Source organism: Bos indicus, chromosome 7, assembly GCF_029378745.1.
Source record: "Bos indicus isolate NIAB-ARS_2022 breed Sahiwal x Tharparkar chromosome 7, NIAB-ARS_B.indTharparkar_mat_pri_1.0, whole genome shotgun sequence".
Lineage (NCBI taxonomy): Eukaryota > Metazoa > Chordata > Mammalia > Artiodactyla > Bovidae > Bos > Bos indicus.
In genome coordinates this window covers 41,011,909-41,083,997 of record NC_091766.1, presented here as the reverse complement: position 1 = coordinate 41,083,997, position 72,089 = coordinate 41,011,909, and the positions used below count along the sequence as shown (strand labels likewise).

Here is a 72,089-nt window from a genome sequence, read left to right as displayed (position 1 = left end):
CTCACAAACACAAGAGTTTCTTCTTATTCTCATCATTTTATACAGGAACTGGTGTGTTTTTGTTTTACTAATTGCTATAACCACAATAGTTTAGCTTTGGTGTTATTTAACTAATTACCTATAGTAATTTGTCTTAACTAATGATACCAGTATACTTAACTATTTTTTAAATTTGTCATAGCATTTCTTTTCAATTTATAGATTTATTTCTATTAAGGGTTCCACTTTGTGTAAAATATTTTTTTCTTGATAAATTTTCACAGGTGAAAATAATGAATCCAAGGGAATAATTATTTTTTAATGTTTCTATTCTTATCAAATTGATGAGTTATGTACATTTATAACATAACAAATAAATGCATGTATGTATATGTATAGTTTATACAATCCAAATCATAAATTTAGTATATATGATTTTATACTTTTCATTTTATTGAGTTAGTAAATGATAGAGAACTTATTATAATTGAAAGATATATTTATTCATTTAGTTTTACTTGATTTGGAAAATTTCCTTGTGTGTGTGTTATGTAAACATTTTTATTTTGGACTTTTTCATACTATACTTACCCATTTATTATTTCTAATCTTTAAATATTTTTACATATTTGACTTATTTACATATTTGAATATATGACCTTTAACAATTTATTAAAAAATAGCCCATCCATTACTTCTCTTAAGTTCTATGCTGTGTCCATAAATTATATATTTGAATTTATAAAGCTTTCATTGAGTAATTTTATTATTAAGAAATATTATTACTCCACATAATTTATTTTGTACTTTCACTTATCTTTTCACTGGTTATTGCCTTTTAAATGTAAATTGGAAATACACCACCTAGATTAAAAATATTTAACCCTTGTGTCTATATAAGACCTGCAGCTGTATAGTCCTGCAGTCCTAAAAAGCCACACACTAAAAAAGAGAACTAGACAACTATGTCATACCATACATAAAAATCAACCAAAAATGGATTAAAGAATTGAATATGACCTAAGTTTTAATTTCTTTAACCAAATATATGTTGAAAAAAATAGTATATGTATTCTGTCTAGTTTTTTTTACTTAACATTTTGTTTGTCAGATTGTTCCCAAAGTTTTAATTTTAATTTATTTTGACCTTTATAAACTTCTATAGCATCAATATGCATAAATTATTTAACATTCAAATGTATTAGACATTGGGGCATTTTCTGTTATTCTCTGTTATAAACAACTACATTATCAATACTTGTATACATATATCAGTAAAAATAAACAATTTAAAAATGTCTGTGAGTATATTTGCTAGGGAGAAGGTATGCACATTTTAAAATTAATAATGTGCATTAAATTACTAGGGTCACCATAAAAAATCAAAACAGACTTTGATGGATTAAAACATTAGAAATTTACTTTCTCACAACTCTGTAGTCCAAACATTCTATTTCAAGTTTTTGACTGGTCTAGGCTACCTGTGAATGCTCAAGTGTCAATCTTTTTTAGACTCTTTCACTTCTGATTGTTTCTCACATTCCTTGGCTTGTGTAGCATAACTCTGATCTGTCTTTTTCTTCACTTGGTCTTCTTTCCTTTGTATATTTTAATGTGCTCTTTTCTCTTATAAAAACACTCATTTGATTTTGAACTCACCCTAAATCCACGATGATTTCATCTTGAGATCCCAAACTAAGTACAAATGCCAAGCTCTATTTCCAAAGGTCACATACACATGTTCGAAAAGAACATGAATTTTGGGGGGCCATCTTTCAACCCACTACAATAGATAATGCCCCAGTGTTTTCTAAATAATTTTAGTAGTTCAACTCATTCAGGCATGGATTCCTTTAATTTCACAACCTTAAAAAATGCATGATTTTCAAAATAATATATTTATGTGCATATGATGAGTGTATCTGTATGGTCTTGTTGCTATTTATTTTGCCTATTTTTGATTACCAGAAAAGTTGTGTGATTCCTCACATATTTACTGTCCATTTTTACCTCATTCTTTCAGAAGTTGCATTTAAACAGTTTGTCTTTTTAAAAAAAAAAAAATGAATTAGGCATTTTATTGTTAATTTTAGTAGTTCTTTATAAAATATGGACAAAACTCATTTCCAATTACTCATGCTAACTATATTATCCTTCCTTGATATGGGTTCTCACACTCTGAATGCTGATATTTATTAAAAATTAACATTATTGTGGTAATAGTTATCAGTTATTCCCTTCAAAATTAATGTTTGTATATGTTGCCAAATAAATTATTTCACATCCTTCAATCAAAAAGTTATTCTTCCATATCTCTTCCAAGACACTTATGTGCATGTTAAGCTATTTCAGTCATATCTGACTCTTTGTGACCCTATGGACTGTAGCCTGTCAGGCTCCTCTGTTCATGAGATCCTCCAGGTAAGAATTCTAAAGTGGATTTCCTTGCCTTCCCCCACCGGATCTTCCCAACCTAGGGACTGAACCCACACCTCTTATGTCTCCTGCATTGGCTGGTGGACTCTTTACTACTACTGCCACCTGGGGTAAGCCCCATGCTCTGTGTGTGTATATATATATATATATATATATATATATGTATGTATACAGACACACATATATAAATACATACCATATATGTATATGTATTTACATATATGTATATATGGTATGCATTTATATATGTGTGTGTGTATACATACACACACACATATATACACAATGGAATACTACTTAGCCATAAAAAATAATGGAATATCATTTGCAACAATATGGATGGATATAGAGATTATCATACTGAATGAAGTAATTCAGATAAAGACAAATATTATAGGATAACATTTGTATGTGGAATCCAAAAAAAATAAAAATAGATTTATGTAAAAGAAAAACAGACTTACAGACATTGAAAACAATCTTATGGTTACCAAAGATGGAAGAGGGACAAATTAGAGGTATGGGATTAACAGATACACATGACTATAAACAAAATAGTCATGTATAATTTTTATAAAAATTATATGCAGCATAAAAACTTCTATGCAGCATAAAATCTTTATTCAATAACTCATAACAACCTATAATGAAAAAATTGGAAAAAATGTTTTTATTATTACACAATACTGTACTTCAATTAAAAAGAGGTCACTATTTCAAGAAGATATAACAATAGTAAATATATATTCACTCAACATGAAAGCACCTAAGTAACCTAAATATGTTAAGCAAATACCATCAGATCTAAAGATAAAAATAGACAAGTGTATAATAACAGTAATGTGTCTTCAATAATCTACTATCAACAATGGATATCTTATCCACAGAAAATCAGCAAGGGAATGTTGTAACTGGATACATTAGAGCAAATGGACTTAACAGACATATACAGAATAGTCCATCTAACAGAATCAGAATACACATTCTTCTCAAGTGCACACAGAATATTCTCCAGGATAAATCATATGAATGGACACAAAACAAATCTTAACAAATTTAAGAAGGCTGGATTCATACCAACTATCTTTTCTGACCACAGTGGTAGGAAACTTGAAATGAACAACAAAAGGAAAGCTGGAAAATTTACAAATGTGTAGAAACTAAATACACTGCTGATAAACAATGGGTCAAAAAAGAAATCAAAAGGGAATTTTAAAATTCTCAAATAAATAAAATGTAATCATAACATATCAGAACTTATGGAATTCAGCAAAAGCATCTCTGAAGAGATATTTTAGAGTAATAAATGCATAACATTAAGAAATTAGGGATATCTCAAATATACAATCTAACTTGTCACTTCTAAGAACTAGAAAAAGAAGAACACATTAAGCAAAATGATAGCAGAAGAATGGATATAACAATAAAAAGGAAAAAGTGAATTAGGGACTAGAAAAACAATAGAATGGATTAATGAAACTAAGAACTGGTTTAGAAAAGATAAACAAAATTGACAAACCTTAAGCTAAACTAAGAAAAAAAGAGAAACTATTCAGATAAATAAAATTAGATGCAAAAGAAAAATAAGACCTTACACTAGATATAAAAGAAATACAAACAATCATAAAAGACTACAATGAGCAACTATAAGTGAACAAATTAGATAACCTGGAAAATAGGGATAAATTCCCAGAAACACATCAGCTACAGAGACTGAATTGGAAAAAAGCAGAAAATCTCAACAGGTCAGTAATTAATATTGAGAATGAACTAGTAACCAAAAATCTCCCATCATAGAAAACCCCAAGAAACTCTTTTCTTCACTTGCCAATTCTGCTAAACATTATATTATAGCTAATGCTTCCCTCAAGCTCCGTCAGTAAATCATCTGCCTGCAATGCAGGAGACCCAGGTTTGATTCCTGGGTCGGGAAGATCCCCTGGAGAAGGAAATGGCAACCCACTCTAATATTCTTGCCTGGAGAATCACATGGACAGAGGAGCCTGGCGGGCTACAGTCCCTGGGGTTGGAAGGGGTTGGACTTGACTTAGTGACTAAACCACCACAATAATTAATGCCAATTCTTCTAAAACTCTTCTAAAAAACTGAAGGGGATGAAACACTTCCAAACTCTTATGAGACCAGAATAACACTTATGCCACAGTCATATAAGGAAACTACAAGAAAAACAGAAACCTATAAATGAATATCCCTAATAAATTTAGATGCAAAAAATTATCAACATGTATTTTAACAAAGGACTTCAAGAATAATAAAAGCCAATTATGACAAACCTACAGCCAACATAATACTCAGTAGTGAAAAGGTGAGAGCCTTCCTACTAAAAACTGGAGCAAGATAAGGATACCCATTCTCACCACTATTTTTAAACAGAGTTTTGGAACTCCTAGCCACAGCACCAGACAAGAAAAATAAATAAAAAGGAATCAAAATTGGAAAGGAACAAGTGAGGCTCTCAATCTTTACAGATGACATGATACTTAACAAAGAAAATCTTAAAGACACCATCAAAAAATTTAGTAAAATTGCAGGATACAAAGTTAATACACAGAAATCTGTCATATTTCTACATACTAATAATGAAATATCAGAAAGGTGATTGAACTATACACATTACTATATACATAACATAGACAACTAATAAGGACACACTGTATAGCACTGACCTACATGGGGAAAGAATCTAAAGAAAGGTGGATATATGTATATGTATAACTGATTCACTTTAATTTGCAACAGAAATCAATACAACATTGTAAATCAACTCTACACCAATACAAATTTTAAGAAATAAAATCACATCATATAATAAAATATTTAAGAATAAACCTGACCAAGGAGATAAAAGATTTATAAACTGAAAACTATAAAACATTGATAAAGAAAGTTGAAGATGAATTCAAAAAATGGTGAAAAAGATATCAAGTACTTGGATTGAAAGAATTAATATTTATTAAATGTCCATGAAAACCAAATCTATCGATAAATTTAATGTAATCCCAGTCAAAATATCCATGACATTTTTTACAAAGCTAGATCAAATAATTCAAAAATTTACATAGACTCATAAAAGATGCAGAGTTGCCAAGCAATTCAGAGAGAAATGACCAAAGCAAGAGGCATAACCCTCCCAGATTTCATAAAACAATCCAAAGTTACAGAAACTAAAATGAAATGGTATTGGCACAAACATAGGCATGGGGCCAATGGAAATAGAGCCCAGAAGTAAATCCAGTTAGAACCAAACATGGAAAAATGGACTGGTTCAAACAAGGGAAAGGAGTACATCAAGACTGTATACTGTCACCTTGCATATTTAACTTATATTCAGAGTTCAGTTCAGTTCAGTCACTCAGTCGTGTCTGCCTCTTTGTGGCCCCATGAACTGCAGCACGCCAGGCCTCCCTGTCCATCATCAACTCCCAGAGTCCACCCAGCCCCATGCCCATTGAGTTGGTGTTGCCATCCAACTATCTCATCCTCTGGCGTCCCCTTCTCTTCCTGCACTCAAACTTTTCCAGCATCAGGGCCTTTTCCAGTGAGTGAGCTCTTTGTATCAGGTGGCCAAAGTATTGGAGTTTCAGCTTCAACATAAGTCCTTCCAGTGAACACCCAGGACTGATCTCCTTTAGGATGGACTGGGTGGATCTCCTTGTAGTCCAAGGGACTCTCAAGAGTCTTCTTCAACACCACACTTCAAAAGCATCAATTATTCTGTGCTCAACTTTCTTTATAGGCCAACTCTCACATCCATACATGACTACTGGAAAAATCATAGCCTTGACTAGATGGACCTTTGTTGGCAAAGTAATGTCTCTGCTTTTTAATGTGTTGTCTAGGTTGGTCATAACTTTCCTTCCAAGGAGTAAGCGTCATTTAATTTCATGGCTGCAACCACCATCTGCAGTGATTTTGGAGACCCAAAAAATAAAGTCAGCCCCTGTTTCCACTGTTTCCCCATCTATTTGCCATGAAGTGATGGGACCGGATGTCATGATCTTAGTTTTCTGAATGTTGAGCTATTTAAGCTAACTTTTTCACTCCCCTCTTTCACTTTCATCAAGAGGCTCTTTAGTTCTTCTTCACTTTCTGCCATAAGGGTGGTGTCATCTGCATATCTGAGGTTATTGATATTTCTCCTGGCAATCTTGATTCCAGCTTGTGCTTCCTCCAGCCCAGCATTTCTCATGATGTACTCTGCATAGAAGTTAAATAAGTAGGGTGACAATATACAGCCTTGATGTACTCCTTTTCCTATTTGGAACCAGTCTGTTGTTCCATGTCCAGTTCTAACTGTTGCTTCCTGACCTGCATACAGATTTCTCAGGAGGTCAGGTGGTCTGGTATTCCCATCTCTTTCAGAATTTTCCACAGTTTATTGTGATCCATGCATTCAAAGGCTTTGGCATAGTCAATAAAGCAGAAATAGATCTTTTTCTGGAACTCTCTTATTTTTTCAATGATCCATTGGATGTTGTCAATTTGATCTCTGGTTCCTCTGCCTTTTCTAAAACCAGCTTGAACATCTGGAAGTTCACAGGTCACGTATTGCTGAAGCCTGGCTTGGAGAATTTTGAGCATTACTTTAGTAGCATGTGAGATGAGTGCAATTGTGCAGTAGTTGGAGCATTCTTTGGCCTTGTCTTTCTTTGGGATTGGAATGAAAACGAAACTTTTCCAGTCCTGTGGCCACTGCTGAGTTTTCCAAATTTGCTGGCATATTGACTGCAGCACTTTCACACCATCATCTTTTAGGATTTGAAACAGCTCAACTGGAATTCCATCACCTCCACTAGTTTTGTTCGTAGTGATGCTTTCTAAGACCCACTTGACTTCACATTCCAGGATGTCTGGGTCTAGGTGAGTGATCACACCATCGTGATTATCTGGGTCATGAAGATCTTTTTTGTGTAGTTCTTCTGTGTATTCTTGCCATGTCTTCTTAATATCTTTTGCTTCTGTTAGGTCCCTACCATTTCTGTCCTTTATTGAGCCCATCTTTGCAGGAAATATTCCCTTGGTATCTCTAATTTTCTTGAAGAGATCTCTAGTCTTTCCTATTCTATTGTTTTCCTCTATTTCTTTGCATTGATCACTGAGGAAGGCTTTCTTATTTCTCCTTGCTATTCTTTGGAATTCTGCATTCAAATGGGTATATCTTTCCTTTTCTCCTTACTTTTAGCTTCCCTTCTTTTCACAGTTGTTTGTAAGGACTCCCTAGACAGCCATTTTGCTTTTTTGCCATTTCTTTTTCTTGGGGATGGTCTTAATTCCTGTCTCCTGTACAATGTCACGAACCTCGATCCATAGTTCATCAGGCACTCTGTCTATCAGATCTAGTCCCTTAAATCTATTTCTCACTTCCACTGTATTATCATAAGCGATTTGATTTAGGTCTAGTGAATGGTCTAGTGGTTTTCTCCACTTTCTTCAATTTCAGTCTGAATTTGGCAATAAGGAGTTCATGATCTGAGCCACAGTCAGCTCCTGGTCTTGTTTTGGCTGACTCTATAGAGCTTCTCCATGTTAGGCTGCAAAGAATATAACCAGTCTGATTTCAGTGTCGACCATCTGGTGATGTCCACCTGTAGAGTCTTCTCTTGTGTTGTTGGAAGTGGGTGTTTGCTATGACCAATGTGTTCTCTTGGCAGAACTCTATTAGCCTTTGCCCTGCTTCATTCTGTACTTCAAGGCCAAATTTTCCTGTTACTCCAGGTGTTTCTTGACTTCCTACTTTTGCATTCCAGTCCTCAATAATGAAAAGGACATCTTTTTGGGGTCACCTTGCTTATTTAACTTATATTCAGAGTACAGCATAAGAAATCCTGGATGAATCACAAGGTGGAATCAAGATTGTCAGGAGAAATATCAACAACCTCAGTTATAAAGATGATACCACCCTAATGGCAGAAAGTGAAGAGGAACTAAAGAACATCTTGATGAAAGTGAAAGAGGAGAGTGAAAAAGCTGGCTTAAAACCTAACATTTGAAATGCTAAGATCATGGCATTTGGTCCCATCACTTCAAATGATGGGGAAACAATGAAACAGTGAGAAACTTCATTTTCTTGCACTCCAAAATCACTGCAGATGGTGACTGCAGCCATGAAATTAAAAGATACTTACTCCTTGGATGAAAAGCTATGACAAACCTAGATAATGTATTAAAAAGCAGAGATATAACTTTGCTGATAAAGTCTGTATAGTCAAAGCTATCATTTTTCAATAGTCATGTACAAATGTATTATTTGGACCATAAAGAAAGCTGAGCACCAAAGAATAGATGCTTTCAAACTGTAGTGCCAGAGAAGACTCTTGAGAGTCTCCTGGATAGCAAGGAGATCAAACCAGTCAATCCTAAAAGAAATAAACCCTGAATATTCATTGGAAGGACTGATGCTGTAGCTGAAGCTCCAATACTTTGGCCACTTGATGTGATGAACTGATTCATTGGACAAGACTCTGATGCTGAGAAAGATAGAAGGGAGGAGGAGTAGGGGATGATAGAGGATGAGATGGTTGCTTTTACTCCAGTCACACACAGGTTCAAAGGAGGACCCTGGGAAACCACTCTAGTACTCTTGTCTGGAGAATCCCATAGTAAGAAGTGCCTGGGTGAGCTGCAGCCAATAGGGTTGCAAAGAGTTGGACATGACTGAAGTGACTTAACAGGCACATACCAGTCACTTCCTTTAAGCACTAACTGCTCAATTTACAAGCCAAGAAATTATTCTTGATTCTTATCTCTTTTCACTCCATAAATTGCATCAGAAAACCCTTGGTTTGATCTTATAAAACACACCATTGATTTAAATTTTTCTCTTTTCACTGTTAATGCTTACTGTGAAACATCACCTAATGTTGCCTGATTTATTGCAGTAGATTCTTGATTCACCTTTGTTCCATAACATTCATTCTCTGCAGAGCAGATGAAGTGGATGTGTAACACTGTAAGTCAGATTGTTTACTTTCTAAACAGTTTTCTGTGCTTACACTAAAATTCCTACTCTTTAACATTGCCTGTAAAATTTTAATGCTCTGGCCTTTTCTAAACTCTCTGATAGTAGTATATACGCTTATTGTCAATGATAGAATCCACATATAATGCTCATTATTCTGATTTGAGTGCATGTGAAGCTTACTCTTACCTTAGGAAGTTTGAACTTGACATCCCTTCTCCTGGCATGATTGTTGCAGGTCTCCCTTTTCATGATCAAATGCAGCTGAAATATCTCACTAGATATCTCCAGGGAATATCTCATTTAAACGGCTAAATGGTTACTTTCCAACATATAATTCTGTATTTTTTCACAACATTAAATGAGTGCTTTTTATATTTTTATTGTCATTTATTATTACTGGCACACACAGTAGGGAAATTTTACAAACACAGGGACCTAGTCAATATTGATCAGAAATTTAATTCCAGCACCTAGAATATAGTGCTTGAAGCAGAAAAGTCATTCAATAATTGGCATTGAATTAATGAACAGATAAAAAGGAATTATAGCCACACTTTGCTTAAAGAGCTTTTATTTTTGTTGTAGGACAATGAAAGTAAGATGCAAATTCTTGTTCCTTTTTCCTAATAGCATATTATCAAGACTTCTAAAAAGTGGATAATTAGATTCCATTACTCAGTGTGCTCTTAGTGATCAAATATTTCTGAAAATCTAGTAAAATAGATTTCATTTCTTCTTCCAAAGTTCTCCTTCCAGATTTATTATTAATAGAAATGTGGTTTTACTTACTGTTTCTACCATTTTAGAACAGCGTGTATTTGGATTTCTTAGATATTTGTACATCAGCAGTGATTGAGAGCTGGAGAAGGAAATGACAACCCACTCCAGTATTCTTGCCTGGGAAATCCATGGACAGAAGAGCCTGGTGGACTACAGTCCACAGGGTCGCAAAAGGTCAGACATGACTTTGCCACTGAACAACAAAAGGGATCAATAGACCTTACATTGAGAAATATTGATTTTGAATTATTTGAATATCAGAATTGGTATACTTCATGATTTGGACAAAGAGTAGGAATGTGTCACAGAGTGTGAAGAATTTTGCCAAAACACTGACAGATGGTGGTAATGAAAAATAATAAACATCCAAAGTTTTTTAAGAATAAAACATTTAAAAGGGAATTCCTAACATTGTCTTTTATTATAATTTCTTCCTAAACTGAGATTTACCAAAGTCAATCTTCTCAATGCCCCCTTCACCTCTTTGTTTCTGAGGGTGTAGATCAGAGGATTCAGGAGCGGGGTGACAATGTTGTAGAAGAGGGTGAGGAACTTGCCTTGGTCCTTGGAGGAGCTGGCTCCTGGTTGCATGTACATGTAAATAATATTTCCATAGAAAAGTGAGACCACTGTGAGATGGGAGCCACAGGTGTTGAAGGCTTTGTGCCTCCCAGAGGATGACTGAATACTTAATACAGCCCTCACAATGTAGCCATAGGAGATCAGGATAAACACTAAGGGCGACAGCACAATACCTATTGCAAGAATAAAGGCAATGCCTTCAACGGCAGCTGTATTGACACAGGCCATCCGAATTAGGGCAGGCATCTCACACAGGAAGTGGTCTACCTTCTGGTACCCACAGCGGGGTAGCCACAGGGTCATTGGAGACATGATCAAAGAGTTGGCCACCCCACAGCCCCAAGCAAGGGACACTAAACCCAAGCATAACTGGGGATTCATGATCACCATGTAGTGCAGGGGCTTGCAGACTGCAACAAACCGGTCATATGCCATGACTGCCAGGAGTAGACATTCCACACCACCCAGACCCAGGAATAGGAAGAGCTGGATGGCACAGCCTGTGTAGCTGATGGTCTTGTCATGTCCATTTAGGTTATACAGAAGCTGAGGGATGGAGCTGGTGGTGAAACTAAGGTCCAGGAGGGAGAGGTGGGTAAGGAAGAAGTACATGGGAGTGTGGAGGTAACGATCCAGCCGAGACACCAGGATGATGGTGGTGTTGCCCACAAGCGTCAGGAGATATGCGATCAAGATAACCACAAAGACGATTCTCTCCAGATGAGGCCGATCAGAAAATCCCAAAAGGATGAAATTTCCCTGGGTGCTTTCATTGGTTACATCCATCTCTACTGCAACTCAGCAAAACTGGAAAAAAAAAAATAATAATGTACAGCCTCTAACTGTTCTGTATGCCTATCATGCTAATAAACTTTGAAACTTTTAGTGAAAATATGTGACCATAGCTTAAAAGTTTAAAAATAAACAGAGAAAAAGTACATAGAAATTTTATAATCTGGCTATAGGAAAACTACTTAAAGCAAAACACAAAACATGAATATCATTTAAGAAAATAAGTTTTAGTGAAAATTTAAAATAGAATAATTTTTAAAGAGAATAAAAGAATAGAGAAAACAAAATATGCTGAGGAAATTTTCCTATAAAAATTAAATATGAAAATCTTATAAATCTTTGAGAAAATAATTCTTTTTTTTTCTTTTTTTTTCTAATTTTATTTTATTTTTAAACTTTACATAATTGTATTAGTTTTGCCAAATATCAAAATGAATCCGCCACAGGTATACATGTGTTCCCCATCCTGAACCCTCCTCCCTCCCCATACCATCCCTCTGGGCCGTCCCAGTGCACCAGCCCCAAGCATCCAGCATCGTGCATCGAACCTGGACTGGCAACTCGTTTCCTACATGATATTTACATGTTTCATTGCCATTCTCCCAAATCTTCCCACCCTCTCCCTCTCCCACAGAGTCCATAAGACTGTTCTATACATCAGTGTCTCTTTTGCTGTCTCGTACACTGGGTTATTGTTACCATCTTTCTAAATTCCATATATATGCGTTAGTATACTGTATTTATGTTTTTCCTTCTGGCTTACTTCACTCTGTATAATAGGCTTCAGTTTCATCCACCTCATTAGAACTGATTCAAATGTATTCTTTTTAATGGCTGAGTAATACTCCATTGTGTATATGTACCACAGCTTTCTTACCCATTCATCTGCTGATGGACATCTAGGTTGCTTCCATGTCCTGGCTATTATAAACAGTGCTGCGATGAACATTGGGGTACACGTGTCTCTTTCCCTTCTGGTTTCCTCAGTGTGTATGCCCAGCAGTGGGATTGCTAGATCATAAGGCAGTTCTATTTCAAGTTTTTTAAGGAATCTCCACACTGTTCTCCATAGTGGCTGTACTAGTTTGCATTCCCACATGAAAAGATGCTCAACATCACTCATTATCAGAGAAATGCAAATCAAAACCACTATGAGGTATCATTTCACACCAGTCAGAATGGCTGCGATCCAAAAGTCTACAAATAATAAATGCTGGAGAGGGTGTGGAGAAAAGGGAACCCTCTTACACTGTTGGTGGGAAAATAATTCTTAAAATTTAGAATTTGTATATTCTTCCTTTAGATTCTGAGGTAGCTGTACCATGATACACATAAAGAAAAAATTGCTCATTTGTACAATACCTTACCCTGGAGAGAAAGTTGGGGTGTCATTCTAAGATTAAATTTACTTCTTTTCCTTTTCTGTGAATACATTCCCTGAATGTTTCTGAAGCTGGTTGGAAGTGGTTGATAGCTATTGGCATTCATTAATCCTGATAAAGTTCAACTTCTCTGAAATTACTCCCCAAAATCTCAGACTTGATAGAACATTTTGGGGTCTCTTGTCTCTATGGTTTTTAAATACCTGGGCCAGATGTGATTTATCCACCTCTTAGATGCCACCACAGATGATGACTTCAGTTGTCCTCTATGATCAATAGAGCTTAGAAACAATGCATTACTTAGTCATATCCATAGCCCATACTTTACACAGGTTAATATAGCACCTTGTGAATGTAGCTCTTTTGAATTACTACCACTCTCTCCTCCAGATCCATGTATGAAAGATGTAGAAAATTACATCCAGGTTCATCCTACAATTCCAGTACCTGGATATTTGACTTGTATTCAGTAAAAGAAGGCTTCCTTTGTGGCTCAGCTGGTAAGGAATCCGCCTGCAATGTGGGAGACCTGGGTTCAATCCCTGGGTTGGGAAGATCCCCTGGAGAAGAGAACGACTACGCACTCCAGTATTCTGGCCTGGAGAATTCCATGGACTATCCATTTGGTCGCAAAGAGTCGAACACAACTGAGCGACTTTCACTTCACTTCACTCAGTAGGAGAACCACAATGATTCACATTTTAATTAGCTATTGTAATAGTTACTGAATTCCTAATGGATCTGGAGAAAAGATTATTTTTAAATCTGGATTTTTAATACTGGGAAAAGTTACAATTTCTTTATCTGGTTTATTACTGCCAGGAAAATTTTTCACTCTTTTGGCAAGATTCAGCCTTCCTCTGTGAAGGTTCTATCATTCTTTATTTGCAATATTTTTCTTATCTTTCTCTTCTGATAGTTTGTGTGTGTGTATATATATATATATATATATATACATATACATACCCACATACTTATTTTCTTCTTAAGATACCCTCTGTTCATGTATATAGGCATTTATTTCACCAAACCTTGCATTATTCCTACCTTTTGATTATGATTATATTTTATGGACGTTTTAGGATTAATTTATTAGTCTCTTTCTTGCATTGCTGTTGAACACTTACATAAGAGATGTATAATAAATAATACCAAATTGATTCAACTTAGAACAAAGTCACTTTATGCCCGTAAACTCTCTACCTAATTCTTTGGACTAAATTGTGTATCATACTTATCTTTATACATACAATATCAAAAAATGCCATATTTCATTGCCATTCTTAGAACACAATTAGCTCGGTGGCAGTGCAGAAGTGGGTTCCTAGTGCCTGCTGTCATATCAAATAAAAATTTCGATTGGACATTCATTCATATTCAATTTTAAATCTTTACCACCTCAACTTTTGGCTTTTCTATATACGCCTATCCTACTACAGCTGATTAAATCATCTTGTTTTGGGCTTAAATTGGATGATGGGGTGGTTTTCTATGTTATTATCTGTTTCTTGGTCTGTTTTTTTTTTTTCCCCCATCTCGTTTCTTCTCTCTTGCCATGTCTTTCTATTTTCTCTCTATATCTCTACATATATATTTACTTAATTTAGTTCAGACTGTTTTTTTTTTCCTTCAGGACATTTTTATTTGAATAACTTTCTGTAGTTCACAATCATCTTTACTTTTTGGGTCAAGGATATGAATATATTTTATCTATTTTATTTTGTATGCCCTTACATATAACTGCCTGTTATTTTATTCAAAATTTATTTTCTGTGGGATATCTATTAGAGGACTCTAATATAGTTTAAGCATTTGATTTTGTATAGTTTTGTGGTCCATTTAACTTCGAGTTTGCTAATATGTGGCATGTGAATGTGCCCTAGCATCATTTAACCTCTGAGCCACCAGGGATGCCCCTAAGAATAGAGCTGATTCTTCTTTAGCCCTTTGTATATCTACATTCTCTGGAAGACCAAAAAAAAAAAATACTAATTAGCAATTTAATGAACAAACTAAGAAATGAAAAAGGTCAGAGGAAATAAGACATGAAAACTCTTACTCATTATTTTAGTGGCAGGTTGCCAAGTGCAGAGTCAAAGAAACTAATGTTGTCTGAGTACAAAAGTAAAAGAGACAGATAGTCTAATTCCAGCAAAACACTCTGCTCTGTAATTTCTGTCTGTCCTTTGTCCTCTTCCTCTTGTGCCCAGGGAAGGTCCAGCCTGAAGCTAGTGGGCTGTGGGTGACTTCCTCCAATGTCATAAACAAAGGGAGTAATCCATGTGAGAGAGGAAAAGGGGGAATCTCTCCTAAACTTGGTCCTTTCCTAGTTAACACCAAAGGACCTCAACTGCCCTGAAGAGGGGGTTTTTATGGAGATGACAAGGCAAGGGTAGTCTCTCTGGAGAGAAGCCTGGATGACAGGGCAAAGAGGGTCTAGAACAATAGGGATCTTTATGCTCTGGGGCATTTCAAAGCCCCTTGAACCATTAGTGTGTAAATTGGAAGGTTGAGAGGCAGAAGTCACAGGGGATGTCTGTTGTGCTTTGGTATAACTACATTTTTTTTTTTCTCACTCTGAAACAGAAAATGAGCAAAACTGAAGATTTTTTTTATTTTATTTTTCCCTTCTTTTTTTAATAGGAAATGTCCTTATAACATACTTTTAGCTAAAAATACAAAATTAACCCATAATTTTATAAAAGATAATGAATCATTTAATTTTCCTCTTTTTTCCAAGAAATGTTTTACTATCCTAGTCAAGCAAGACATAAGCATCCACCTATAAGAAGATACAGCACAGTATTGTCTCATTTCTCTATTTTCTTACCACAGTAGGATTAGGCTTCAAATGAAACCTGAAACTCTTCCATAGAGCAGTTAATGGGGAATGACATAGCAGTCTGTGTTCATAGATTCTGGTAAAGAATATGACTTGCTGGTTTTAATGTTTTCTGTATTTGAAAAGGGAGTGTCAGCACATACGCATTAATACTTTAGCTCCAAAAGTTCATTGGGTAAATTTGAACTAATGATCTATTCTGTTGTGCAGTAACTTTTTTGTGTAAATATATTCCTGGTTCTCTTATAGAGTTTGTGAAAATAGGAGATTAAAGGAATTTGTTAACATGATATCAATTTGGTAACAGTGCATCAATCATCCAAATAATTTCATGAAATGAAATCATCATACAAAGAGTTTCTTGAGCAACATTAACCAAATAAATCACTTAAAATCTTCCATTTGTTAATCTTTTGCTTTCAAGAAAATAAAAGATATCTTTGCTTCATTTCTTCTCTTGGTACAAAACATAAGGTTTATTAGGAGCTGTGAAGCACACAGGAAATATAGTAGTTGCCTGATAGATACAGAAGCAATTTAATGAATTTAATGAGTCCCAGTGCTGAAAATTCTTCTGCCCAGGAGACTCTCTGCCCAAGAGACTCTGCACATGTTTAATTCTAAACTTGCTCTGCACGCTTTGTCTCAGAATGCATGATCTTAATTCACTCTCCCCATACAGGTTCACGTGTAGCGCTCTCTGTCTCTTTAGCTGTGGGATGAACTTCCTACACTGACACAGCATAAACTGATTAGAACCTAATATGTCCAAGATGGTAGAAGAGATGACTTCCACTAGACCTTGAGTCTCAGTTTACACTCACTGTAACACATCAGCAAGCTAAATGACTCATCCATACACACCATGACAATTCTGAGGCCGATCATCAAAGATCAAAAATGGTTAGTTGCCCAATTCCTGTAAACTTCTGGCCATTCCTTAAAATAGTTGGAGTCCCACTCATTAGCCTATAAAATTACCCAGCTCATAAAAACAAACAAAACCATATTTTAAGGCTGTTCTTACCTTCTGAGGTGGCTCAGTCTGTCTGTGGAGTGTTTATCTCTAAACAAATCCACTTCCTACCTATCACTTTTGTCTCTCACTGAATTCTTTCCATGATGAGACACCACAAACCTTAAGTCCTGAAACCAGATGTGTGATCTCAGTTGGAAGACCGTGGGCTTTGGGCTTTGGCCTCATGGGTTCAAGTCGCAGTCAGAGTTCATGGTTTCCCAGACATCTTGCATAGCAACCTAGAGACATCCGTGTCTGGTTGGAGATTCTGAACTGATCATCTTCTCCTTCTGGTACAAGACTGACAACTGTCACCTCAAATGCCGATCTTTACATGTTGTATTGAATCTGCAGTCTTCTGTGGCCCATATCTTCTTCCTTCATTGTTTGCTCTTTGTTTTTAGAGAAATATTGTGCTTTAAACAGTTTTCTGGAGCGTGCAAATTTTTGAGAAGCTAAATATCTTTGTTTTACCTTTTTACATGAAGGATATTTTAGTTAGCTATAATATTACATTCAGGAAATTCTCAATTGTACTTCAGTTCATTATTAAGAAGTTAAAAACTATTCTACTTTCTGGTACTTTTTTACCTCTGTAAAGCTTATGACTCTATTATTTATCTTGAGCATACCAAATATCATAATATTGCCATCCACTGACCTAAGAAGTCTCAGGAAGCACTTTAATGTGAACTTACATGACTTTCAGAAATCACAACTTAGGAAATGTTCTTGATTTAGTGCATTGATAGTCTTTCTTCCATTCCCTCTATTCTCTAGCTGTAGAAGTGCTATTACTCAGTGTTGGGTCTGCTACACTAATTTTCTGTTTTTCCTCTTTTATGTCTTGTTTTTATTCTTTTGTGTTTTTATTTTACCATTTCCTCATTTTGGTCATCTAACATTTCTATTGATTTTCTAAAACTGTTTATCATATTTTTAAGTAGAAAGAATATATTTTAGCTTTGTCAAGGAATATTTCTGTGGATCTTATATTTGTTGCAGTTTATATCTTCTTTTATATTTCTTGAAGGTAATTCCTCTAAGGTTAATTCTTCTTCCTGATCTGTTTATATTTCTTCCATGTTTCATAATTTTGTTTGTTCTGTTTATATTTTTCATGAAAAGGAATCTCCTAGTATACCTCATGACCCTTCTTTGTTCATACAAATGAGTGTCATTCAATGGAAGTTCTAAGAAGAGGCAAAATATTTTTAAAAATCAGTGAATATATGTATCAAATGAAGATAATGCTTTTATGTGAGAAATCTAAATTACTATGATCTTTGGCTCTCTTCTTTTGAACTGGTCAGCTTCTATGTAGAGAAAATTCCAACTACTTCTCCAAGGAGTATTAGAATGACTGCCAGAATAATGAAACAAATGGGACTAAATTGCTCTACAATTCAGTATGAGAATGATTACATACACTTCTGTTGTCAGTTTGGTCATCTGTCTGTGGATGCAATTGACTTAACCTCTGGCTCAAAGCTTCTAAAAAGAAGCTTTGAATTCCCACAAAATACTGTCAATCATCTAAATCTGAATCTTTATATGAATTTTCCAAAATTAAAATAATGAAAATGAAATCAGTTAAAGTTAACCAAATTTTATGTCATCATATAAATAAACATCTTAAAGTAACAAGGTCAAATTTGGGGACCACATTGGGACTGAAGGTCAGTAATAAAAAAACAGCAAACAGGAACATGTTATGGGCTACAGAGTTTCTGATTGAGTTCAGTACTCCAAATTCTAAGATAGCCCTTAAAATCCCATGTCCCAGTACAGTGGTCTTCCAACATTTTTGGCACCAAGAACTGGTTTTGTGAAGACAATTTTTCCATGGGTGGGGGTGAGGAGGGAGTGAAGGGGATGGATGGAGAGCTGCAGATGAAGTATCCTTCACTGGCCCACTGCTCACCTCCTGCTACACTAGACAATACTGGTCCACAGCCTGGGGGTGGGAAACCTCTGTCTTAGTATACTCATTTTCTTTATTTAATGTAATGATTACTTATCTTCCTCATGATTGCATGTGTGCTAAGTCGCTTCAGTTGTGTCTGACTCTGTGAGACCCTTCAGACTGTAGCCTGCCAGGCTTCTCTGTCCATGGGATTCTCCAGGCAAGAATACTGGAGTGGGCTTCCATTTCCTCTTCCAGGGGATCTTCCTGACCCAGGGACCAAACCCAAGTTTCTTACATCACTTTTATTGGCAGGCAGGTTCTTTATCACTAGCGCCACTTAAGTTATGTCAAAAGAGATTTTTTATTTAATTCAACCTTAGTTCTCCTATTAAGTTGAATATATATATATACATATAGCCACAAATATATATATATATATAAATTTATAAGATCAGTCTTATAAATAAAACATTTTTTTAATTTAAACACTAGTTGACTAGGATATACAAAACTTTAATACTGTGTTTTATTTTATTTTTATTTATTTATTTTTTTAATTTATTTTATTTTATTTTTAACTTTACAATATTGTATTGGTTTTGCCATATATCAACATGAATCCACCAAAGGTATACATGTGTTCCCCATCCTGAACCCTCCTCCCTCCCCACACCATCCCTCTGGGTCGTCCCAGTGCTCCAGCCCCAAGCATCCAGTATGGTGCATCGAACCTGGACTGGTGACTCATTTTGATACATGGCAAAACCAATACAATATTGTAAAGTTAAAAAATAAAATTAAATTAAAAAAAATAATAATAAAAAAAAATAAAGCAGAGATATCACTTTGCTGAAAAAGGTCTGTATAATCAAAGTTATGGAGGGAAAAAAATCTAAATAAGAGTGGATATATGTACATGTAAATTTTTTTTATTTTATTTTATTTAACTTTACAATATTGTATTGGTTTTGCTATATATCAAAATGAATCTGCCACAGGTATACATGTGTTCCCCATCCTGAACCCTCCTCCCTCCTCCCTCCCCATACCATCCCTCTGGGTCATCCCACTGCACCAGCCCCAAGCATCCAGTATGGTGCATCGAACCTGGACTGGCGACTCATTTCATATATGATATTATACATGTTTCAATGCCATTCTCCAAAATCATCCCACCCTCTCCCTCTCCCACAGAGTCCAAAAGACTGTTCTATACATCAGTGTCATTTTAAATAACTGATTATAACCATATCAAACAAGTAAAGGACCATAAACTGCCTGTAATCTGGTTGGGCATTCCCCACTAAATATAACACTATTAACCAGTCAAATCAATAAGACTTGATTTCACAATATATGTATATACCTCATCACACATTTCAACTTATCCAGAATACTAGTTTCCTAAGTTTAGCATAACCACAGAATTCATAACATTTGAATTGTCGTAACATTTTAAAATATCTGACTTTTATCTCCTTTGTAAAAAGGTAAGTGAATTTATTCATTGGTGTCTTCTTTTTCCTTTAAAGTTAATAGACTCAGATATGCATTTATCTTTCAAGATATTTGTTTTATTTTTAAACTATCTTATCAGATACTGAATTTTCTAAGAGTATTTTAAAATGAAATACAATCTTTGGTAGGAAAAAATATACTTTAAAGAAAAGGTATATACAATTTATATCACATCTTCCAAGGTTATCTAATTCTATTCTTTTACTTTTTGAACTATTTTAGAACTTTGTCAATACAACCAAATATCTTTCACCAGTAAAGTTAAAATTGGTCAAATAAACAATGTATTGGTTAAACTCTTACCTTAGCATAAAAAAATTGATATTTTACTTATTTTATCTCTAGCTTCTCTTCCTTACATGGTGGCTCAGAGATAAAGAACCCATCTGTCAATGAAAGAAATGTGGATTTGATCCCTGGATCAGGAAGATTCCCTGGAGAAGGGAATGGCAAACTAATCCAGTATTTTTGCCTGGAAAATTCCATGAACAGATGAGGCTGGAAGGCTACAGTCCCTGGAGTCGCAAAAGAGTCAGACATAACTCAGCAACTGAACAACAAAATCTCTTTCTTAACCAATACAATATTGTAAAGTAATTAACCTCCAATTAAAATAAATAAATTTATATTAAAAAAAAAATCTTTCTTCATCCCAGTTATACCATTCAAGCCCTAGAGTCTGACATACAGAGTGAAGTAAGTCAGAAACAGAAAAAGCAAATATCATATAGTTAATGCATATATATATATATATATATATATAATTTAGAAAAATGGTACAGATGAACCTATTTCCAGGGCAGGAATAGAGATGCAGATACAGAGAACTTGTAGACACAGTGGAGAAAGGGGAGGGTGGAATGAATTGGGAGAGTAGCACTGACATATATACATTATCATATGTTAAATGGATAGCTAGGGGAACCTGCTGTATAGCACAGGGAGCTCAGCTCGGTGCTCTGTGATGACCTAGAGGAGTGGGATGGGCACATGGGAGGGAGGTTCAAGAGGGAGTGGATATATGTATACATATAGCTGGTTCTGAAGAAGGAACTGGCTACTGACTTCAGTATTCTTGCCTAGGAAATCCCATGGACAGAGGAGCATGGCAAGCTACAGTCCACAGGGTTACAAAGAGTCAGACACGACTTAGCAATTAAACAACATGGCTGGCTCACTTTGTTGTATAGCAGAAAATTACACAACATTGTAAAGAAATCATACTTCCATAAAAAAACAAAAATTCTTACAAAGTTAAAATTCTAAATTACCTTTAAGGAGTTTATTTATGAACATATAAATGTAATTAATTATTCAAATAGCATAACTTTTGTTGTAATTATTATCTTTCTAAAAAATTACTTCATCTCCCTAGAATCTGACATGTATTGAGTAATTTTGTAAAACTCCTTTTGGTCTTAGGACATTAGGTTTACAGTACTTTGACTACATTATACCTAGATATTGGTATAAATATCTCTGGAGAAACATATACTATGTGAGAAAGAGTCACCAAATAAAGATAGTATATGGGAGAATAGAGCTTAAGCCAATTCAGAAGTTTTAGAAAAGATGCCTCTTGGAAATCTAAAGATGTTTGAACTTACTGCATATTCTAGTTTCTTGAAGAGAAGCAATCAAACAACTGAGCAAATTCTGTCTCTTGGATGAGTTTCTCATATGCAAGCTGTAAGTCTCCTTTCTTGCCTATATTCCTCGAGATTTTCTTGGGTTTTCTGGATACTGCATATATGTCTAAGAGTTTATACGACTGCTTCCTGAAAGATGCACTATTTCCTTGATTAAGTCAGTGTTTCAAGATTTATTCATTTATTCCAGTAAGGCTCCTAAATATGAGACTGGTGCTGTAACAGGGATAACAATTTACTTATATTCTTTTTTTTTTTTTTTTTCAGCCCAAAGTTTTGTTTCCTCTTTATTTTTTTTTAACATTTTAAATTTTATTTTATTTTTAAACTTTACATAATTGTATTAGTTTTGCCAAATATCGAAATGAATCTGCCACAGGTATACCTGTGTTCCCCATCCTGAACCCTCCTCCCTCCTCCCTCCTCCCTCCCCATACCCTCCTTCTCGGTCGTCCCAGTGCACCAGCCCCAAGCATCCAGTATCGTGCATTGAACCTGGACTGGCGACTCATTTCATACATGATATTATACATGTTTCAATGCCATTCTCCCAAATCTCCCCACCCTCTCTCTCTCCCACAGAGTCCATAAGACTGATCGATACATCAGTGTCTCTTTTGCTGTCTCGTACACAGGGTTATTGTTACCATCTTTCTAAATTCCATATATATGTGTTAGTATAGTGTATTGGTGTTTTTCTTTCTGGCTTACTTCACTCTGTATAATAGGTTCCAGTTTCATCCACCTCATTAGAACTGATTCAAATGTATTCTTTTTAATGGCTGAGTAGTACTCCATTGTGTATATGTACCACAGCTTTCTTATCCATTCATCTGCTGATGGGCATCTAGGTTGCTTCCATGTCCTGGCTATTATAAATAGTGCTGCGATGAACATTGGGGTACAATGTGTATGCCCAGCAGTGGGATTGCTGGATCATAAGGCAGTTCTATTTCCAGTTTTTTAAGGAATCTCCACACTGTTCTCCATAGTGGCTGTACTAGTTTGCATTGATAGCACACTGTAACTTATAAAAACTAATCTGTGTTGGAGATAAAAGAGAGAAAGAAAAAAAAAGAAAGAAAGAAAGAAAATGATATTACATGGACCTTCCCATTCCCTCTCCCTTATCTCAAAACACATACATTTTGAACTATGGGATGAAGCTCTAATTTTTTATGCTTCCTCTGGATGGCAATATTGCTTAGCTTTGTGACAATAATAGACTTCTCTATGGGCCAGGACCGCTAGTGGTAAAGAAACTGTCTGCTAATGGTGGAGACTTAAGAGACACAGATTCGATCCCTGGGTCAGGAAGATCCCCTGGAGAAGGGCATGGCAAGCCAACTCCAGTACTTTTGCCTGAAAGAATCCCAAAGACAGAGGAGGCTGGTGGCCTGCAGTCCATAGGGTCACACAGAGTCAGACACGACTGAAGTGACTTAGCATGGCATGGCATGGGCCAGGAACACTCGTGTTCACATGTTTATATGAACATTTCACTAGTTTCTAAGTCTGTGTGTTTCAGTTATTTCCTCTGAGCTGGGAAAATAACAAGTGGATGATAACACATTGTCTTTTTATGCCAGATTCAAGTTGTTTGCTACCTAATGCTCATAAACAGCCTATTGCCTGTGTTTTATCAAGTAACATTTATTACCCTGCCAAAGTATGCACTTTCCCCTGGGCATTATTTATCTGTGTAATAGTTAGAAGTTTCCTTGGATATATTCAGGAGCAGGAATTTCAGTAAAACATTGGGGGACTAAGGAATAAGAATTTATCAAGTGCACCTTGTTTCACTGATAGTCTAATTCTTTTTATCTAGGAACTGATGACAATCCAAAAATGAGTGGAAGATCGTATTTTTCCTTTAGCTGGCTCAAGTCAGGGTTTTGTCTATCCAGATTATTGTTAGTTTGAAAGATTATATAAGGACCCCTTAGGTGGCCAAAAGATTTAATTTCCACCATGTCAAGATTAGCTAACTATAGTCAGAAGTCTTTGGATGCACACAGTCTTCAATGTCTAATAAATATATAAGCCTGTCTCCATGATACTCTTCCTGGCCTTGAATCTGTCTATTCTTCCATTCCTAGGGAATCTGAGAATCTCCTTCAGTTATAACTTCTCATATACATTTTCAGAATAAAAAGGAAATTGATAAAGTACCTTTTAAAGGTTTTAGATTTAAATATCAAGTTCTTCTCTTTTCTAGACATGAGAAGTTACTTAACAAACATATTCTTCTATTTTGTTTTATGTATATGGGGAATTATAATAGTGACAAATCTATATCATTGTTGTGGATGTCATACAGTCTGCTTGACACACAGCCAATGCACTGTTTGCTCCATGGGCCCAGGTACATAGTGGCCAAGGTGTCAGTGAAAGGGACAGTCATGTGCTTAATTATATGATCCACCACCTACACTTGGTCTACAGTTTCATCTTTACCTTTTATGCTACAACTGCTGCATGTCCCATCTGGTAACACTGGAAGCCATTACAGAGCTGCTGAATAGCAACATTCCCCGATGAACACAGTCTATGGAGAGCAGACTGCTCTAGACTCCATCATATAGTGTAGTGATTTATCTTTTCAAGTATAGTTGCAAAATCCACATGCATATTTGTCATCACTTGCTAGGGTGATTTCTGCCTGCTTGATTTTCTGTAGCCCTACATGGTGATCTGGCCTTCCCTGGTAGGTCAGATGGTAAAGAATCTGCCTACAATGCAGGAGACATAGGTTTGATCCATGGATCAGGAAGATCCTCTGGAGAAGGGAATACCTACCTACTCCAGTATTCTTGCTTGGAGAATTCTGTGAACCGAGGAGCCTGGAGGGCTACTGTCCATGGGATCACGAAGAGTTGGATATGACTGAGATACAGAACACATGGTGTTCTACCCAAAACAGTTGTCTTTTTAACATTGCCTCCCATCAATGGGCACATTTTATTGCCAATGAAATGGAGCAACAGGCTCAAATTCTTGGGTTACACCAGTCATACCTAGAAGGGGTTGGCTTGATAGAGCAATGCAATGTTCTCCTGAAGGTCAATTCTGGCACCAGCTTTGAGAGTGCACACTGCAAAGTTTGATTCCCATCTGCCTAATGTGCAACACGCTTTAAAACAATAGCCAATGCATGGTGTTGACCTTCCCTTACCTAGATTGTCAGATACAAGGAGGAATTGTAGGTAACCCTACTCACTGTTACACTTAATTATTTCTTGGAAGCATTTTTGGGCTCAGAAACATCTTATTGGACTTAGAGGGTATGGTGGACCTGGTGTCCTTTGAGGGACCATTTACCCAGGAAAGCACCTAAGTTTCTGTTCAGTTGAAAGCTGAGAGTTTATCCTGGTTATTTAGTTCTTCATGCCATTGCTCAAGCTGGTTTTAGAAAAGGCAGAGGAACAAGAGATAAAATCGCCAACATCCGCTGGATCATCGAAAAAGTAAGAGAGTTCCAGAAAAACATCTATTTCTACTTTATTGACTATGCCAAAGCCTTTGACTGTGTGGATCACAATAAACTATGGAAAATTCTGAAAGAGATGGGCATACCAGACCACCTGACATGCCTCTTGAGAAATTTGTATGCAGGTCAGGAAGCAAGAGTTAGAACTGGACATGGAACCACAGACTGGTCCCAAATAGGAAAAGGAGTACATCAAGGCTGTATATTGTCAGCCTGCTTATTTAAATTATATGCAGAGTACATCATGAGGAATGCTGGACTGGAAGAAGCACAAGCTGGAATCAAGATTGCCGGGAGAAATATCAATAACCTCAGATATGCAAATGATACCACCCTTATAGCAGAAAGTGAAGAGGAACTAAAAAGCCTCTTGAGGAAGGTGAAAGAGGAGAGTGAAAAAGTTGGCTTAAAACTCAACATTCAGAAAACGAAGATCATGGCATCTGGTCCCATCACTTCATGGGAAATAAATAGGGAAACAGTGGAAACAGTGTCAGACTTTATTTTTGGGAGGCTCCAAAATCACTGCAGATGGTGACTGCAGCCATGAAATTAAAAGACACTTGCTCCTTGGAAGAAAAGTTATGACCAACCTAGATAGCATATTGAAAAGCAGAGACTACTTTTCCAACAAAGGTCCATCTAGTCAAGGCTATGGTTTTTCCAGTGGTCGTGTATGGATGTGAGAGATGGACTGTGAAGAAAGCTGAGCACCGAAGAATTGATGCTTTTGAACTGTGGTGTTGGAGAAGACTCTTGAGAGTCCCTTGGACTACAAGGAGGTCCAACCAGTCCATTCTGAAGGAGATCAGCCCTGGGATTTCTTTGGAAGGAATGATGCTAAAGCTGAAACTCCAGTACTTTGGCCACCTCATGCGAAGAGTTGACTCATTGGAAAAGACTCTGATGCTGGGAGGGATTGGGGGCAGGAGGAGAAGGGGACGACAGAGGATGAGATGGCTGGATGGCATCACTGACTCGATTGATGTGAGTCTGAGTGAACTCCGGGAGTTGATGATGGACAGGGAGGCCTAGTGTGCTGCGATTCATGGGGTTGCAAAGAGTCAGACACGACTGAGCGACTGAACTGAACTGAACTCAAGATAATCTTTTTTAAATTAATCCAAAATCAATAAACTTGAAAGCTTAATGACACCTGCAAAAAACTTCACATTTATTATACAACATCACTTAATCAAAAGACTGACATCCACTACATTTGCCATATTCTGCTGATTTGAAGGAAGTGTTAGTTGCCACCTGCACTGTGGGGGAAAGGAAGATGTGAAGGTGTGAGCATTGAGAAAGAACATCACAGGGAATCATGTAGAATCTGTCACAACAACCACATTGTCAAGATTTTCTTTGATGTTCAGGTAATTATTTTCCATATCTTAATCCTGTTTTGAAAGAGCCATCCTGCTTGATAAACGTCAACTTTCCACAGATGGAGAAAGTATAGAAACAATTGGCTTTGGCTCTCTTTAAGGTTATAAAATAGGATAAAACAGACTCATAAATGAATCTCTGTTCTGGCTTTTTTCCAGTATGTATGCATTCCTTAAATATTCTGCTGCTTTGACGAAGAAATGAAACATTTTTCACCCTATGGTTATCCTCTTAATTAAGTAGACTTAAAAAAAAGATTTTGCTAATTAAATGGATATCATCACTCTTGTTATTTTTGATTGGCAGTTTCTAGTTATTTTATTTCCCAGGTCAATTATTTAGAATACGATTGAAATCAATCAACTGTTAATAGGGACCTAATTTGCCCATGTGTATCCCAAGGAATTTTTCAATTAGAATAGAGGATAATCCTGCTTCTGAGAGTGAATGCACAATCATCCCTGTGTCTTGCTTGTCATAGCCATGATCACATGGTCTGTGATAACAGTGTAATAACCAGAAACAAGTGGTATATGAAGAGCTTGACAGTGTAGACATAGTGATAAGTGCTTTTTCCTATCCTCAATGCTTTCTTGAAACTAAAGTTGAATAGGTTAGTTCGAGGTAGACAGGAGGTGAAAGGTTATTTGTGGCCTTTGTGGTTGTCATTGTTCTGCTACAGTAAATGTGCAGTGGATGGCAACAAAGAACAAACAAGCATTCACCATGGGGTCCGAGTAGATTCTAACAGGTAAAGTTACTGTTTACTATAAGTTATGAGTGCCACATCAATTTCTTGTGATTTTTTGATAAAATAAGTAAAGCACTTAACAAAATATTGGGACAAGTAACTTATCTCCTGGATAACTTCTGTTGTTATTACTTCTAACTAAGTGCTCCTTTGCTCCCTCTATCTGTAACTGCAGAGCAAGAATTGTTCCTCATTTAAGAGAAGACTGCTTTCCCCACGTGTGCTCTGATCTGCTTTGTCTCCTGTCTCCTTTGAGAATTATCTTTCTTCCTTCTTCATCTTGAGTGATTTCTTGTCTCTTATATCTATTGCATCCCAGGTAGCTAAGTGGTAAAGAACCCACCTGCCAGTGCAGGAGTTTCAGGTTCAATCCCTGATTTGAGATGATCCCTGGAGGAGGAAAAGCAACCCATCCCATTTCTTGCTTGGAAAATTACATGGACTGAATTTCCATGGAATTCCAGGAGCCTGCCAGGCTACAGTCCATGGAGTCGCAAAGAGTTGACACGACTGAGCACACACACACTTCTTCATCTTGAATGATTTCTTTTCTGTCACATCCACTGCATCAGTAATTACATACTCTAGTGTCAGTTACACAACATTCCCTTATTGTGTTATTACTTCATTCATCTATTCAAAAATATTTCATGAAGAATGGCTGCCAGCTTCTGGAGATGACGAAATGACAAGACCCTATATTTGTAGAGTTTGCATGCACCAATTTTCTCTGTGATGAGGAAGAACTTTGTTTTTTTAGGGATAATAAATAAATCACAGTTTCTTGTGATTTATTTTTTTAATTTTTTTATTTGACTTTAAATGTGAATTAGGTCAAATGTATCAAAACTTTTTAAAAAAATCCACATGCTGTTGACTTGATATCTTTCCTCTTTTAATTATGCTTTCAGAAGACTTTAACACTCTCAACTAACTTTTTTCAAGAAAAAAAGTCTATTGGGGGCAGAGGTCATTCCTTCCCCATCTCTAACTCTGGACTATTTTTGTAGCCCTCTTCCTTTCTTAGACAAGCACCATAAAAATGAGGATTAAGTTTTATCTTGCCCTGTATTAAATTGTCAGCTCATTAGAAATCCTAATGCTTTCCTAAAACTGCTTTCAAAGAGGTTTCTAATATCCCCGGGATTGTCACATCACATGGACATTTGCAGTTTCCTTTAATGACTCTCTGATCTCACTGATATGTGCTCCTCCCTTTTGGCAACTTTCCTCATTCACCTCAGCTAGTTTTATTCCTCCTTTTCAATCATCTCTTCTCTGTCTCACTCTCTCTCTCTCTCTCTTTTTGCCACTCATAAAGTCCTTTGCCTCAATTGACCACTTCAGCATTTATCGTTTCCTGGAATATATCTGTCTTCTTCATGATTTTGACCATAATTATTTTCAGAAATTTCCAAATAAATACCTGATATATGTTCTACATAGAATTTCAGACTCTTCTTTAGGAAAGGGAGTCTCCAAAAGGAACTTCAACTCAAAATGTTCAAATTAAAATTCAGAGTTTGTAACCTGCACATAGACACTTGACTCAAATATAATACCTGTTCTTTCATCTAGCAGTTGTCATATCTTTAATTATTTTACTTTTTATATTGTAAAGAATCTGCCTGCAATGCGAGAGACCTGAGTTTGATCCCTGGGTTTGGAAGATCCCCTGGAGAAGGGAAAGGCTACCCACTCCAGTTTTCTAGCCTGAAGAATCCCATGGACAGTATAGGCCATGGAACAAAGAGTCGGACACAACTGAGCAACTTTCACTTTCACTATTTGTATTGTATATCTATGTGTCTGTATGTTCAATTTTATTCAATTGTAAGAATCTTTGTAGTCATATCTGCTGCTCTAACTCTAGTTCCTGAAAAATTAGCTGGCACATAATAGGTGCTCACAGGTGCTCACCATATTTAATTGACGATGAATCAGTAGATGAAGGGTGCAGTTTTGGTCCCCTTTGCAACACCTACCATGAAGATGAAAATTGTGGATCGGTCTAATAGGTGAGACTCATTGTGGAGTACTAACTCGCCACATGGCTATAAAATATCTTGCCTTGTATGGCTCTTCAAAGCTCCTTTCCATCCGCTAGATAGGAAACTGCTTGATTCATGAATATCCTTGAATAAAGGCAATAAATTTCTTTTATATTCAGTTGAATTTTTATTTTAACAGAAGAGGAAACTTTATTGTGGTTAAAAAAGCAAAATAAAAGCAATTAGTTTCTCAAGTGGAGAAATACTGTACTTTAAATTGCAGTGTTTGCAGGACTTATTAATATGAGGACTCCAACTTACAGAACAGGAAAAAGTTTTCCTGGGTCCTCTTAGGTATGAAAATTAAAGTGACAAGGACAAATTAACAAAAGAAAAACACATGAATTTATCTAATTTAAGTTTTATGTGACATGGAACTTCACAAGGAAATGAGACTCCCCCCCACAAAAAAAGACTTGGCTCTGAATATTTTTATGCTAGGTTTGATGAAGAGTGGACTGTCATGGTTGAATGTGATAGTTTAAGGAGTATGAGGTAAGTGTAGTAAACTCAGGGAAACTTAGCATAGCCTGTTTGCTAGAATTCTTCTTAGTAGCCCTTTGTCTTTAGAGATAAGAATGTCCCATTACTCAAGGTTTGGGGAGGGTACCTCTCACATGGGAATTTTATGACATATTTCAGGGGACATGAGTGAGGGAAAGGTCAGAGTCTTTTAGCATATATCATTCTCTCAAACTCTTTCTGTTTAAACTATTCAACATGCTAAAGCACCATGTTTTGGAGTAACATTTCCTGAACCCCACTAGTCCACTCAGGATTACACACAAGTGATATAGCACAGTGGCTAAACTCCTGCATTCTTACTCTCCCAGGAACTGGATATTAAAATAGATGAGCTCTAACTTTCTCTCTTGTAATACAGATGTGACACTACCCACTTCACTGTCTTTAATGAGGATTTAATGAGTAAATGCAGGTAAAACCCTAATAGTGGCAGCCACACATCAAAGACCCCAAAAGTGCTAACTGCTTTTGTGTTCAGTTGCTCAGTGTGTTCAACTCTTTGCGACCCCATGGACTGTAGACCACCAGGCTTCTCTGTTCATGAAATTTTCCAAGCAAGAGTACTGGAGTGGGTTGCCATTTCCTACTCCAGAGGATCTTCGTGACCCAGGGATCAAACCCACATCTCTTACATTGACAGGTGGATTCTCCAGCACTCTGTCACTTGGAAAACCCTAATTATTTAAGCAGAGTAGAAAAAAAAGTTGTGTTTCTGAAGAAAACTATTATCTCTGGCACACATGTCTGGCTATCAGATTCTAGCCCCCTTTCATTGAATTTGAGCTATTTGTACTTTTTGTAAGTTGTAGGCAATTAATAGATATGCATGTCATGCTGTGTCTACTAGACATTTATTTGACTGCCTTCCACCCAGTGGACAAAACAGTTTTGCTGTATTCTCACTTCAAACCAACATTTCTTAACTTAGTAAAGTTTTAGTGGCTTCAATTTCCATTAAGTTCTTTATAGCATCTGCCTGAACACCTCAGATCCCATGAGTAAAAGAAAAAAAAAAAACCTTTAACATGAGTTCACTTATATTTATGAGGCATGATTTTACTGAAAGTTATTTTTTAAAGTATGCATGGTAATTGTGGTATTAATAGGAGAGGGAGTCCCGGCTGTAGTTTAAAAATGAGTTGATTAGACAAGAATCAAAATAGAGATAGAAAATAAAAAATAGGTAGACAAAAAATAAAACATAAGGGCTGTTTAAAGAAGAGGCACCATTAAGAGAGAATAAAAAAGGAGTACCTGAAGAAAGTTGCAGTCAACAGGCAATGATTGGAACAGAAACCATTCACCCACTAGAGAAGCCAATTTATCCTATTCTGTCCTATGTCACATGTTGACAAAATTTTAATCTCAATTTTTCAACATGTGGAGAAATAACTGTGAAGCAAAATGTGCTGCAAAATTAAGGAGATGACTTTTTCAAGCTACTGCAATATAAAGGGCATTCCTTAAAGAGAGTCAAATGACAAAAATAAATTAGTAACAAGTTTTATGCCCTTTATTTCAGGGAAAACGATTCAAGGATTGGAGTTCAGTGCCTGACAAACAGTGGAACACTCTTCCACAATGATGTCTGGGCAAGAGTGAGCTGTATAGAATATTAGAAATGGTAGTGCAAGAAGAGTGCATGATCAGCTGAGGTTGCACATATTATTTCATTGGCCAAAAAGTTCCTTAATTTTTTTTAAGTAAAAATGAAGACACATTTTTTTTTCATTTTCATCAATAACTTTATTGAGCAATGTATTTACCATTTTGTTCCACTACCTTCTGCCATTTTAAAGACAACTTTGTAATTTCATCTTTCCAAAACTTTTTGTCTTTTTGAGCAAAGAAAAGATACCTATTCCAGGTACCATTTACAGTCTTTTGAGGAATTGAATTGTTTTCCATTAAGAGAATTTTGTAAAGATTAAATGGACATCTGAATATGCAATGTTTTGGTGAATACAGCGGATGAATCACAATTTCTTGGCCAAGCTGTAACAGTTTTTGCCTAGTCATCAAAAAAGAAAAAAAAAAAAAATGTGGACTTATAGTATCCTGATGGGAGATTAGTCATTTTCTGTTGACTGATTCTGGACACTTTTTTGTTGAGTGTTGCTTTCAGTCGATCTAATTGGGAGCAGTACTTGTCAGAATTAATTGTTCGATTTTCCAGAAGGCGATCATACTGGAGGACTCCTTTCCAGTTCCACCACATATACAACATCACCTTCTTTGTATGAAGACTGGCCTGTGGTGTGGTTGGTGGTAGTTCATTTTGCTTTTCACACAATCTCTTCCACTGCACATTATTGTACAGTATCCACTTTTTATTGCCTAACAATTTGTTTTTAAAATGAAACAATTTCCTTACATTTCAGTGGAAATCATATGTAGAAATATGGTCAACGAGATTTTTTCATTTAACTTATATGGAACCCAAACATCAAAGTAATTAACATAATCAAGCTGGTACAAATGATAGTCAGTGCTTGATTTGGATATTTTGAGTATGTGGGCTATCTCCCGCATGGTACAACATTGAATGTTCTCAGTTAATGTCTCGGTTTGATTGCTATCAACTTCAACTTATCTAACTGATCAGGGAGCATTGTCTAGCCAGAAACCTCTAGCACAAAACTTCACAAATCACTTTTGACACATTCAAACAGTCATAGCACCTTCTTCATACACTGCACAGATCTTTTCTTTCATTTCAGTTGCATTTTTACCTTTCTTAAAATAAAAAAGCATAATATGCTGAAAATGTTTTTTCTTCCATCTTCAATATTAAAATAGATACACAAAAATTCATCAATTTTGATGTTTTTTTTTTGATGCATGCTAATAGCTGCCACAGAACAATCTAACATAACAATTCAAATGAAGTTAAAGACAACAAAGCACTACTAGAGCCATTTTATGGGGGTAAAAAATGAATCTTTGGCCAACCCAATAAATAACAAAAATTCAGCTGAGCATTTGAAAGACCTAATTTGCTTTATCAAATAATTCATGAAACAGGCAACATTCCATCCAACAAGTAGAGAAGAGTTCTGAGGAGCTGTGCAAAATGGAAGGCCTACATAGGCAGAAGAGAAAGAGTGGGTGACTTCAGGCTTAGGTAAAGGACCTCCTGGGGATGGAAGAGGGTTACATGGTGGACTTCCTCATCAGTTCTGATGAGAAAATTCCAAACTGAGCTGTTGAGACTGTATTCCTGAAAGAGGTTGTGACTGCAATTAAACTGGATGTTAAGTCTTACTTTGCTGACATGGGTCTTAGCACAAATGGCTCCATTTTGGGCCTGTTTCTCTTCTAATGCATATCTGACGTTATTTTAAAAAACCAAGGACCAACCAAGAATAAAGTCCAGAATTACCTTGGAGCATTTGGAGATTGGCTGCCTGGTTATACTGCATTTCTCATCAAGCAGAACACAGAATTTCAGTTTGCTGATGTTGCACCCTAGGGATAAGCATCTCCATCTTGGGCATTGAAATATATTTCAACATGAGGAAAATCTCCTTGTAAAGAAAATGGCTTGAGGATCTTACTTAGCAGCTGAAAAAGGGAGTAATGAGTCTTTGGAAGAAGAGAGAGGGGACATATATGAGTTATGTGAGGATGAGTCATTCTTCACAGTTTGCCCTTTACTGGCACATAAAAAGAGTAAGGGGATTTCTTATCTGTAGTTATTTTCTGGAAGAATGGGACTCCAGTAAAATCAACTTTGTTCTGGCTTAGACCCAGTGAGTGGAGTATCTTACACAATTCCATAGCAACTATATTGGTTGGTTCCCCCATGTCATAAAATAATCAGAGATATTATAGACAACAGATCTAAATGGAGTTGCTTATTATAAACTCCACATCATCAGACTTTTAAAATATAGTTTCAGCTTTCCTAGAAATGGAATCTTAAGCCAGCCAATTAGGATTGCATGATCAGCATTAATTAGGTAATCTACCTTAGATACTCTTTTCTCTCCTATAAGGAAAGTAACAAGTAATAGCACAAAAACAAATGTGTTTTTGCCAAGTACAAGTCTCTGCCCTCTTCTGCCTATAAGCATCTTTCATTTTGCACAGTTGTTTAGTTGCTTCCTTTCTGCTGGAAGGATGATGCCAGAGCATAAATCACTGAATAAAACCAATAAAATCTTTAAATTTTACCCAGTTGAAATCTGTCCCTTAACTGAAGAAGCATAATAAAAATCACCACAGTGCACATTCGACTACTTTCATTCCTTAGAGTTTTGTGAACATTCTTTGCTATGTTTAGGGTATTTTCCAAAGTTAGGAACACTGGCGATAGTCTAGTTACTATTCCTTAAGTCCCCTCTTCTCAAGAGGCTGCTCTTCAAGCTCACTTAGGGTGTCCAGCAAGTTATTTCCAAAAAGAGAATGAGTTTGGAAAAGCCCTATGAGCAATTTTATAGGGTTGATCATCTACAAGCCCTGGTTATCTCTTAAATTTCCCCCCATCAGTTCTGCATCAAGGAAGCATTGTGGAATTTTATAACTCTAGGCAGAAACTCTAACTCCCATACAAGTAGCTCTCATTCTCTTATTTCGTCAGCCCAACTGTGTCACTGTGCTGTGCTGTACTGAGTTGCTCAGTCGTGTTTCACTCTTTGCGAACCCATGGACTGCAATCAGCCAGGTTCTTCTTTCCATGGGGATTCTCCAGGCAAGAATACTGAAGTGGGTTGCCATGCTCTCCTCCAGGCTTGCCAACCCAAGGATCAAACCCAGATTTTCTGCATTGCAGGTGGATTCTTTACCTACTGAGCCACCCCAGAAGCCCAAATCATTACTTCTTTAAAAAAGCAGTTTGGAATGTTCAAACTGATCCCCTTGAAGTACAGACATCTCCCTTCCAGTAGTCCCTGGCTCATATATACTTAAATGACCCCAATGGGACTCTGTCCTTGGAGATAAGGTGAGAGAGTGAAGAGGTTAGAAAGGGAGGGTGAGAATACAAGGCTCACTGTGGAGAAGGAGAGGCTGTGAAGTTGAGGGAACTGAGAATAGACAGGATGGCAGCACTCAGTCAGCCTCTTCTCTTTACTTCTTCCCCATTTTATTTCCCCTTAATCTGTGAGTTCTATCTCAGATTTTTCCAGAGTGTGTGTATCCTGCTAAAAAAATTGGTAGGTGATTAATTTCCTATGGCATTAAAGTGTGATCTGAAAAAAATAAATAAATAAATAAAGTGTGATCTGAGAGGCAGCAGCAAGGGAGTGAGGGCATCCCTTGGAAAATTTGCAGAAATGCAGAATTTCAGGATCCTACTAGACTAGTAAACTAAATGTTATAAAGATCCTGGGTAATTCATTTGCACATTAATTGGAAGAAACCCTTGATGGGGTTCAGTACATATTGTCTCAAAATATGGCGTTTTGGTGTATTGCATATTTGAGTTGAAGACATTTGTGAAAAGGCAGGAGCAGGAAGGACTTTCTGACCTTCATCTGAAGTGGTTCATAAAACCCTTCAATGAGGTTACCCTTCTTATTTCGTGTTCCTTGAGGAAAGGAATATTTTTATTTCAAAGATGGAGGAACATTGAGAGGCATCTAAATACACATGCCTTGCTAAGTTTTCCCCAATTTCTTACCAATAGCTCAGCTCCCATTGCCTATCAAATTTCTTCACCACTGTCCACTCTTCATCAAATGTGGAATAAAAAAATACAATTTTGGGGGTCTTCATTTCCTCAGGCGGAGAAGGCAATGGCACCCCACTCCAGTACTCTTGCCTGGAAAATCCCATGGACGGAGGAGCCTGGTAGGCTGCAGTCCATAGGGTCGCTAAGAGTCGGACATGACTGAGCGACTTCACTTTCACTTTTCACTTTCATGCATTGGAGAAGGAAATGGCAACCCACTCCAGTGTTCTTGCCTGGAGAATCCCAGGGATGGGGGAGCCTGGTGGGCTGCCGTCTATGGGGTCACACAGAGTCGGACACAACTGAAGTGACTTAGCAGCAGCAGCAGCATTTCCTCATGAAGTATCCTATGCCATGAAAAACATATATTAAATAAATTTGTGTGATTTTTCTCCCATTAACCTATCTTTGTAAGTTTAATTTCAGATCCAGACACTCAAAAAGGTCCCAGGAAAACTTTTTCCTTTCCTACATCTGGGACTGTATTATGCAAAGAAGGGTAATAAGTCATGCTGCTTGTTTTACTTACTAAATGCTTACATATTTTTACTCTTTAAAAATTTGTGTAGCAATAGAATCATCAGTCACATAGAACATGGAGAAATTTTTTGGTTCAGTTCTATTTGAGTAAATGATTTAACCTCAAAGCCTCAAATACCATATGGGCAAAATAAGGGTAATACAAGTCATATGATCTCCACACATGCAGAGAAGTTTAGATGACTTAAGAGCACCTGACTCATAACAGGAACTTAATAAACATCAGGTCCTTCTCACTAACAAAATAAAAACATACCTGAGAAATAGTGATGCTTTAAGATTTAAATGACACACATATTATTGTTATAGGTTAATTTCTTGGTTTATCCAGAGTTCTTACAACAAACTTTGGGGAAAATGTCAAAGTTTGGGGACAAAGTGTAGACAACACATATGACTCAATGAAAAGCTTTGGATAGCAATTTGAAAAATGCAAGCATCCCTATGCTGAATTCCCATGTTGATGGCTGTTGACTAAGAGAAGTAATTGATCTGTGATCATTCTCACTAAAACACCCATCATTGCATTAGTGCATTAAAAACAAACAACAACAAAGGCAAAATCTTATTAAGAAAAGAAGTTTCCTTCTTGGCACTCTGGTACAAAGTTGGAGAAACTCATCTTTATATCTATATCACTGTGTCTTCATACCTGCTTTACGGATCACCTAGAGGTTTTTGGGTGATATATGTTTTCCAGTTCACTCATCAAAACATATACTGTTTCGATGGAACTAAACCAGTTGTAAAGAAGTCCAGGGAAAGGTAAATAAATTGGGAAGCAAAGGTAAGACCCAGATCTGATGCAACAATTGCAGATTCCATCAATGGTGCCTGATGGAGTTCATAACCAGGCTAGAGATGCCTGTCTGGTCCTTTCACTCTTACTCTTTTCTTCTCCCTGTCATGCAGCAACAACCTCCTCAATGCCCCCTTCACCTCTTTGTTTCTGAGGGTGTAGATCAGGGGATTCAGGAGTGGGGTGACAATGTTGTAGAAGAGGGTGAGGAACTTGCCTTGATCCTGGGAGGAGCTGTTTCCAGGTTGCATGTACATGTAAATGATGTTTCCGTAGAAAAGTGAGACCACTGTGAGATGGGAGCCACAGGTGTTGAAGGTCTTTTGCCTGCCTGATGCTGACTGAATTTGTAACACAGCCCTCACGATGTAACCATAGGAGACCAGGATAAATACAAGGGGTGAGAGTACAATGCCCACTGCCAGTACAAAGACAGTGCCCTCAATGGCAGCTGTATTCACACAGGCCATTCGTATCAGGGCAGGCATCTCACACAGGAAGTGGTCCACACTGTGACGCCCACAGCGGGATAAGCGTAGGGTGACTGGGGACATGGCCAAGGAGTTGGCCACCCCACAGCCCCAGGCTATGAACACCAAGCCTAGGCAAAGCCGGGGATTCATGATCACCATGTAGTGCAGGGGCTTGCAGACTGCAACAAACCGGTCATATGCCATGACTGCCAGGAGTAGACATTCCACACCACCCAGACCCAGGAATAGGAAGAGCTGGATGGCACAGCCTGTGTAGCTGATGGTCTTGTCACTTCCACTCAAGTTATACAGAAGCTGAGGGATGGAGCTGGTGGTAAAACTAAGGTCCAGGAAGGAGAGATGGGCGAGGAAGAAGTACATGGGAGTGTGGAGGTGAGGATCCAGCCAAGACACCAGGATGATGGTAGTGTTGCCCACAAGGATCAGGAGATATGCGATCAAGATAACCACAAAGAGGATTCTCTCCAGATGGGGCCGATCAGAAAATCCCAAAAGGATGAAATTTCCCTGGTTGCTCTCATTGGTCCCATCCATCTCTACTGCACCTGAAGAGGAATATTGATACTAATAATGTGAACAGCCAATAAAATGGAGTGTTTACTATGAATGTTTACAGGCATTCTTCTATGTTTTTTACATTTATTTACTCATTTAACTCCAACTAGAATGGTACAAAGTTGGCACTCTTACTATCCTTGACCTACAGAAACGGAAACTGAGACAGATGTATGTTAAGTAAATTATCGTATTCTAGAAGGGGCAGAATGAATTTTGAACACAGAAAATGGGGCTTAGAGTCTTTATCTTTCACTGATGGTAGTGCCTCTAATCCCAAAGTCAGGAAAGATAAATCCTCCCATGGCCCAACTATTGATTCTTCTTGAGACACAAGTTCTTAAGCTCCTGCTGTAACCTCAAAGGCCCAAAGACATATCCATTTTATGCAGAATATTTGTCTATTCTTTATCCCAAAGACACTTCACTCGTTTGATTATTATTCTTGAGGTAATTTTAAAGTATCTGTACAGATAATGTATAAGACAATAAAATATTACTAAATAATATGCACATAAAATTAATCTCTCTTTGTCTCTTTCCTGCCATCTCTGTCTCTATTTTTCTGTCCCTATGTGTGTATGTCTTTCTCTCTCTCTCTCTCAGATAGGTCTTGCATAGAAGGAATAATTCTTTTCTTCCAAAATATTATATACTGCTTGAGGAAAAAATATAACATTTTGTAATGGATAATGCAACTTTAATGCAATTATTCACATATATGTTCAGAATTTCTATCAAATTGCAATTCCAAGAACCTATCACATTCAAAGCAAAGAATGTTTGAGGACAAAACCACAAGTCTTACAGATAGATATAGAGAAGTAGATTGCAAACAATTTAAGTTGCAATTCCAATCTCCTCCGTTACGATCTCTTAACCAACAAGATACCATTACAAGCTATTTGAAAGATCACTTACCTTTACATAGTTTTCCCATCTAATATGGTAATACTCAAACTACTTACACATATGTTCTGTTATTTTATTAATATGAAAAAGTTGGTAAATATGAAAGTTTATATGTATGCTATATAAAACTCATATGACATATAAAAATGAGATTAGGCAGGAAAATTCTGAAGGAAAAAAAAAAGTCTAATGAGGAGAAACTATCCTTATATATATCAAACATACACTGAAAATATAATAATTTAACATGATCGGAATTTCCTTGGTGGTCCAGTGGTTAAGAGTCCACTTTGCAATGCAGAGGACATGTGTTCCATCCCTGGCTGGGGAGCTAAGATCTCATATGCTGTGGGCAACTAAGCTCACACCACAGCTAGAGAGAAGCCATCAGGCTGCTGAGAAAGATCCTGCAAGCTGCACCTAAAACCTGACGCAGCCAAATAAATAAATATTTAATATAAACAACAAAAAAAGAAAAAAGAACAACAACATGATCACTGAAAAGGCATTTGGGGTTGGGGAGTGTGGATCTTTAAATTACTCCTTTCAACAAAACTAATTACAAATCAAATATTTAAAGTGTTAAAAATACAGCCACTATAAGAAAGTCAACCATTGCTCAATACACCTCTCTCTTGCTCTTTTTTTTCTTTTTCCTGATCATCTTGGATTTAGGTAGATCTCACTAGATAAGTTTCAATTTTTGAAAGTATGAAGCAAATATATATTTGATTCCATATTTTTTTAAAAATCTGTACTACAAAAAGACAACTAACAAAGTCTAAAGAATAATGTCAATACTATCAAACTTCAACATGAAAACTGAAAGCTGTCTTAACAAGAAAATATGTAACAAAGTAATGTAGATAATAATTTGAGCATTTTACAGAAAATAATTATTTACAATAATGTGACAAAACATCAGAATTGTTCTCACTGATGATTGAGTATATAAAGTATAAATATAAATGTATTTGCTTCTTAGATATGTATTTATAGGTGTGGTATATACAGAGTTGGGGAAAGTGTGGGGAAATGAGCCCATTAACTCCTGATAGGAATTTAAATTGAAATAGTATCTTTGGCAGAATCTTAGAAGAGATCATTAATTATGAATAACATATATGCTGACATTCTTCATGTTATTTTAACAAAAACAATTATACCTTATAAAATTTTAAATCACATGTGGTTTTTTTGACTCATTAATTCTGAATATTGGAATCTGTCCTGCATTTATTAACATACAACATGTAATGTAATTCCTCCAAAGTCTTCATTATAGTATTGATTGAAACAGATAATACTCAGAAATAATATATATGTTCAGTTATTGAAATGATTTAATAAATAACAACCTTGTGAACTTGAAACAAATAACTACTAAATAAAAATAATATATGTATGTGGCTTCACTGGGCATTTTTTCCAAAAATCTTATTAATTTTAAACAAGGAAAAGGCAAAATGTAATGTATAGTGAGGTTATATGTGGTCTGGTCCCATCTTTTTGGTCAGTAAATCTATGTATAAATATTCATACCAAAATAGAACCAATATCTAGAAATATGTACATTGAATTATCAAAAAGGCTCACTTCTAGAACATGAGATGGAGTTTAAGGGAGACTTTAATGTCTACACATCCTTTGTTTATAAAATAGGAAATAGTAATCATGAGTTGTTATAAAATTTAAAAAGAATATTTATACATGTATGTGCATAGGATTATATACCTAGGAAATTTCCCTAGAAATGATTCTGTCTTTTTTAAAATCAGTTAATGTATCTTTTTAACTTAGTTATTCCTTCTTTACAGAAATCATTGCCTCATCCCCCTTAATATATATATATATACATATATATATATATATATATATATGTAATTATCAAACTGAAAAAGGAAGAAAAGTAGGAAGAAAGGAAGTTAGGAAGAAAAAAAAGACTGAAAGAAATTTTCAGTCTACATAATAATACCAGTGTTTTGAAACAAACTGATGCACAATTTCATACTCTTAAAATTGTAAATCCTGGGATATAAGAGAAAATTGAGTATGAGGAGCTGAAGATGAGCCAAATGCAATGACAAGGCAAGAGTGGTTTTCAAGAGAACTGGAAATCCAATCTCTTGAATTGCTTTTACAACTTTGATGCTGGCTTCAAGAATGGCTTCTTCACAGGAAAATTAAAGAAAACTGAAAGAGAGTGCTCTTGCTAGTTTTCAATCAAGAAGCTGTGCCTTTTCTCCTGTTCAAGTGGAACACTTGTCCTAAGCATTGGGGACCTGAGACAGCGTCCACAAGCCTTGTTGCTGTCACACACCTTTCTACCTGGAAGAAACCCACCTCTCAGATGGGATCCAGAGTACCTTCACTTTCTAAGCAGCTCTGGGAAGGAACTAATTTCTCCCCTTATATTCAAACTTTGGAAGGAATATAATAAGTTTTCCTTTCTCTGTTTGAGGTCCTTCTTAACATACTGGTTCAGGGTTAACAGCCTCCCCTACCTTCTCACATCTCCACCGGTGGTTTATACTTCGTAAGAACCTTTTACAGCCACCATGAATATCTTCATATTTAATGCAATCATGCACTTGTGTTTTGCACACAATGAATTTTATTGTATGTCATGTGGATTTGTCACCACTGTCTTGGTGAGGGGAGAGAATGGGCAATAACCTAGTTATCTTTCATTTTATATACATGGGCACAGCTTGGGAGATCAAAGAATAAACAATTCATTGCTTACTATTGTAGTTCAAGTCTTCCCTATCTTGGAGAAACACTTCCTCTTCATTGCTCAATGGTTAAAAAAAAAAAAAAAAAAAAAGCAGTAACAAGTGCTAAACTGGAGAGATCAAAGCTCTTCCTACCCACGTGGGTGATGACTCATAGAAAGGTCAGGAAATGAATCCAATTATTGACAACTCACAGTTTTTCAGATATGATTTTTCATGAAGTTTGAGATAGCAGAACAGATCACCTGCTTGAAGACTATTGATTTTTAAAACGTGTTTTAAATTGAGCATTTAGGAGAGTGTGTGTTGACACTGTACCTAGAGGTAAAATCTATTTTCCTTGTAGGTGCTGGTCAGCATGTGAACACTATGGTCCCCAAATGCACCGTTCTACCTCAGAAATGCACAGAATTAAACAACAAAGCAAAAAATATATATTTTTTTTTTTCAGCTCCTACAGAGCAAGAAGTCATACAATTAAAAATTTTAGTTTATTTCCAAAGCATGTCTAACCTTGCAGATTCAATAATCTCAAACTCACACAAATTTCATATGCCAGTAGCTATACTGGCATATGAAAGAAAATGGGATTGATGATTTCAGAGTGGACAGCAGGCCTAGATCTTCCCAGTCAAGAGCTGGCATTTCTCCATCTCCTCCCATGAGGCTATAATATCTTTTCAATGCTATTCTTTTTTAATGAAACACATATCTTAGCTCTTACTTTCTAATGTTTGCCTGACAGATAACAAACTCTAGCCCTAGTACAAAAAGTGAACTTTTATGCTGCATTTATTCATATTTTGTCCCTCACTACTTTTATATATTATACTTTAAAAATTGTTTTGCATTGGTAAAGTTATTGCTTTCTTATGACTAAAAAATAAGAGCTTTATATATGTATTTGTCTGTAGATTTGTGTCTTGGCATGGGGTCACAAAGAGTTGGACATGACTGAGCGACTGAACAACAAATGTTAGTCATAATCCATACATTTTCCAAGAGCAAGGAGGATGTTTATCATTTTCTTTTTTCTATTTCTTTGATATGTTTCATGTGTTTTTTTCTTTTTTAATTTATTTAACAAACCAACAAAAGGGTGCAGACTGATGAGCAGAACTCCTTTGTTGGATATTCTGAGACTTAGTTTCCAACGTGGTAGATAGGGGGATCCCTACATCAACAAACCTTGGACACCAGCAGAGTGTCTGAGAATTCAACTCAATTCTGATACTACCCAGAGAAAGTATCAGATTTTACAGGTTAAATGTTCAGTCTTACAAGACTTCTCCCACTGCCTAACCATTTCAGAAGCCAGTTGCAAGCCCAAACTATTACCTGTGCTTCTGACCAACTGGCTACAGATTGAAGGTTCCATCAATCCCCTCCTTGGACTTCAGATCCCAGCCACAAGTCCAGGTTGTTACCTGTGCTTCTGAGCAAATGGCTCTAGATCAGAGATTCCCATGACACCCTCCTCAGGTTAGATGAATTTGTTAGAATGACTCATAGAACACAGAAAAACATTATACTTACTAGATCATTAGTATATTTTGAAAAGGATATAACTCAGAAACAGCCAGATGAAAGAGATGTAGAGGGCAAGGCATGTTGGAAGGGCATTCTCCCTTTATCTCCACATGTTCACCGACCAGGAAGTTCTCCCAACCCTGTCTTTTTGGGCTTTAATGGAGGTTTCATGAAATATCATTGATTGATTACAATATTGGCCACTGAATATTGATTCAACCTCTAGCCCTTCTGCTCTCCCCAGAGGTCAAGGGGTGGGGCTGAAAATTCCAACCATAACTGTCCCCATCCTTAAAGTACTTTCCAGAGTCACCTCACTAACATAACAAAAGACATATTTATTATCAACACTTAGGAAATTCCAAGGTTTAGGGAGCTGTAAGTCAGGAATGCATAAAACTTACAAATTATAATATCACAGTTCCGAAATCCAGAAGTCTACTCACCATTTTTACTCGTAGGCTACCAGGTATCATTAAAAGTCAAAAGTCAAAATGTGTGGATCTTATTATAGGAGGATTGTGAGTTGTCTTATTCCCGCCTGTGTGCACATAGGACCATAGCCATAGTGCAATTCCAGATGTGGGAGGAAATAAAGGCACTTCTCTTGGGTTGGCCCATTCCTCTATAAGTGAAGTGGACCACAATATTTGTGTAGAGGAGTTTATGGTGATGACAGTAAGATGCAGTTCTCCTGAGAAAGACTGGAGATGGACCAGTGGTCTGGTTTTCTCAACAGCCCCAACCTCTAGGGAAATTTCTGAACCCACAGGGGTCATTAGTACATACACTGAGGTGTGATGTAGGTATATATCACATCAAACTCTATAATCTCCCATAGGGTCCAGACAGAAAATGAGGACTATGAAAATTTGTTCCTTGATATGAAAAGGACTTATTACTTTACGTAAGTAAAATTGGAGACTCAGTTTTTCTTCCATAAATATAGACGGAATATTTGCTTCCTTTCTCTGTTCCTGAGAATTATCATGTATCTAAAAATTAGCCAAGGTATAATCAGTCCCATCCTACTTGGAAGAATAATTTTTTTCCCTTAGTTCTATTGATAATACTGCAAAAGTATTTTGTCATTTTTTTTTCTAAGAATTTTTTTTCATGAAAAAGAAAGGACTCATTGACCTAGACAGCTGAAAAATTGGATAGGTGCAATGGTTAATTTAGAACTTTATTATTAATTTAAGGAACCAGTAGGGCAACTGATTTTATTTATTTACTTAGGATTTGAAGCGAAGATGTCAGCATAGTGGATTTATACTTTAGTTTCAGAAAGTAACTAGGGTAAAATTAAGCAATTATCAGGAACTCTTGATTTATTAGACTGTGTATATATGACTGTGCTTTTAATGTTCTTATTTAAGTGATGTTACACCCCAAGGCTAAATTTTTTTCAAAATATAAATAATAAAAGTCAATAAATGAACAGCAATTGAGTCCCTGAAAACAATCAGGCAGTATCAGAGAAAACCAGGCTAGTTTGAATCAATTGGTTAGGGGATTTAGCAAAATAATAATCTGGGATCCTTTGAGAAGACATAGCTACAGAGCCACAGAGTAAAGAGTGAAATATTCAACATAGGAAAATGTGTGGAACTTATAGGTTTGTAGAATATGTATTTTATATAGATACAGATCACTTCCATCCTTCCCTCTTATAATAAAAAAGGTAAATTTGCAGAAGACCCCAGAAGCACACACAAAATGTACATTGAGGAGTCAATTCTTGGAGAGCAGACAGATTTAATAAATCCCAGTGTTCCCAATTTATCTGCCCTTTGGGACAATAAGCCTCAACATCACCACTGTAAATTAGCTCAGTTCCTTCTGCCTGAGGATGAAACTTTTCCACTTCCTGTTCCCAATCAGCCCCACACTAGTTCCCTTCATTCAGCGCCTTCTCAACATGCTAGAATATTAGCTAACTAGTTAATTCACAAGACAAACCACTCACAGGAGTGGGACATGGGGAAAATGATCAAATTAGTTGTTTGAATGAATCATCTAGTCTTTTGATAAACTATAAACATAACTCTGGAGAGTTATAGCTTCAGAAAAGCTAGAACCTAATGTTTGAGATTGACTTTGTAATCATTCCTTATGATTTTAGTCATTTTTTATAATGATTTGGGCTAAAAAAAAGTCCAGCAGATAACTAGAGATAGATGGTTGAAGGGAAGTGACAGTGGGGAGAGTACTGGAGGGAGAGAAGGTGGCTCTATAGTGCAGTTAAAACAAAAAGGAGTTCACAAAGCATGGAAAAGTTGGTTTCTACAAAATTTTTATTCCATATAACTTATATAATGCTCCCCACATTCTTAGTATGAAAATTTGCATATGGAATGCATACAAGGCAATGAATGAGTTAAAGTTGTCACTGTATTGTCATAGGGAATCAAAGCTACAAGTGGCTCAATGGAACCTGGGCATAGCAATTCATCATGTCACTGGAACCAGTATCTCTACAAATTTATTCAAATTTCTTCTACACTTAAAAATTGGTTTACTCTTTTAACACTTGACATTAAGCTTTATTGATCGGTGCTTCTCTAGTTATAAATTAGTAATAATAATAATACCATTATATTATATTTCATAAAATATTTTCAGATCCATCACTTAATTCTGCCTAACGAAAGTTAATCATTTATTTATTGAACAAATGTGCATTGAGTTATAACCACATAAAAACCAGTGAGTTGTTTGAGATACGTCAGACATATCATTATCAATAGACAGTGATCCCTCTCCTCAGGATGCTTACAATCTATCCAGAAAAGGCAAAAGCAAGTAAATAAATAAATATTTAATAAATAGGACAATATAATATATTAGAAGCCAATAAGTAGTATATTGAAGAAAAGTGCCTCCATTGCACCCAACAAAGGGAAGTTGGAGGGTGAACTCTGGGTGAGCTCTGGGATAGGTCAGGTTGTATGGTTCTCACTAAAAAGCAGGATTTGAGCATGCCCTTGTGATTCAGGCAGTAAAGAATATGCCTGCAATGCAGACGACATGGGTTCTAGCCCTGGGTCAGGTTCTATCCCTTCTCTTTCCTGGAGAATGGAATGGCTACTTACTCCAGTATTCTTGCCTAGAGAATTCCATAGTCACAGGAGTCTTGGCAGGTTTCAGTTCATGGGGTCACTAAGAGATGGACATGACTGAGCGACTAACACTAACATGAACTAAGGAAAGAAAGCAAATGAATTAAACATCAGGGAAAAGGAAATTGCAGGTGGAAGGCACAGTTGGGAGAAAGGCTCGATGGTAGCAAGTGCCTGGTCTGGTGTAAACCCAGCCAGGATGCCAGGATAGATGGAGAAGAATAAAAAGGGAAGTAAGGGGAGGAAGTCAGAGGAGAAACTTGTGCTCAGATCTTCTAGGGTCTGAGGGTTTGTTATAAAGATTTTGGCTTTAACTCTAAGATGAATAGAAGGTAATAGCAATGGTACTACAATCTTGGTGCTAAAAGGATCAGCCTGGCTGCTGCATTGAAAAGGGACATGGAGGGGCCAAAGTACAGCTAGGATTGCTATTAGGAACCTAATAACTCAGAGGGAGAGAATGGATGTTCAGACCATGGTTACAACAGTAGAGTGGTTAGAGCTGGCTGAACTCTAGATACGTTCTGAAGGTAGAGCCAACAGAGTTTACTGATAGACTAGTATGAGAAAGTAAAATCAAGAAAGGAGTTAACCAGATTGTTGGCCTGAGTAATTGAAAAAATGGAGTTGTCATCCACTGGAAAAGCCTCTGTGTATTGTGTTTGAGTGTGTGCGTGTGTATGGAATTGGGAAGGCAAAAAATAGGGGTTATAATAGGAGATGCACAAAGCTTTGTGAAACGTGGAATACAAGGGATGAAGAAAGATTTAAGTTGGCTTAGTAACTGACATAAATCATAAGAGGATGCACAATGAGATAATAGGGTTAAAAAGAGACAGTAGACACTGGGATGTTAGCTTCCTGGGGAGGAGGCATTCTTGAGATTCCCTTTTCACCCCTTGAAGAGGGTAGCAGGCCTGAGGTCATGAGGCTTCCTTGTCCTGGTGAATGGGTGGAGCCCCCAGGGGTGACATGATCTTAGACCAGTGACCCTGTCCCTCTTGATCCTTTTGGGAAAGGGGCTCTACTGTCCTGAGTGTTTGTTCTATGTCACAAGCTCCTGTCATAGATGCTATGCCACTATAGACCCTATAGTGACATGAACACTCAGGAGTTATAGTAAGTTTCCAGGCCCCATTTAAGCCCTGATGATGGGAAAGTGTGAACTGAGACCCAGCTTTCTACTTAGATCATGAGTGGAAAAGGCCTAGGGTGTGCATTGTATGTAAAATATCAACAAGAGGGATGTAAGGTACGTTATTATTACCTCTATTTCTAAAAGAGACAGAGGAATAGTTTGCTCGTGATCAAACATAAACGTATCGAATATGAAATCGTTGTTTAATACAAGGCCCCATCATTAGAATATGTAAAGCCATCTGGAAATACAGTTTGATGACATTTCCCCATTGCTAAAATTATTATAATCCATAAATGCTCCTCCAAATGTAAAAATGTCTGAAAAGAAATATGTTTATAGAAAGAAAGCCATATCATTAATGTTATTGTAAAGTATGTGAAAGATTTTAGTCAAAGAAACTTCTCTGGAAGAGAAAAGCTCCTTAAAAATCAAAAAGTCTTGTTAGGTAATGTCATCTAAAGTTTCTATTAATGAATAATTATTTAACATTTCAACATTTAGCATTTAAGCATTTGGTTAGCAAGTATTCATCAAATATATATATATAGAAGATGGAAGCATAGTTAACTTTCAATAATTTTTAAGAATTTTGTTTGGAATATATAGAATATACACTAAAAATAAGTCAAATATTATTATCATTTCATCATTATGGTCATTTTCATATTGTATTTAAGAGGCAAAGTTGAATTTAAAGCAATCCTATAAATCACAAACTCAATTATTTCCCAAAATATTGTAAGGTCAATATCATTGTCCCACATTATAAAAATCATACTAAGTAAATGAGTCTGAGAGAAAAAGAAATAATTGAAGTTTTACAACTAGAAAATGACTAGGTCAAATAACTAGTTGAATCATAATTCTGAGAAATTTCTGCTCAAAAATAAAAAAGTATCCATGCTGAATACCTGAAACTAACATTGGTTTATATTATAAACCAATTATATTGCAATCAAAAATATATCCAAAGAAAAAGGAAAATGTTCTTGTCAGAGGTATGGCATTGGACTCAGTGATATAATCAGAGGAATGAACTGCATCACTCTCAGAAATTGACCCCTGAATAAAGAGGATTTAAAGAATAATTAAATAGTCATAGGAATCATGAATAGATAAAGGGATGGTTCTGAATATATTAATCTAGAAGGAAATGGAGGTTAAATGATGAGATATAAAGCAAAAAAAAACATAGAAGCAATAAAGAAAAAAGAGAGGGAGACAGAGACAGAAAGAGGCAGGGCCCAGAGTGAGAAAAAGAGGAGAGAGAGAAAGAAAAGATGAAACAATTAGGGATCTGACGTTAGAACAATATTGGACTGTTTTGAACCAATTTAAGAATTTCTATTTCTAATTCTTAATATGTGGAAGACTTGGAATGAAGAGATATTAAAAGGAATGAGAAATTAAAATAAACGTATAGATATCTTTGTTTAATACAAAGTCCATTCATTTGAAGAAAATCTCATCAAAAAAGTATGTGGAGCCATTTGGGAAAACAGTGATAAGACTGCTCCATTTCTAAAATTATTATACAATCTTTATTCAAACACATATAACATACTTTCCCTTTTGTTCCTATGGGAAAATTTCCATAGTGACAAGGAGTAAACAGCTGACCTAAATGGGGACATCTGTTGAGCCTTCACATATGTATATACTATAGGCTCCATTCTATTGCAGAAGACTTTGCTAGGCTTGGGGTGTATCTCAGCAACACAATCTTAGGAAGAATCATCTCTGATATCAGAGGCAGAGTCAGAATGACCCCTGGATGTCCAATTTTCTAATTCCACTTCTGTCATAGGTGGTAAGATAAGAGGCGTTGTGTCACAGATGAAAAAATAAGGTCGAAGAAAACCAGAGAACAGGTGGTTGAACGTGTAGATAAAAGACCCATTCGTGATGTTGTAAAAGGAGATTTCCCCTGCTTCATAGTCCAAGAAAATCCCAATGCAGCGAGGCCGTTCCAGGTGGAGGAGAGGAACTGATGGAGAGGCAAGGACCATGTACTCACTTCCCTTCAGAAGCCACATGGCCCAGACCCCATTCTCAGGGGATGGTGTGATTTCCCCCTTTCTTGACACTGTGTCTTGACAGACACCTAAGCCCCATTCTGCTCTTTCTCCCACCATGACTTCCCAGTAATGCCTCCCTGATGAGAAGTTCTGCAAACCCAGGATACAGGGCCATGTGTCAAATCGCTCAGGGTTGTTGGGGACATCCCTCCACAGTTCTCCATCCTGCACACTGCGCAGATCAGCAGTCAAGAGGAGGCTAGGATGTGCGGTTGCAGGATCCAATTTTATGTCAACTGTGGAAACAATTTTGTGGAACATGTAAAAGAACAGAAAAGACTCGTGAAAACTTAAGAACCCATGATATTAATGACTGTCACACCATTCTTTACTCTCCCTCTAATAACTCATGGAGATAAAAAAATAAGTATTTCATCTTGCAGATGCTTTCTTGAGTTTGAGTATATTCCTCTGTTATGTCTGCATGATCCAGGACTAATTACTGCCCCAATTAAACCATAACCATTGATGATAAGACAAACCAAGTTCATAACCATTTAGATTCCTTTTATCTCTATCCACAGCACTTGGGTACTCTTTGGAATATCTGCATTTAAAATACAATTTATAACTCCCTTGGGATTTTTTTTCTTTCCAAAGCCTATAGAAAAATTACATTGATCTAAAACACACCACTTTAAAAGCTATGTTACTATGGTAGGAAGAATTCTAAGAGGAACTTCATGACCTTTAGACCCAGGTGGTTATCTCATGATTCTGTTATGTGACAACTGGGAGATTATATGAGTGGGTTCTAATCTAATCACCCTTTAAAATCAGATACAGTTCTTTGTTTATTGGTCTGGTGGTAGAAGGAAAAATCAGGGAGATTTGCATTTGATATGTCATTGCTCCCTTTGAAGATGGAGTGGGCCACACTGGAGGAGAAAGGTGAAGAACCTCCAACTGATAATCAACAAGGAGATGGGGATGTCAGTCCTCCAACTGCAAGGAATTGCTTTACATCATCAGACTGAATAAGCTTGCAAGTGGACCTTTCCCTAGACCCCTTAGAGATGTCCAGTCTGGTCAACACCTTGATTTTAATCTAATAAAATCTTAAGCAGAGAAACTAGCTGATCCCATGTGATTATCAGATCTGAAGAATGGAAGCAAATGGATGTGATTTTAAGTAGCTAAGTGTGTGGTAATTTGCTATGCAGCAAAGAAAATTAATGAAAACTACTATTAATACCTATACTGTGAAGTCTCAGTATATTGATATGACATTTTATTTGTACATATAATTTAAAAATACATCTACTAATGAAAATGACCTCAGTGAAACAAGAAGGATGTAAAATATTCATGTCTGTTTTTTTTGGTCAACACTCAAAACTAGTAAATTTGATTTCATTAATTTAAAAGCAAAAACAAATTTCATAATTAATCATGTTTTAATTTTTAATATAATAACAAATATTAATATGATGATTCCGTTATTTGTCTCAAACCACTTCTAGTTATCTTTTATTTCTACTCAAACCTAAGTGGCCATATCATCTATGCTATCACATGGAACCAGCCTCAAGATTGATATTATCTTTCTCACATTATAGATAAGCAGAATGAGCCCTAGGGATCACATGATTTTCCCAAACTCTGCTACTGCTAAGTCATTTCAGTCGTGTCTGACTCTGTGCGACCCCACAGACAGCAGCCCACCAGGCTCCCCAGTCCCTAGGATTCTCCAGGCAAGAACACTGGATTGGGTTGCCATTCCCTTCTCCAATGTATGAAAGTGAAAAGTGAAAATGAAGTCGCTCAGTTGTGTCTGACCCTCAGCAACCCCATGGACTGCAGCCTTTCAGGCTCCTCCGTCCATGGGATTTTCCAGGCAAGAGTACTGGAGTGGGGTGCCATTGCCTTCTCCTCCAAACTCTAGAGGTCATAAATAACAGGAACTGAAAGTGGGTCTCCATGATGTTGTGGTAGAATTATTTAACAGATGTCATGTCTTCATATATCATTCCCACTTCAAGAAAATAGATCTGTGAAAAGGTTGTGAATACATCTATTTCTAATTCTTCTCCCAACTCTTCTTAAACTCTTAAAATTTCTTAAACTATCATCAAATAGAATAATATCCTAACCAAACTTCACCTTCTTCCCAGTGCCCCATGAATGATCAGTCCTTAAAGTTCACCTTAAATGACTTTTCTATAGCACTTAACACTTTTGAGAATCCTTTTGTCCTAGAAAACATTTCTCTTTCCCAAAGACACCAGTCATCACTCTTTACTCCCTTTCTGCTGATCACCCCTTCTTGGTCTCCTCTGCTGTTTTCTCTTCTCCTCCTCCATCACTGCTATTGGAGAAACCAATGGTCTAATGATTGGGACCTCTTGCCTCTCTCTCAGATCACTTTTGATGTGTTCTTGGGCTGGCAGGTATATTACTTTCATTAAATTCCATTCATATGCTTTACTAATCCCAAATACTTTTAGCCTAGACTTTTCTCCTGGAACTCCATATATGTAAATTCATCTGCCTACCCAATATCAGCATTTGGATATTTAATATCCATCACAACATTGATGTGTCTAAAACCCAAGTCCTTTTTTCTACCTTGCCTACAGCTTTACCTGTCAATGTAAACAATAATTTAATTATGCCAATTCAGGAGATTTTAACTTTGGAATTATTCACAACTTTTCTCCCTTTCTGACACCTCATATCTAATCCAACAGCAAATCTTCCCAGTTCTGCTTTCAAAATATCAATATAGCAAGATCTTGTCTATTTCTCTGTACCTCCAGTACGACTTCCCTAGTCCAATAGAAAATAGTCTCTAATTGAGTTATTACAAAGGCTCCTAACAGCTTTTCCACATCAAGCCTTGCCCCTCTGTAATTTATTCTCAATAAACCACGCAGAGTGATCTTCATAAACATTAGTCCAATAATGCTATTCCTCCATTTATAACTGATGCCCTATTTCACTTCTGCTCATAGCAATGGCACCCCACTCCAGTACTCTTGCCTGGAAAATCCTGTGGACGGAGGAGCCTGGTGGGCTGCAGTCCATGGGGTCGTGAAGAGTCGGACACAACTGAGCAACTTCACTTTCACTTTTCACTTTCATGCATTGGAGAAGGAAATGGCAACCTACTCCAGTGTTCTCGCCTGGAGAATCCCAGGGACGGGGAAGCCTGGTGGGCTGCCGTCTCTGGGGTCGCAAAGAGTCAGACACGACTGAAGCGACTTAGCAGCAGCAGCAGCATAGTGGCCTTCTTGTTGGGTCCTGTGCTACCTGGACTTTGCTTGACCTCTACAGTTCTCCTGTCACTCACTCCACAATAGCCACACAGACTTCCTCATAGCTCCTGGAATGCATCTTCCATATTTGCTGTGTTTTCCCCTATGAATGAAGTCTTCCTTGATCATCAAAAATTCCAGATTAGATGTGCTAACTCAAGAACTTCTGGCCACACTTATTTATTTATTTTTTCAATATTCTGTTTCATTTTCTCACATTTTGTGTACTTTCCATAATTTAAGCAAAAATTTACAACATGATGCTCCATATTTGTAACATCTTTGATGTTATTGTTCACTTTTATATTCTAACGCTTAGAAGAGTAACTGGCATAAAATACACAATATTTTTGGAATTGACCAGTTAATTAATTCAATAAACGTAAATGGGAATATAAAGACACTGATTATGAGAGTGTAATAACTTGCAACATTTCATACAGTTAAGTGAAAGTTGCTCAGTCGTGTCTAATTCTTTGGGATTCTCTAGGCCAGAATACTGGAGTGGGTAGCCTTTCCCTTCTCCAGGGGATCTTCCCAACCCAGGGATTGAACCCAGGTCTCCCACATTGCAGGCAGAGTCTTTACCAGCTGAACCACAAGGGAAGCCCAAGAATACTGGAAAGGGTAGCCTATCCCTTCTCCAGTAGATCTTCCCGACCCAGGAATTGAACCAGGGACTCCTGCATTGTAGGCAGATTCTTTACCAACTGAGCTATCGGGGAATATCAATCTGCCTGTAAGATCATGGATTAATCATTGAACAGGATTAATAAAATGGGTTTTCTTATCATGGAACAAAGCTGCTGCTGCTGCTAAGTGGCATCAGTCGTGTCTGACTCTGTGCGACCCCACAGACGGCAGTTTCCTTCTAAGTAATAAACCCACTATTAAGTCATAGTCTATTTTCATTATTTGGCATAAATTGAATATAAAAAAATTAAAAACATTGAATCTATATTGTTTTAAAAAACAAAATACTAAGACCCAACAAACTAATTATAACACTACAGTTATTCCCTCTTAAATATAATTAACTGAATGTTTTTGGCTTTATTGATTATCTAATTTAAGAAATTCATCAAACTGCCAGATAACAAAAGAATCTAAACTTTATATTATCTGATACACTGCAATGCTTTCATATACTGAAGATTTTTTTCTTTGTTTTCAGATATGTTTCATTTGTCCTCCAAACAATACAAGTTTTTAGCATTTTATAAAAAAGGACATAGACATAGATTGGAACTAATATTGCTTATGTCACAGATAATATCATTTTCAAACCCACTACTCCAACCAAATGTAGCTTACATGGGTGTCAGTTACTCTGATATTCTTCAGGACTATTCACAAATATCCCAATACTCTTTAAAAAAAAAAATCTGAGCATACTGCTCTCTCCCTTCCCCCCTTGCAGTTTGACATGACCACGTGACTCACTTTCATCAATAATATCTTGAGGAAAGCTATATGTGTCCCTTCGGGTGGTGCATGATTCACCATGACTTTGCTCAGTTCTGTGCCTATCAGCAACAGGAAGGAGGTGGGGCTCTGTCTGCATGGAGTGAGATTATGTGAAATTAAAGCCTCCACAATCCAGTAATCAACCAATAACATGATCTCAAAATAAAACTTTGCTGATTTTAGCCACTAAATTTTGGGTTGTCTTTGTTACTGTAGCCTGACTGGTATAGTAACATGCAATAACAGCCAAATTCCAGGAGTCATAGTTCCTCAAGGTCTAAAATGCAGCCTACCTTGGAACTTTCTCAACATTTCCCTCATGCCAGGGATGCGACACATTGTCTTCAGCTCCATAACGATGGACTCGGGTTCCAGGCGTGTGACATTTTTACTTCTGAGAAGAGCACAAAACCTGCAGTTTTCATTAGGGTTATCCACCAACCTCCCCAGCCTCTCCCAAACCAGTCTCTGATTCGGAAAGTAAACATACCGGCTCAAGGCTCCTCCCACACCCTGAAAATGAAAGAGAAACACAAGCAGGTGTGAGTTAGACCTCTGAACTGCTTTTGACAGACTGGGGACACACCAGGAATATCTCTTTAGGAATTATTGAAAATCATTAACTATTGATGTAAAACTATAAGAGATATGACTCCCTCTTTAAAAAATCTAAAACAGACTGTTATTGAGTTTTCTCATGAATTTAAAATAATATAATCAGTTTGCCTCTATTAAAACAAAATCAGACCACACAAACTTTAGGTTAATTCCTATAATATCTATTGGTTTAACTATTTTCTGAATTGATAATTCTGATAATTGGATGTTTTTATGAAGAGTTATTTTCTGTGAACAGAATTAAGGTAAAAATAGATTCTAAATATCTGCAGAATTTATTTGGGAAATAGTGAAATGTATAGACATAAAATGATAATCTCAGTGTCCTTGTAAGAAAAACCTAACTTCCTTATTCTCTGAACCAACATACTTTGTCTAAGTTATCTAAGTAGAAAAAACAGAAGTCATTAAAATTCAGCAACAGTCTATGTCAAAGTAGATTATTAAACAAATCACCTACACTGTATTTCCCTTATCCCTGTAAAAAATGACCACCAGTCAGATTAATTTTAACAGGACATAAAAACAGGGAAATGATTAGCTTTATATTTCATCAGAACAACAGGTCTTATTTTGGTCCATTAAGGGTGAGATGTTGTTTCCTGGTACTGAGGAAGAAAGGGAGAAATGAGTATAAAAATGAAAGCACATTATTTGAGGAATAGTCTCCCTAAGGACTTCCCTGGTGGATCAGATGGTGAAGCATCTGCCTACAGTGCAGGAGACCTGGGTTCGATCCCTGGGTCAGGGAGATCCTCTGGAGAAGGAAATGGTGACCCACTCCAGTAGTCTTGCCTGGAAAATCCCATGGACAGAGGAGCGTAGTAGGCTACAGTCCATGGAGTTGCAAAGAGTTGGACACAACTGAGCGACTTCACTTCAAACTTCAAGATTTGTGTTATAAGACATTCTAACATTTATTCAGTGCTAATAAATGATAATTTCAAATATGCAGTATTTTAAGATACAGTAAGATGTGACAATGAATATTGTTGAAAATGCCAAAGTTCTTGTGTTTATTTATTGTTTAAAATTTTGAAAATTTATTCCTTTGGGACAGTTTGCTTAGTCTAAGTAGGCATAGCAATAATAATAAAAACAATAACAACAACAACATTTTACTGATGCATAAATATATTGAAGAAAATGGGACATATTTAATATAAAAGCTATGCAAATGCTTTTATTTAATGACCCCCCCTACTCTGTGACCAGTGCTGTTTAATCACAGAACTTATATGAAGATAGAAATTACTTATTTCAGACATTCTTAAATGAGTCATTGGGATTGAAACACAATGAAGCGTGCCCAGAAAATTTCTATTGCAAGTAAGTTCTAGCATGAGAGCAAGCATCCACCAACAATGATGACTTTCTCAATTCACGGGATTTAATGCCTTTAAGGAGGATTATTATTTATTTGTCTGTCTTCTCTATAATCTCAATTATACTGTGGGCAAGCTGTATGGAGCCAAATTAATCCCTCCTCACAATGCCTGGAATGGGCATGCACTATGGGCTAGAACATTAGCATTTGCTTTGAAAATTAATATGCCAATTTCAAAGTGAAAAATTTTAGATATTACTCATATGTTTGACCATTGACATTAAAATGGGTTAACAAGACTTTTTGGATTAGCCATGACTGAGATACAGCAATATCATCGTTGGCCCATTATGAGATTTTTTATAAAATGCTTTCTAGGCAACATAGTATAGATAGTCTGTTTTCTGTTTAATCATATGTAAATCATTAAATTAATTTTAGTTTTGAAAATATTTAAGGTTTTGTCTTTAGTATAAACTATTATGTATGATTCTCTAGGCTCCCTTCAGATTCTGATGTTAGGATTGAGGATTTTTAATAACATGCTTTCCAAGGAAATTCTAGGGTGATCCTGTCCTAAAGAGCAAAACTGCTTAAGGAGTTATCTCTGAAAGCTGCCATCTGTCCCCTTGGTCTCAGGTGTGCCCATCCTTCTTCTCCCAGGCACCCAGCCTCACCTCCAGCAGACCCAGGGCTGGTCGCTGGCACCTCTCCTCCAACTCCTCTGCCAGCTCCTTCAGGGCCCTGCTCTGCTGAACCAGCCGGTTTTTGCTTTCCCGAAGCTTCTGCAGCGTGGCTCGCTCCTCCTCCTCCAGTCTTCTAAGCTGCAGTTGCTCCTCCAGGGCCAGGAAGCCACGATACTTTTCAAACTCCCACCTGAAGCGTTGCCTCTGCATTTCCACTTTTTCCTGGAGTGACAGTACAACAAATCACCAGCAGTTGGGGCAGAGTATTTGGCCTCTACCTTCATGTATGGGCGGGGAGCGTGGTGGGGATCGGGGGCCTCCCCTGGCGGCTCAGATGGTAAAGCATCTGCCTGCAGTGCAAGAGACCCGGGTTCAATCCCTGGGTCGGGAAGATGCCCTGGGGAGTGGCATGGCAACCCACTCCAGTATTCTTGCCTGGAGAATTCCTTGGACAGAGGAGCCTGGTGGGCTACAGTCCATAGGGCTGCAAAGGGTGAGGTACGACTGAGGTGACTTAACACACACACACATGGGGAATGACATAGTGAAAAGGGGTTTAGTGGCAATTCATTGTTCTCTCACATCACCCTTTTAAATACTATAATTACACCTATAAATATAGGACTAAGGGTTTCCACAGAATTTAGAATTTCATTTATTAAAACTATGCTTGTTGCATTTTGGCTCACATAGATACATTCTTAAAGGTAAAAATGATGCAAGTTGACTTGACTTAGAACAAGATTCTTGGAAACATCTCTAAGAATAATCAGTGGAGGGTTCAAGACATGCATGAAATCAGATCTCAGATATAGAGTTCCTGATTTCATAAATTTCTGGTCAGGTCAGGATTAAAAACAATTGACTTAGATTACTAACTTAAAGAATTATTAATAAATGTCATTATTAATTAACTTTACATATGATATACATAACTATGGGAAAAAATAAGATATCACGGAGAAAAATATAGCAAAAACCCTTATGAAAATATCTGCCAGAGGATAGAATACAAGTCAAAATTTTCAAGAAAAGAAAGAATTACAAAATTATAGAGAATAATCAGAGAAAAAGGGTTCCTTGGGGAAAGAGAAGTATTTGGAAATAAAGTCTATATATATTGTAATATATAATATAAAAATATAAACACCTATGTCATTTCTATATACAGTTTCTCAGTATTGATCCTATTGATATTTGACCAGGTGATTTTTTGTTGTGATTTTTTTTTTGGGGGGTGGGGACTGTCCTTTGTATTATAGGGTATTTAGCAGCATTTCTTGCCTTTACATATGAGATGCTAGTAAGGCACCCAAGTTGTGACAACCAAAAATATCTACTGATATTGCAGAATATCTCTTGGAAGGCAACATTGGTCCAGGTTCAGAATCACTTTGCGTATGTATGTGTGTGTGTATGTATAAATAGGTAAAAGAAAAAAGAGCTGATGATGGCAGAAATATATCAACATATTGACTGAAGAAAGACATATATTTATATCAATATATTGACTGAAAAGAAAATTCAGATTATTTTTATATATAAGATGATGACTATAAGCCTGTATTTCATATATGTGTGTGTGTGTGTGTATATATATATATATATATGTATGTATGTATATATATATATATATGTATGTATGTATATATATATATATGCTGTGAAATAGTAAAAATTTCATTCAACAAATACATATTTTTTAAACTAGTAGTGACAGTACAACTCTGTTCTAAGTGATGCAGTGAGTGAAGATCAGTGAGTTAAGATCAAGTGAGTTAGTAAGATCAAGATGAATAAAGTCTTTTTTTATAATTTGGATTGGGGATAGTATTACAGAGATTAGAAAGAACACAATTGTACAAATATAATCTGAGGGGATGAGATGGTCCAGGATGATGCTGAGATCAGTTTTTCTTGAGTACCTCGGTAAATGGAACAAAAGCGCCAAAGCAGGGAGATGGTGGGAGAACGACTTAATGATCCAAATAAGGATCCTTCAGATAGGTTAGCCACCTGAAGCCCCAGTATTCTCTTACCTTCCAAATAACAGTTTTCTTCCCCACATTGGCCTCCTGAGTTGAGGCTTCCTCCAGCTCTTTCCTCACAAGCTCCTGTGCCACCTGGAGCTTTATCTGTTTGGGAAGATACGCTGCAGCCATTAAGGATACTCTCATTCAGTACTTAAACTGACCAAGCACAGGAAGAAATACAAAGATCAGCTATAACGGGCAGTAGAAAGCATACAAAAATGTTCGATCTCATTAATATTAATGACTGTTAAACATAGATATGTTTTAAATGTTAATGCCAGATATAATAAAGGATGTATCTAAAAAGTGTGTTCATTGTATTATAAATAGCAAAACAGTAAATAATCAAAATAGGGCAATTAAAAATAGGGCAGTGAGGAAAAAATTATTTTATTCACTGGATAGAATTAAAACAAGGTGCTTCAGAATTTTTAATGGCAATAAATACAATTATAATGAAAATTAAAATAAGCATATTTTATGTAACCTGATACCAATTTTTAAAAATAAAAGTTCTTATAATAAATATATAAAATGAAATGAAAATATATTCAATAAACAAAATCTCATCTTCTATGCTTGGCTGAAAAGGTGATGCTATTCCTTTTATCTATATATTTCAACTTCTTAAAGTTATTCATTACTTTATAACCAGAAGTGTACTTCTTATTATTTTAAAGAAGAAATCTTGTAAGTTAGTATTTATTATATGAAAAAGAAATACAGAAAGTCATAAATCTTACAAGGGGTAGAAAAATAATTTAAGGAAAACTAAATCTCTTTTCAACCCTAGGACTCCTGCTAAAGGTAAGCACATATATTTTATTTACAGAGAACACACACAAAGATAGACACATATACACATTTTAAAAGTCTCCCCAAAGTCATTCAATAAGTCTCAGGAAAAAATTAAAACAAACAAAAAATTAAATTCTTCCCACAGTCATTCAACAAGTCCCACACACCAGTCTTTTTTTTTTCTTTTTTTTTTTAATGATAACATTCTAAGGTAGAACACATAAAATAGCAGTAGAAACCAACGAGACATTTAATAAGATGAAGAAAATGGCAATTGTTTTTAGAATCTGGAAGGACTAGAACACTCCGACACTTAACAGACAAAAAAAAAATTGTAAGCAAAAGCAAAGAGGTTGAAAGTTGTGTCACGTTTGGGGAAACAGTGATTAAGCTAGCTTTGCTGAATCTAAAAATTAATGCTTAAGACAAGAGTTACAGTAAGAGCACTTAGGGTCCTAAAAGTGATTGACAGGCTAAGGAGTTTGGAAGGTATTTATTTGGTATTTAGTTGAAGGACTGCTGAAATAGAGAAAACTTCCTTAGAATATAACATTATCCATGCACTGTATGGTACCCTCTGGATTAAAGAAAAAAGGCAGGAATATACTCTAGAAGTCTAGTTAAGAAATAGTTAGCACCTGAATTTTGCAGAAGACAACCAAAATCAAGAAGAAAACTTAAAAAAGATATTTCTAGGTAGGTCCAGAGGGTACTTGAGGGAAAAAATAAATCACAACCTTGATTTAAAACAAAGTTAAAATAATAATAATAATTACATTATTAATTATTCTAAGTTAAAATGTATGATATAAATATACAAAATTAGTATAGGCTCTATATTATTAATAATTTATTAAATTAATTTATTATTATTTTATAAAATTAATATCTTCACTTTATTTTCATTGTGATAGTACTTCAGGTAAGGTCAGTAGATTAAAGATGACTTTAACTCTCTTTGTGCAAGCAGCTGTTCCAAATATTGGGAATTTAAGTGTGTTCTGCTGCTGCGGCTAAGTCACTTCAGTCGTGTCCGACTCTGTGTGACCCCATAGACGGCAGCCCAACAGGCTCCCCCGTCCCTGGGATTCTCCAGGCAAGAATACTGGAATGGGTTGCCATTTCCTTCTCCAATGCATTAAAGTGAAAAGTGAAAGAAGTCGTTCAGTCGTGTCCGACTCTTAGCGACCCCATGGACTGCAGCCTACCAGGCTCCTCCATCCATGGGATTTTCCAGGCAAGAGTACTGGAGTAGGGTGCCATTGCCTTCTCCGAAGTATGTTCTGAATATGTCCAAAAACTTTTGATGAGCACCAGTAGGAAGAATCTTTTTCACAGAGTTGCATGGATGCCACTTTTGTGAGCCAGGTACTCCAATATTAGTCACCTCTTCACTGAGGATGCTCGTATCATAAGTCCAGAAATATGTGTTGAATAGAGAGGAATCTGTCGGCTTAACCACTGGATTCCTACGTCATAGTAACATGTATTGGCAACTTTAAAGGGGATCAGAGCCTTGTGCCCATCCAGACACCATTCATAGCAAACATTCAAACATGAAGGTGGTTTTATGCACCCTTATATTCATTGCAGCAGTATTTACAGTAGCCAAGACATGGTCTTCACTGGTGGCTCAGACAGTAAAGAGTCTGCCTACAATGCGGGAAACCTGGGTTCAATCCCTTGGTCATGAAGATCTCCTGTAAAAGGAAATGGCAACCCACTCGAATATTCTTGCCTAGGAAACCCCATGGACAGAAGCGTCTGGTAAGCTATAGTCCATAGGATTGCAAAGAGTCGGACACAACTGAGTGACTTCACTTTCACTTTCTTTCAAGACATGGACACAGCCTAAATGTCCATTGACACATGAATGGATAAAGAAGATGTGGCATATATATATATATATATATATATATATATATATATATGAATATTTTTGTTATTGATGTTGTTTAGTCACTAAGTTGTGTATGACTCTTTTGTGACCCAATGGAGTGTAGACTACCAGGCTCCTCTGTCTGGGAAATTTCCCAAGCAAGAATACTGGAGTGGGTTGCCATTTCCTTCTCCAGGGTATCTTTCCAACCAGGGATGAAGCCTGCTTCTCATGCATTGGCAGGTGGGTTCTTTATCACTGAGACACCAGGGGAGCCCACTATGTAAAATTACTCTGGCTTAAAAAGAATGAAACAAAGTAATTTATAGCAACATGGATGGACCTAGAGATTATCATACTAAGTAAAGTAAGTCATACTGAGAAAAATAAATATCATATAACATCACTTATGTGGGCTTCCCTGGTGGTCAGCATTAAAGAATTTGCCTGCCATGCAGGAGACATAAGAAACACAGGTTTAATCCCTGGGTTGGGAAGATCCCCTGGAAGAAGGCATGGCAACCCATGGCAATCCAGTATTCTTGCCTAGAGAATCCAATGGACAGAAGAGCCTGGCTGACTACAGTCCATAGGGTCACAAAGAATAAGACATGACTGAAGCGACTTAGCACACACATACTCACACACATTGCTTACATGTGTAATCTAAAAAAAAAAATGATACAAACGAAAGTATTTACAAAACAGAAATAGACTCACAAACTTCAAACACAAACTTAAAATTATCAAAAGGCAAAGGTGTCTTATGGACTCTGTGGGAGAGGGAGAGGGTGGGAAGATTTGGGAGAATGGCAATGAAACATGTAAAATATCATGTAGGAAATGAGTTGCCAGTCCAGGTTCGATGCACGATGCTGGATGCTTGGGGCTGGTGCACTAGGACGGCCCAGAGGGATGGTATGGGGAGGGAGGAGGGAGGAGGGTTCGGGATGGGGAACACATGTATACCTGTGGCGGATTCATTTTGATATTTGGCAAAACTAATACAAATATGTAAAGTTTAAAAATAAAAAAAATAAAATAAAAAATAAAGTGAAAAAAAAAAAGGCAAAGGTGAGGGGAAGGAATAAATTAGGAGTTTAGGATTAACATATATATACTACTATATACATATACATATAAAATAGATTATCAACTATATATAAAATAGATTATCAACAAGGACCTACTATAGCACTGAAAACTCTACTCAATATTTTGAAATAACCTATATGGGAAAAGATTTTTAAAAAGAATGGATACATGTATATGTATAACTGAATCACTTTGCTGTATACCTGAAATGAACACAACACTGTAAATCAACTATATTCCAATATAAAATGACAATATTAATTATCATGGGCTTCCTAAGTGACTCAGTGGTACAGAATCCTCCTGCTAAGCACAAGACTTGGGTTTGATCCCTGGTTTGAGAAGATCCCCTGGGGAAGGAAATGGCAACCTACTCCAGTATTCTTGCCTGGGAAGTCCCATGGACAGAGAAGCCTGATCAGCTACAGTCCATGGGGTTGCAAAGAGCTGGACACAACCTAGTGACTAAACAACAGTAGCATTAATTAATATAACTATTATGCAAAAGCAAAATATTATACAAATGATAGTTATTAGGAAGTGTTTCCGAGAACATTTATGCACTTGTAACTAAGAGGCAATTGGACAACATAGCCTCCTACACCAGGGAGCTCTAGTTGTGAAACTCAGATTACCTATATCAGGAAAATTAAGACCAGCATGAAATGAAATGACCAGGGAGAATTTCATGGCAGAGAAGAGCAGTCTAAAATAACAGTATGTTTGAGCTCCTGAATAGGAGTCCCAAACGATGGTATTTCCATGGAGCAAAGGTGAATGTGAGCCAGGAGGGTGGTTGGTGTGGAGGGCACTGCTCATTCAGATCAGGGGTTATCTTTTGGCTCTGTCTCTGGCAAGGGATTTTTCACACTTCTGACCTAGTCAGTGTCTTCCATTACAGACCAGCATTTCCAGATCAGGAGTCACAGCCCTCCACATTACATGGTAACACCTCTCACCTGGTAGCACCTGGCGGCCTCCTGCAGCGATGTTGTGTGGTGGCTCCTGTGCTCTGGAGTGGTGTCACAGACCCAGCACAGCACTTCCTGGTCCTCCTCGCAGAAACGGGTCAGCTCCTCGCCATGCCTCACACACAAGCGTGCCCCCGAAGGCTCCGCGCCCAGCCCCAGCTGCCGCACGCTGTCCACCAAGCTGGCCAGCTGCCTGTTGGGCCGGAAGCTTTCCAGCCTGAAGGGACCCCGACACTGCGGACAGGCATAGATGCCGCCCTGTGCGCTGTCGGACTTCTCGCAGAACTCGGAGATGCATCTGAGGCAGAAACTGTGGCCGCAGTCCACACTGACGGGATTCTGCAGGAAATCCAGGCACACTGGGCACCGGGCCTCCTCGCAGAGCCGCTCCCCAGGGGACCCCGAGGCCATGGCCTGCTGGGCCTTGCCTGGCCCCTCAGATAGTACAGCTGTCTTTCCCAGCTGCCTGCGCTATCTTTCCTGGTGTTCTGACGCAGAAGGGAGGAACCCCACAGCCTCATGAGAAGCAGACACAAGATGGGCTTTATCCACTGGCAAGCGTCCAAATGAGCCACGCCCAGTGAAAACTTGCAACTCAGACACAGTAAACCACAAGCATAAAATTAACATTCTAGCAATCCTAGCCTCCTAGGAAACTGATCATTTCTAACGAAATCCCTCGTAGGGTCGCTTATTGGAGCCTGTACTCTCATGTTTTCACTGTCAGTAAATTTCAAGTCTCGCTAAGGTCCTTCCTTCAATTATTTTCTAAACTGCCCCATGACCTTATTATCTTTTTATGACATATTGATTTGTTAAAGTTTTTTTTTTTTTTTTTGTCAAAATTTATTTTTTCTCAGTTCAGTTCAGTTCAGTTCAGTCGCTCAGTCGTGTCCGACTCTGCGACCCCATGTATAGCAGCACACCAGGCCTCCCTGTCCATCACCAACTCCTGCAGTTCACCAGACTCACGTCCATCGAGTCAGTGATGCCATCCAGCCATCTCATCCTCTGTCGTCCCCTTCTCCTCCTGCCCCCAATCCCTCCCAGCATCAGAATTTTTTCCAATGAGTCAACTCTTCACATGAGGTGGCCAAAGTACTGGAGTTTCAGCTTTAGCATCATTCCTTCCAAAGAAATCCCAGGGCTGATCTCCTTCAGAATGGACTGGTTGGATATCCTTGCAGTCCAAGGGACTCTCAAGAGTCTTCTCCAACACCACAGTTCAAAAGCATCAATTCTTCAGCACTCAGCCTTCTTCACAGTCCAACTCTCACATCCATACATGACCACAGGAAAAACCATAGCCTTGACTAGACGGATATTTGTTGGCAAAGTAATGTCTCTGCTTTTGAATATGCTATCCAGGTTGGTCATAACTTTCCTTCCAAGGAGTAAGCGTCTTTTAATTTTATGGCTGCAGTCACCATCTGCAGTGATTTTGGAGCCCCCAAAAGTAAAGTCTGACACTGTTTCCACTGTTTCCCCATCTATTTCCCATGAGGTGATGGGACCAGATGCCATGATCTTCGTTTTCTGAATGTTGAGCTTTAAGCCAACTTTTTCACTCTCCACTTTCATTTTCATCAAGAGGCTTTTTAGTTCCTCTTCACTTTCTGCCATAAGGGTGGTGTCATCTGCATATCTGAGGTTATTGCTATTTGTCCAAGCAATCTTGATTCCAGCTTGTGTTTCCTCCAGTCCAGCGTTTCTCATGATGTACTCTGCATATTTTTTTTACTTCCTGTTAATTAGCTCTTAATAAAGAAATATATTGGTAAGTTATAAGGAGATGCCCCCTCCCCCCCAAAAAAATGTGTGTATAATAATGATAAGTCTATAGCCTAACAACAATTCAAAGCATTTAAATAAAATCTGGTCAACTTCAGTGAGTCCCATAATGACTGCACATGTGTTATTTTAGAAGTGGCAAAGCTGTAGGCTAAGGCATTGGTTAGGAAAAATAATCTAACTACAGCCTATCAGTGCTGCAGCACTTGTGAGTTGGGGGAGGCTGAGATACACATAGAAGAAAGATGATTTGACAAAAGGGTGTGATCCCTACTTGGGATGAATATGGTGAGGTCATTAGGTCATCAGGAAGTAGACAAATGTGGGAAACATCTGTCATCTACGCAAAATGCAATTTTTATTTCTTTGAGTTTGAAGGGATGATGGACATGCGTATAGCAAATCATTCAATTTGTTCCTCAGCACAAGCTGCCAGAATCTCAGACACAAGAGTAAGCAAAAAACAAATGGCTCATCGCTCAAGGGAGTCTTAAGATCTATAAGTAGAACTCATACAATTCTAAACTAAAAACTGGGAGAAAAGACATTCACCAGTGCTGCAAGAATATTACAGGGCTCTGAACAAGCTGGGGTTGCGGAGGGTGGGCAGTGGTCAGATTGGGCCCTTGGGAGTTTCTGAGTTAATAACTGAAGAGTGAATAGAAGTTGAAAGGAAGGGAGCTCTGGCAAGGAGAACAGTCAGAGGGCACAGAGTATATAAGCTGAACTATTGCTAGAGGGAGCAGGATGTACCCCATGACATGAGGCAGCCAGGCAGGCTGACGTATGTGTACGATGAGGATGAGTGGCAGTAGATAAGTTCCAAGTGAGTGGCAGGGGCAGATGACTCAGGTCCTTGCAGCTCCAGAGAGGTTTTGTTGTTGTTGTTGTTCAGTCACTAAGCTGTGTTCAACTCTTTATGACCCCACGGACTGCTGCATGCCTGGCTTCAATTCACGTCCATTTAGTCAGTGATCGTATCTAACCAGCTCATCCTCTGCTGCCTTCTCCTTTGGCCTTCAATCTTTCCCAGCATCAGGATTTTTTCCAATGAGTCAGCTCTTCACATCAGGTGGTCAAAGAACTGGAGTTTTAGCATCAGTCCTTCCAAAGAGTATTCAGTCTGATTTCTTTTAGGACTGACTGGTTTGATCTCCTTGCTGTCCAAGGGACTCTCAAGAGTCTTCTCCAGCACCACAATTCAAAAGCATTAGTTCTTTGGAGCTCAGCCTTCTTTAAGGTCCAGTGCTCACATTTGTATATGACTACTAGAAAAATCATAGCTTTGACTACATGGACCTTTGTCAGCAAAGTGATATCTCTGTTTTTTAAAACACTGTTTAGTTTTGTGATAGTTTTCTTTCCAAAGAGCAAGTGTCTTAATTTCATGGCTGCAATCACTATCCTCAGTGATTTTGGAGCCAAAGAAAATAAAAGTCTGTCATTGCTTCCACTTTCCCCCCTTCTATTTGGCATTCCCTCCTCCATCAGACCACATTTTTTTCAGAACTCTTCACTATGACCTGTGCATCTTGGGTGGCCCTGTACACCATGGCTCCTAGCTTCACTGAGTTACTCAAGCCCCTTCACCACGACAAAAGGGTGTGATGAAGAGGCTGGAGAGGTTTGCAGGTCCTTATTCTAAGGACCAGGGCTTGGCCTGGAACTTTGGCAAATGGAAAGGTCTAAACAGTTTGAGGCTGTCTGCTGAAAGTTCCAGGTGGATAATTAAAATAGATTCTAAAAATAAATACAATAGACTCTTTGAGAACAAACAGAAACAGTTATGAGTAGAACATTAAAGATGTGAATTTAGAAAAGAAAGGAAAAGGGCAGAGGGCTCCTTAGTAGAAAAGCAGACCCTGGCTCCAGGCTGAAGACTGTGCTACTTGCTAGATAAGAGGCTTGAAATAAGTTTCTATACCAAATTTCCTCTAAAATATGAGGACTGACTTTGTTAATGCCTCTCATACCGGGCTGTTCAAAGGATTAAATGGGCTAAACAATGTCACACATTTGATACAGGTCCTGGTGTGTAGTAAATATATCTAATTAAAGAAAAAGAAAACAAGTAACAAAAGGGATGGATAATTAGAAAGTAAGCAGGAGTTGTTGTTTTTTTTTTTCTATTTTGCTCAATAATGTATCCCCATTAACTTGAAGAATGACTGGCACATAAGATACCCAATAAATACTGGTTGAATAAACAAGTGAATGAATGAATGAATAGAATCAGTACAGTTCATCCTAGAAGCTAATGAAGGAAAATTTTCAATGACCATTATATGTTCAGTGTGAGATTCATATTTTTCTACAATTAACATATATGATTTTCATATATGATTTTGACTTTGATTTATGTTACTGTGACTTGCAAAGATGCTGAAGCACATTTCTCTTTTATTTGAAAACATTATAATGCAACATAATCCCTTGGAGGAGGGTATGGCAACCCACTCCAGTATTCTTGCCTGAAGACCTTCATGGACAGAGGGAGGAGCCTGGAGAGCTACAGTCCATAGGATTGCAAGTGTGGGACACTAGTGGGGCAACCGAACACACACGCCAAAGGCTAAGGGAAGGTCACTAGCCTTGCATGTGGAGGTCAAAGTGATTTTCAGGAGAGTGAGTGAGCTAATATCAGATGGTACTTCTTCCCTGACTTGTTCTTCAGTCATTGAATTTAAACTCTATTTTGTCTCTAGCTTTGGGAGGATAAGAATGACCTCTGTACGATTGTCCTTAAAAAAAGCAAAATTTCCTTATAGCCCATTTGTGGTAAGTAGTAAGCTGCATTATACTCAGATGTCGTTGTATTTACAAGTGCTATGTGAAAGGCCTCCCTGAATACTTTCTTGTTTAATAGAGTTGGTCTAAATTAAAGTTGTATTTTCTTACAATCATTCTTCTGAAGTGAATAAAACATGTCTTTGTGCTGATTCAATCGAATTTTGATGCACCTACTTTAGAACACTGGAGTGGGTTGCCATGTCCTCCTCCAGGGGATCTTCCCAATCCAGGGATTGAACCCAGGTGTCTCCCGAATTGCAGACAGATTCTTTGCCGTCTGAGCCTCCAGAGAAGCAAATTAAATTTATATTTCCTCACAATCATTCTTCCTGGGTGAATAAAACATGCCTTTGTGCTGATACAATCACATTTTAGTGCACCTACGCCTTTACCCTAACTCCATTCTCTGACTCAGTCTCAGGTTGCACAGTTCTAAATCTTTTCGTTAACATCCTCGCTTCATGCCATCATCCTTCTCTAATACTACACTTCACATGTATTCTGCCTTCTCTAAGGATATAGGATCTTCCACCTCTGACCATTTCTCTCTGCTTCTTTCTTGACTTCCTGACATAGTGACTTTGGGCTCCTGAAACCATCTCTCCAGGGCATCCATGTTTTCTTTCCTAGTCTGAGTCTTTTTAAACAAGGCTCCCAGCGTTTTATGACCATACCCTTACCTCAGCTTTGAGAATTTATAATCTCCTAGTACCCACTCCAGTGTTCTTGCCTGGAGAATCCCAGGGACGGGGGAGCCTGGTAGGCTGCTGTCTATGGCGTCGCACAGAGTCGGACACGACTGAAATGACTTAGCAGTAGCAGCAGTCCCAAATTCAGCCCACCCTGTACTGAAAAAAAAAAAAAGCCAGCCAGAACAAACCTCAAAAGCAACTGAGCCATCACTTTCCTTCCTGCTTGTGGTTTTTAAAAGGATCTCTGTTTTTCGTTTTTACTTTTTTTTTTTTTTCAGTTTTTCAATCCATAAAAAAAAATTTGTCTTTTATTTAAATATAGTTGATTTATGATGTTGTGCTAGTTTCTGGTGTACAGCAAAGTGATTCAGCTAGATAGCTAGATATGGATATAGTATAGATATAGATAAATACATATACATAACTATTATTTTTCATATTCTTTTCCATGATGATTTATTATAGGACATTGAATATAGTTCCCTCTGCTATACAGTAGGACATTGTTATTTATTTTATATATCATAGTTTATGTCTACTAACTCCAGACTCCTAATTTATCCCCCTCTTTCCCCTTTGGTAACCATAAATTTGTTTTCTATGTCTGTGACTCTGTTTCCGTCTTATAAATAAGTTCATTTGTATCTTATTTTAGATTCCATATATAAGTGATGTCATATGATATATGTCTTTCTCTGTTTGACCTATTTCACTTAGTGTGATAATCTCTACGTCCATCCATGATGTGGCAAATGGCATTGTTTCATTCATTTATATGGCTAAGCAGTATCCCATTGTTGATTTTCATTTCAGCAGTTGTATCCTTCATTTTTATTGTTCCTTTTCCCCAGAGTCTATATTGATCATTCACTGAGCTAAGGTTGTCTAATATCCTCTGTAGACACAATCTCAGCATTCATTGGCTTTGTAAGGGGTGCTGACATCTCCAGAGTCTTCTTTGTTTCTTTGGAGGGAATTCAGAAAGAAAATGTGAAGCAGAGAAGTTTCCTTGTGACTGTGAGTGAGAACCCAGGGTTTCTAAGATACTGATCTGTGCAGTGGAAAAAATGCTTGCCCGTGGGCTGTTTTCTGTGCATATGAGCTCCAATCATCACATGTACATGTTAACAAAAGTAGATTTACTCCCTAATGTTATACTTTACAATGGATTTACATTAAGAATTTTTAAGGTCATTTGATAGATTTAAGGAAAAGAATATTATCTCATTCATATTTTTATTCCAGAGTCTTTTACTCTGGGCTTCATAGAGTAAGGGCCCCCTATAGCTTATGGAATAAATTAAATAATATATGCAATGTCCTGTGTGAGATTTGCAATCACTCTCTAAAGAAGTGTTGTAAACCACATTTGTATATTAAATATGAGAAATTTGAGATGTGAGCAAATGCAAGGTATACAAATTTACCCTGTCTTAGCTCTTGGACTGCAAGGAGATCCAACCAGTCCATTCTAAAGGAGATCAGCCCTGGGATTTCTTTGGAAGGAATGATGCTAAAGCTGAAACTCCAGTACTTTGGCCACCTCATGCAAAGAGTTGACTCATTGGAAAAGACTCTGATGCTGGGAGGGATTGGGGGCAGGAGGAGAAGGGGACGACAGAGGATGAGATGGCTGGATGGCATCACTGACTCGATGGATGTGAGTCTGAGTGAACTCCGGGAGTTGGTGATGGACAGGGAGGCCTGGCGTGCTGTGATTCATGGGGTCGCAAAGAGTTGGACACGACTGAGCGACTAATCTGATCTGATCTGATAGCTCTAATTCTAGGTGTAGTGTTTGATGATGCTTCTGGTGTGCTCTACATGCCCTATCAGGTCTCACATCTTTCCATAAACATGCAGGGATTACAAGATCTGGATTTGGGATTAGATATGAAAACCATACCCCAAAGAGTGAACTATCATGTAGTCTATAAATGTTAATTATTTTCCCAAAATTCAACAGCATGTGAAAAGACCTATAATGTAAATTATCCATAAAATTTTCTGCAAAAAAGGGGCAAGATTCAGGCTTAAAAAATTATCTGTCAATACGCCAAGATATTGGGGCTTCCCAGATGGTACTACAGGTAAAGAACCCACCTCCCAATACAGGAGACATAAGAGACGCAGGTTTGATCCTTGAGTAGGAAGATACCCGGAGGAGGGCATGGCAACTCACTCCAGTGTTCTTGCCTGGAGAACCAACGGACAGAGGAGTTTGGCGGGCAACAGTCCATAGGGTTTGGGAGTCGGACACAACTGAAGTCAGACACAACTTGACTTAGCACGCATGCGTGCATGCCGAGATATAGACTATACAGTGTTGGTGGTTGTGGTTTAGTCGCTAAGTCGTGTCCACTTTTGTGACCCCAGGCTACAGTCCATAGGATTCTCTAGGCAAGAATACTGGAGTAGGTTGCCATTTCCTTCTCCAGGGGATCTTCCTGACCCAGGAATCAAACCTGAGTCTCCTGCATTGCAGGCAGGTTCTTTACCAACTGAACCGGGAGGGAAGCCCAGGCTATATAGTACTAACTCAATTATACTACTCCACTTGTGGGACACAAAAAAGTATGGAAGGTAAAAGTATAAGGTGTTTAAATCTGGGAGACAGTACTATAGATATTTAAAAGGATACGTTTTTAATCTGTATATTCTTCCCTTTTCAATGTCTTCTAAAATATATATACACAGGAATCACATTATTTTAAAATCATTAGTTTAAATATTTTTAAAATTATATTAAGTAAGTCAAACACCAATAATTAATTATGTCAGCCTACTTCATCGGACTATAGTGTTTGTGTGATTCACTGGTGAATTCCAATGCCTGGATGAGCTCCAAGCACATAGTAAGTTCCAAATGCATATTTGCTGAATAAATTAATGATAAACCCATCCAAAACACGTGCAATTGTAATTTGTTTTTCTTTTTTCATTTGTTCAATCTTTTAATATGTTATTTTAAATTAAAAGATATAAACAACTAAAATATTAATCAATTGCATGTGATGTTAATAAATATTA

General features: G+C 37.2%; 3 protein-coding genes across 4 annotated transcripts; all 3 read right to left on the bottom strand.

The window, feature by feature from the left end:
- Positions 1-10,558: 10,558 nt before the first annotated feature.
- On the bottom strand, positions 10,559-11,545 carry LOC109561024 (olfactory receptor 2W3-like). Its single transcript, XM_019963455.2, has one exon. It carries the CDS (start codon positions 11,543-11,545, stop codon positions 10,583-10,585), a length of 963 nt encoding a protein of 320 aa, XP_019819014.2. The 3' UTR covers positions 10,559-10,582.
- A 25,599-nt stretch (positions 11,546-37,144) lies between these two features.
- LOC109561023 (olfactory receptor 2W3) lies at positions 37,145-38,116 on the bottom strand. Its single transcript, XM_019963454.2, has one exon. It carries the CDS (start codon positions 38,114-38,116, stop codon positions 37,145-37,147), a length of 972 nt encoding a protein of 323 aa, XP_019819013.2.
- Positions 38,117-45,593: 7,477 nt separating this feature from the next.
- TRIM58 (tripartite motif containing 58) lies at positions 45,594-64,416 on the bottom strand. Of its 2 annotated transcripts, none has more exons than XM_019964801.2 (6): positions 63,775-64,416; positions 59,050-59,145; positions 57,002-57,232; positions 54,870-54,892; positions 54,673-54,791; positions 45,594-49,891 (listed from the first exon to the last, which is right to left on the bottom strand). In XM_019964801.2, the coding sequence occupies exons 1-6, from the start codon at positions 64,195-64,197 to the stop codon at positions 49,302-49,304; spliced, it is 1,482 nt and encodes a 493-aa protein (XP_019820360.2). In that variant the 5' UTR covers positions 64,198-64,416; the 3' UTR covers positions 45,594-49,301. The 2 variants fall into 2 exon arrangements, with proteins under 2 accessions (XP_019820360.2, XP_019820361.2); XM_019964802.2 differs by having other exon boundaries at positions 54,673-54,773; positions 63,775-64,415.
- Between the last annotated feature and the right edge of the window lie 7,673 nt (positions 64,417-72,089).

What these genes read in the sequence shown, in the direction of transcription:
- LOC109561024 (XM_019963455.2), bottom strand. Translation starts at nt 11,545, where the DNA reads ATGGATGTAACCAATGAAAGCACCCAGGGAAATTTCATCCTTTTGGGA.
- LOC109561023 (XM_019963454.2), bottom strand. Translation starts at nt 38,116, where the DNA reads ATGGATGGGACCAATGAGAGCAACCAGGGAAATTTCATCCTTTTGGGA.
- TRIM58 (XM_019964801.2), bottom strand. Translation starts at nt 64,197, where the DNA reads ATGGCCTCGGGGTCCCCTGGGGAGCGGCTCTGCGAGGAGGCCCGGTGC. An exon ending in GTGGGAGGAGCCTTGAGCCG is followed by an intron (nt 54,792 to 54,869) that starts GTATGTTTACTT and finishes TGAAAACTGCAG; the next exon opens with GTTTTGTGCTCTTCTCAGAA. An exon ending in AATGTTGAGAAAGTTCCAAG is followed by an intron (nt 49,892 to 54,672) that starts GTAGGCTGCATT and finishes TTGTTTCCACAG; the next exon opens with TTGACATAAAATTGGATCCT.